We start from the raw sequence: 60,948 nt of genomic DNA, 5'->3' as shown, positions 1-60,948 counted from the left end.
GTTTCGGGGGGAAAAAACCAAGATTTTACTTTTGGTCGCTTGATAAATATGTTTTATTAGGTTCGTACTTATTTTAGTTTATATATTTTTAAATAAATAAATAGAAACGCGATAAAGGCAGCCTGTATTCCGCCCCAAACAGAAAACGTCACTGTGTATGTGCAGCGTGTGTTCTCACCCGATGGGCGGGGTTTACAGCGAACAAGGGGCGGGGCTCACGCGGCAGCGAAATTATATAAAACCCATCCCGCAGGTCTTTGTATCTTCCACTCAGTAGAACACCATCCGGTCCACGGCCACACCAACAACAGAGGGGTCGCACAACGGCAATCATACTGGAGCTATAAATTCAATTCAACGGGGTAAGCACGTTTTTTTCTGATTGTTATTATTATTTTTTATATATAAATGTCTATGTTCCGAGTGTTTTGATTATTTAGCATTGTAGCGCTTTGCCTGTGTAAACAATAGCGATAGCGAGTCGCGGTAGCGCACAAAGCAAAGTTAGTCATTTGTGTTGTCTCTAAAAGTTTGTTTTTAAAAGGGTTTATTATGTGTATTTTGCGTTTCTGAAATCTATAGTCCAAGGACAAGTTTTTAATTCTTTTATTTCTAGTTATTTCTCTTTCAACGGCAGCTAACGGACGTTTAGAAATGGGTGAATCCCAATCCGATATTGACTCACTACACAAGTGCACTACATCGAGCGTAACATAATAGCTGTATGTCACCTATGTAGTGCACTTAGCGTACGATTTGGGATTCGGATCCAGCACTAGACGACAGCTTAATGTATTTCTATTATGTATTAACTCTAAGTGTTGGTTTTTTTTTTTTTTTTTTTTTTTTTTTTACAAAATAAGTGTTAGTCAACGTAACGAGATCTATTAATAAATCAAGCATTGTATTTCTGCAAATGTTGTGTTTTTTATTACGTGCCTTTGCTAGCTCGGTCTTGTAATGCTAAGTGTTATTGCATCTGGGCTAATTTTCCAGAATTTTCCTTTTCGACGCTGATTAGGTTTAGCTAATCAAATAATATTGATAAATCATAGAGGAACTTATCGTTCATAAGGTATTCTTTGATTATTCAGCCAATACACGCATCTCAGTCCAGATTTGAGCAGGTATGGAAAAAAGTCCGAGGTTTTGATGGAATTCATTTTTTCCAGACTTGTAATTGGGAATTGTATTGGACATGTGGAATGGAATGTCTCCCGAAGATTGAAAGCATGCAGCGGTTGAATGGGTCGAAGGCATTTCTTTCTATTCTCTGATTGATTTTGTAATGGACATCACCAGCAGTTAATGATCTTTAAAATAATGTCGGCGAGTTTCCTGGAAGAATTGAACTTGGATTTGAAATCTAATGTATTAATCCTGGAGATTAATACACCATCATTCATCACAGCAGGGAGTACTTTTTTTGGCTAGATAGGATAGAGATCTTGCTAATTAAGTGTTGATTGACTGATTATTATTCATGAGTTCAAAGTTTAAACAATGTGAAGACGAGACACGGGAGAGAGAGCGAGACAGAGAAGATTGATTTATGGATGTTTTTGCACGGTACTGTATAATCATGAACTCATCATTTATTCCAGATAGTCTGGATGTTATTCTTGGCACCCGTATCACTTTGCTGCCATGTTGGCACGCAGCCAGAAACTTATTTCTGCTCCTCCGGCTTTGAGATCCCAGCGGTCACATCGGAGCCATGATTGATGTCCTGTACTGTACATTCAACAGCATATGTCTCTTTCAGGTTTCCCGTTTAAAGCACCGCAGTCACCAGACATCGGATTAGCGAAGTGAGGCTATTCACTCCAGCTAAACGAACCGTTGTTGCCGGAAGCCACTGATCCAATCGGGGGAAAAAAAAGTCACCGAATCAGGAAGCAAAATGGTGCAGAACAAGAACGCAGCCGTTACCGGATTCCATCGCTCTTTCAAGGTGTGTTTGACGCCCACACTTGCTTCTCAGTCCTAAGTGTGAGGATGTTTGCAGAGAAACATGTAATGGAAATTGTGGATAATTACGCACAGATTAAACATTAATAACCGTTTTCATATCAATTACACATTAATTACTGTTTAGAGTACAAAAACATAGTTTGTCTAAAATGTAGCGTTTTACACATCCCAGGGCCAAAATCCTTTCGAAACGGACGAATTCTCCAAAACCGGATCCCACATTCACGATTCCGCCTTTAATTATGATTGCTCCACTCGCCCTGGTGAGTATGAGACCCCCTTCCTGATGTCCTTGATTTTGTCTCGAACATGCTTTGGCTCTGTGGGTTTACATTCACAACGTTAAACCAGCATTTACACAAACCTCTGGCAGTGCTTAAGGTCTCTTTTTGGCTTGCCGATGGTTATCTGCGTCCAAAAGCACACCACACACGCGTACAGCAATTTTGTAGAGGTATTCCTGTGATGTGGGACACCCTCCACACTCGGGTTGTTTACTGTAAAGAGTCCAAGCTCAGGCACTTTATAGTTAAGCCTCTGTCTCCCATCTGCCTGTGTTTTAAGCCCGCTTCAAAGTGAGTTTCTTCACTCATGACAGTTTTCTCTTTCTTCCCGTCCGATATGAAGACATGCCATCCAGCCAGCCCATTGACATTCCCGACGCCAAGAAGCGAAACAAGAAGAAAAAGAGGTGCAGGGCGACGGACAGCTTCTCTGGACGGTTCGAGGGTGAGTGTGGTGGTTTATATTTTGATGTTTGGTCATGTTATCATGGTTTACCTAATCTTGGTATTTAACTGCATCACACTCATCTTGTATTTGTAATTGCGGTGATTCAGACTCTCTTGATTTTGCTGATACGGTGTGTAGAGTTTATAGTTTAGACACCATACCATTTGTACCATGTTTGCTTCTTTGTACAGAGCTGTATACTGTGTGTTGCACGTGAAACTGAATAAGTATTTTTTTGTAATGGAGGAAGGAATTTAATAAACATTCATTCCCATTAATAGAAATTCCTTTACCTTTCTCCATTCAGATGTCTATAAGCTACAGGACGAATTGTTGGGAGAGGGAGCTTATGCAAAAGTGCAAACATGCATCAGCCAAATTACGCAGAAGGAATACGCTGTGAAGGTAAGAGACACGCTTCCTGTCTCTTTACGTTTCAGAATGAAATTCTCGGAGATTAAAAGAACGGATGCTCGTAAGCGAAATCGTGTGCGTGTGTGTTGTGTGTCATGTCAACAACGTCAGTTAAAATCTGGTGCTCCTGTGTTGTTTTGAACGGGATTACCCTTTTGCACTTGTGCCAGTTCTGGGAAAACAGGTTATTGGAAACCGAGCTGCCGTCTGCACACGACTGCAGTTTATCGTGAGCGCGTTACATTTCTGAACACCTGCAGGGCACGAGCTGTTCGTCGCCGCCGCCTCTGGCTTGTTAATTAGGTATATAACATCCGCATTTCTGTGAAGCTGCTTGACGTTTAACGAGAGCTCTGTGTACGAGTCACAGGAACATAAAGGTATTTACTGGTTCTGTATGTTCTTCCTAGATTGTGGCTGTGTGTTATCTAACCCTTAAAGTTAAATATTAAGTCGAGATTAAAAGGACTTGATAGGCAGCCCTTTGATTGTCGTACTCTCAGTGGGTTGTGTTTAGTAAAAAGGGGATGTGCATGCTGAACTGTTGCACTGTTGCTGCATGCTCAGTGCTGGCTCAGCAAAGTAGCTCCCCCATCCTGTTTTTGTTAGATCATCCGTTAAGGCATCCAATCGGAACACCGGGAGGCCCACATCCTCCTCCGTTCTGTTCTGCCATTGGTCAGCTAGCCAGGCAGTGGCGGGAACATTGTGTTCTCTTCTGGTATGTCTGCCAAAACACACATCAGTGGAGGAAGAGCGGGAGGGGGCGGTCTGAGGTTGCGTCCTGAAATGTTTACTCGCTTTCTCGATCATGAGCTGTAGAACGTAAGGCGTGGCCTCAAAAATAAACGTTATATGCCTGAGGCGTACCTCGTGATATTTTTTTCTTTTTTTCCCGTGGTCAAACACATTGTGCGGAAGTGGGGTGTTGAGCAACGCTGTGGTTGTTTTGATTTTCGGAGCACGTGCTTGTGGGGTGTGCTCAAAGGTTTTGTTTGCATTTGTTACATTTTGTTTAATGATGAAATGATTTTATCCATGAAAAGGTTAATGTAGATACTACCAGCAGTGGGTATTTTTATCCGATGGGGGTGTTTCTGGAAGACAAGGCTGCATTCTTACTTCTGCAACGCTGTCTGCCTGCAGGGCTTTGTTGTCCCGCGGGGGAGTCGTGGCTCGTTATCTCCATCAGGGCCGTTTTTTGGGTGGGAAGGGGCTTTGTAAATTGAGACCAGATGTCATGGTCACCCCACCCCCTCCCTAAGGTCTGGGCTTCGAGGGGGGTTGGTGTCGATATCCGAGCGTGAACAAAAGAGCTGAGCGAAAGCAGCCCACTAGCCAGCCTTCCTGAGTTGCACCCCCTCCTTCCTCTCAGTTGTGCACGCCTTCAGTGATTGCACTTCTTCTGGCCTTCATGTTTACAGGCCTGGCTTATTTTACACACTTAGTCTGGCTCCATTAGTGCAATCATTCTAGGCTAGGGTGAGGATTTATGGTGCGGTCCATCCACTAATTAAGGAAGGAAACACTTGGGGCGTGTGATGTTGTAGGAAACTAATCAACAGCATGGTGGTGTGATGAACAAAACAAAGTTCCTGTGATCTGATTCTTTTACAATAACAGCACCTTTGGAAGTGTTGTTGTTTTTATACGACATCACTTTGTCAAGGATTACAATTTGAAATAAAAAAAGATGTATGATCATTTTTTGAACGTTTAGTTAACGTTATGGAGAATACTAAAAACATATGTCATCCTTTATATTGTGTAAATATATAAACTGCATTATTTGTTTTGAACCTAATGACAAAATCTGTTACAAAGCACTGAGACTGGAGACTCCTTCCATAAATGTTTAATAAAAAAAACTTCTCTATTACTGATCCTGGTCTCCGGCACTTCCGTTGTAGACGTTCCGATGAATAAGTTAGATTCTGGGCGATCAGTTTCTGGAATTCAGCAGCGCTGTGGTATAAACTTCTCTTTTGTGACCTTTTTATAACTCTGAACAATGGAAAACCAAAAAGTCTGATGGATTTCACTCCCCACATCTGAAGTCTTCAGATCTGTAGTCACTTTGGTGAGCACGGGTTTGTGTGGCTTCTGTTCGGAGGTTGCTGACTCAGGCGCACAGTGGTTCATAGGGGAATGCAGAGCTGGCCTTAACACCAGGCTCTAATCCAGGACTGACATTGTGTGCTGCTTCTCTCTCACTAGCACCGCTAATCCAGTCACGTCCAGCCTGCACCACATGACAGAGGGGTCAATGAGGGGCCTGGGAGAGGGAGCGCAATTTACTGTCAACAGCCAATTTGAGCTCTCCATAAACTCCAGGCTGAATTTAGCTCATTCTGATTCTGATGTGCTTTCATTGTCGATGGAATTTGACTCGTGAACATTGCGAGGGCTTTGTGTTTGCAATGTCATGGGCATCCTGGGGCTGGAATATGGGTTAGGATATATTTAGGTGTGCGGGGCAACATTCACAGCTGTTGCAGAGACTTTCGAGTGATGATCGTGTGGACAAGAGCTACGTTAAATTGTTGATCTTTTTTTTTTTTCTGTTTTGTAGATCATAGAGAAGAGACCAGGACATAGTCGGAGCCGTGTATTCAGGGAGGTGGAAATGCTGTATCAGTGCCAGGGCCACAGGTAATGAAACCTTCAATCATTGCCAATGCAAACTGAGGCTTGGCTTTAATTTGCCAGACTTTGTGCTTTGTATAAAATATTGTAATGATTAAGATATTATGCATGAGAGTCACAATTTCTACAGTGTAAACTGACCCTGTGAGAAAAGCATCAGGTATCTGCTTGCGCTTGCCCCTTGGATAGACCCTGTAGTAAAGGCTCTGCATGTATACCTTTACAAACCACCTTTTTGTGTTCATGGATGAGTTTGAGCTCCTTTATCCTGTCTCCCTGTAGAAACATCCTGGAGCTTGTGGAGTTTTTTGAGGAAGAGGATAAGTTTTATCTGGTGTTTGAGAAGTTGAGGGGAGGTATGTACAAGTGTTAGCTTTTACAGAAAAGCAAATATGCTGTTCCTGTTTGTAATAAAATGAAGTGAGCTGTGGAGTTAATGGTGTGCATGCTTCCCTCCTCCACCTCCAGGCTCCGTCTTGAATCACATTCACAGAAGGAGACACTTCAGTGAACAGGAAGCGAGCATTGTGGTGCAGGACATCGCAAGCGCTCTGGACTTTCTGCACAACAAAGGTCAGTGGGTTCGTGTGTTTAAATCGCAGAATGACATCATGGACTATACTTGCACTGTGTAATTATAGTGCAAGTTCCTTAGCGGGAATAGTTCCTTTAGGAAGGTGGCAAAGGTGGTGGTGGTGGGGAGGGGGGGAGGTAGCTAGGGTGTGGGAGGATGGGATTTCAACTCGTAGCCTGATCGCATTTCGGTGTTTCATATCGCTTCCTTGAAAGATGTTCTGAGAAGCCTTTTGAGAAGGCAAAGGGTCTCATGTTTTGTCTTCGCCCGGAGGACATTTGTATGATTGTCTATTTATAGCAGCTCTTGGCAACACTGTGTATTGGAAACATACTTTTACTCTGTTGCTCCTTTGTCATCCTCGAAAACCCCGGGGAACTGATCTCTAATATCTATACGCATGACCCGTGTGTGTGTGTGTTCTCTAGGAATGGCCCACAGAGACCTCAAGCCTGAAAACATCTTGTGTGAACATCAAGACAGGGTGAGTTTTTGACTTTTTGTTTGTTTTTGTGCTCACATTCTCAACAAATCTTGAATTAGACCAGAAATACAGACTTTCTATAAGAAACAGCATCAATAATTGCAAGCTTGACAGACAGCTTGTGCGGTCAGGATGACAAAATGACAAGTTTCTATCTGCATTTCAGATTTCACCCGTGAAAATTTGTGATTTCGACCTGGGCAGTGGAATCAAACTGAACAGTGACAGCTCTCCCATCTCGACCCCAGAGCTTCTCACACCGGTATGTAAGTGTGTGTGTCACAATAAACAAATAACTCAAGAAGACCCTATCCAAGCCATGCTTACACTGGTGAAGCGTGCATTATTAGGAAGGTTATGAGCAGATAAGGACTGTTTTGACGTTCTTGCATAGATAAGCCAGATGTTTTTACAGTGGCGCTCTTATCATCCAGTCCCCTCCCGCCACGCTATTGGATAAGCACGGGTGGTGTCAGCTGAACGGCTTGTTCCCATTGGTGAGAAAGAAGCTTGTCTGTGAGGTCAAGGCCTGGATTTATAGCTGACGGGAATGTTTTTGAATTCAGGCGTGCCTCTGAGTGAGACAAACATTCAGGGCTGGGGTTTGATAAAGAAGTTATCTGCTCCAGGATATATCCAGTGATCAGAATTTGGTTTAGAATTCATCTCCGTTTATGGATTGTGTTTAGTATTGACCCTGCAAACCTTTCAGTCGTGCCTTATTACACATGTGAGAATAAGTGAAATGGGACGGATGACAACAGGTGAAGGAGAAACAGTAGGTGGTGTGTAGTGAAATGTTTCCCCTGGGGGCGTTTGGTGTAACCCGAGTTGAACTAGGCTCCTGCGTGTCTCTTTGAAAGTGTCCAGACTGTTTGTGGGGTAGAGTGGGAAACGGGCAGAGAGAGCTTTTCACGTGTTTAACGTGTGCATCACTGAAGCGTGGCCCATTTCACAAAAGTTGTATATCCAGTTAGAGCTAGCTGCAGCTCTCATGCCAGAGATGTCTCTTTAATCAAACGCTGCACACCAGGTTTCACAAAGTTTTTTGTTTCAGGTCCTTTGAAGATTTGTTTCCAGTTTGGATTTTTATCATTCCAGGGAACAGATCCTTCGTTAGTCCTTGATTGTAAGAACACTGTGTAATACAAGTCTTAAACAGGAAATAAAAATAATTCCAGTAAAGTTTAAGGAAGTGGGTTCCTTGGAAGACTGTTTACTTTTCCCCCTCATGCCTCGGCCTGTCCCTTCGTGCTTTAGCATTTTCATTTCTCTTTTTTGTTGTGTTTTGCTTTTGTGGTAAAGACCGGCAGTGAGGTCAGACATTACAGGAGGTTCTTTGAGTCTCTCCACTTCTCAAGCATAGCAACTGGGTTGCGATTGGCTGGTGGAATGTGAGGGCGAGCTGGATAGGAGGAGCCAAGTGCTGAAGTGTTGAACATGCAGTCTGCTTGTTTTGTTTAGGCTTTATCATGAGGTTCATCTTCGTTGATTTTTCATTCCTGCATGTAAACGTGTCAAGGTTTAGCATCTGCAGTATTTTTTAAGGAAATTGTTGGTTTAACCAATGCAGTCTATGTATACTTCCTGTTAAGTATGTGGGCTTGTTTTCTGAGAAGTGCCTGGGCTTTGCATAGCTTACTGCTGAGCATGTATACCACCACACCGCTGTAAACTCTCACACTCACTCACACACACACACACACACACACTCACACACACACACACTCACACACACACACACACACACACACACACTCTCACACACACACACACACACACACAGGGGAATTTTAAAACCTGGCTTACATGTGACCTGCTTGGGCATGAGCGGCTGATGCAAAACCGAGCCACAGACCGAAACACCCTGCCAGCTGAGAAGCCACTTCCTTGTCACATGGCCAGGAAAACCCCACGTTTAGTTTGCAAACAAGTCTGCATCTGTCAGCTATCAGTCTCCCATGTGGCGTAATTCCCCCCCACCCCCCACCCAAGGAAGTGCCTGATGCAAGGCTTTGCTAATTTCGCATCAAGCTCCTACAGTAAGAGAAAATCTGCAGTGCAGGTTTTCATCTTATCTCCCTCCTCCTCTCCTCTCATCTCCTGCTATTAGAGAGAGCACCCATATCTCCGCTCTGTAGACACCGCCAACAAAGAGAAACAAAAAATGCCTGCTAATTGAGGAATTTTCCATTTGTGCCGGCTAGCGAGCAGCATTATTTACACAGTCATCTGGAGCAGCTCAGGGCGTGTCTTTTGTCTGACCCCTGATAAAGAGGCTGTTAAGAGGCGACCTGAATGTGGGGGTGTTCAGCAATGGCGAGCAGGCAGGCGGAGGAGGAGGGGGAGGAGGAGGGGAGCGATTCAGAACAGCCAAGCTTTTGTCTGCAGCTCCTGAATTCCTGCACTGCGAAAGTGCATTGCGTGAAGGCTCAGTGGGGCGGAGCGGTACGACAGCTGCGTTCAAGGAGGACAAAAGGAGCCTGCTGCCTGCGCAAACACGCCAGGAGAAGAACGTCAGCCCTCAAAAACCAAAACAAAGCAAACATATGCCACAGCGAGCTGAAAAGTATCAGACTTGTTTTCAGCATTGTTTGCTGCAGTGTACGATCTCCTAAAGCACCTTAGTAACCTTGTTAAGCTGAAGAACTTCTGAAGCTGATCAGACTTTAACCTAGAAATTCCCTTGGATTACTAGTCTTTAAGAAAAACGAATTTTGCAACCATAACCCCAGCCCGGATTTCATAATTACGGAAGCTTAATGCGGTCTTAAAAAAAAAATGCTGGTAGAGGAAAAATCTAACCGGACTGACACAGAAAAGCCTTGCAGCTTGTGAAGGATTATCTTTTGTTCTTCTGGTCCACTGAACCCGATGACTGCATGGCTTTCTGTTGGGGTATTTGTATGTATTTATATATAAAGCGTGTCTGTGTGGTTGTGCTTTTTGTTTATGCGGTGTGGGTGTGTGGTGTTGTGTAAGAGGTGTTGAGCGATGGTTTTCTGGGACACTCAATCCTCTTTTCCCTTCCTGGGCATTTGGCCTAGTTTCAGAACGGAGGCGTTTTGCAGAGACTTACAGAGCGAACACTGCGCTGAGTTTTCAAAAAATTTCCATGACTCAACCAACCTCAGCCATGAGTGTAACTCTTTCTGCATCTGTATCATTCTATCGTTTTCGGTCTGTGTGCACAGGGGTTACTGTTGCCATAGTAACATCTTGGTCAACACCGCAGCCTGTCGTGGATTATTTTCCTCCGACTGCACTCCCCTGAAGCATTTTATTCTTTTCATACAAAGTCCATACCAATCCCTGAGCCTGTGTGATTTAATCATTCATGTTTTTCTGTTTGCTGTGATCTCATACCTGTGGCTTATCTCTAATCTCGTTCATTATCTGCCATGTGACAGTCACACGGTCTCTCCCACAAGCACATGACCTCCGTCTTCATACAAACACACTTGTAAAGCAGCTGGTGTTTAACTCCCTCTTTACTTACTTGATCTTTTCTCCTGTGCCACTCCGCACCTACACATAACCGACTTTTCCTTATGACGCCGGGTGAGGACCGTTTACTTTAATCCCATACAGTGACCAATGGCCAACGTGTTTTTCTTTTTGTCTTTCGCAGTGCGGTTCTGCCGAATACATGGCGCCCGAGGTGGTGGAGGCATTTAACGAGGAAGCTACCATCTACGATAAACGCTGCGATCTGTGGAGCCTGGGAGTCATCCTGTACATCATGCTGAGTGGCTATCCTCCCTTCGTGGGCCGCTGTGGAAGCGACTGTGGCTGGGAGAATGGGGAGCCTTGCCATGCCTGCCAAGTACGTCCACCTTAGTGCAAGCGTTTAATGTTTTAAATTGTTAAAGCTGCTGTTTGTAGCTATTAAAAGTGTATCTAGACATACAGCAAACATAGTTTCAGTGATGCCTTTGAAAAAATGCTCAGTCTGTTTGTTTTAAGTTTCAGTTTGCATATTAATGATCAGTTATCAGAAATAATAATCAGTTTCTTGTTCTCTCAGAACACACTGTTTGAGAGTATCCAGGAGGGCAAATACGAGTTTCCTGAGAAAGAGTGGGCTCATATCTCCTGGGGTGCCAAAGACCTCATCTCCAGACTGTTGGTCCGGGACGCAAAGAACCGTCTCAGTGCCGCTCAGGTTCTTCAGCACCCGTGGGTACAAGGGGTAAGGGTCCAGACTTCTTTGTCTCTGTCTCTCTCTGTAAGGACTGGCTTAACCAGTCCAGTTTAGGTGTAATTATAAGAATTAGTCAATACAAGAAGACTCTTATTGGGGAAAATGTCCAGCCAATAGAAGCATTTCATTTGGATTTGGTAACGTAATGGATTAAATGTTTTCTTTCTTCCGTCTCAGGGTGCTCCTGATTCTTTCCCAGCCTCCATCTTGCCTCAGAGGTAAGTTTTTGTTTCTAATCCTACATGAATGGTTTATAGCGTTAACGATAATTGTAATACTTTACTGTATGTGTTTGTGGTGACCTCGCACATCTGTGCCCACAGAAACAGCAGCGCCAAGGACCTGACGTTCTTCGCCGGACAGGCGATGGCTGTGAACCGGCAGCTAGCCGAGCAGGACGACCTCGACGCTCAGCGGCAGGAAGAGGCGTCTCCTCAGGTGGTGACGGCAGGCGCGTGCTCCATGCGTCTCTCGCCACCATCCAACTCCAAACTGGCCAAACGGAGGCAGAGGAGCAGCGCCATAAAGGGGGCGCCGGTGTCCGCTGCCGAGCTCAGCCAGCTCCTCGCACCTCTGGTCCTTATCGGGGACTGCGCCTGAGAGACATTTCAGTTCCGCTCAACCTGCTGGACAGTTGTGGAGGGGAAAAAAGTGTTTATTTTTTCGAAGTCTCTGCCGCCCCCTGGTTTACATATCCCTCTGTCTATCCGTATCTCTCCCTCATTAGAGGAAAACATCGTCTAAAAAAAAAAAAATTTTTGGGTGAAGCATTTCCTGTATGCAAAATGAGGCCCGAACCCGGGCGCAGCGTCGCTCCCTCCTTTGTTCATCCTCAGGCTTCTCCAGCACTTGTGTCAGTGCCCTGCGTCAGGGTTCGGGGCAGATACGATAAGCAGAGTGATACGCAAACTTTTTTTTTTCTTTTTTTTCTTTTTAATAATTTAAAAAGGCAGAACATTTTGAAGCCAGCCGCTTAAGACACCAAAGGACTACAACACCTACAGAAACCCCTCCCCCTTTTCCTCAGCTGCTTCCACTTTTACAAATGGATCCACTGTGAATTTAATTTTTTTTTTCTCTCAACGAGAAGACTTCATTCTGGAACGTTCCGCCTCCTGTACGTGTGTACGAGTCCGGACAATCCCCATCATCAGTACTAAGATTCGCACGCTTTATGCAATTCCTAATGACTTGGTCACTCATGCTGTCAGAGTTTTTGGGAGATCTTTCAGTGCTGCCAGTGCCTCACCTCACCTTGCCTCGCCTCGCCTCCATTAGTGTTCCCAAGCCAATGAATTCCTGTCATCAGCAGACAAAACCCCAGACGTGTATCGTATACAGCATTAACCTCAGCGTCTGTTATTCGGGATTGGCCTCTTCTACCAAATTAATGAAAAGCACTTAATGTTTTTGGGGTGGTTTAAAAAAATATGTTCAAATCTGTGCCAGAGTTCTTGCAAAATATATCTGATCGCATTTTCTCCAAAAGTGCACTTTGAGAACTCTGATCGTCCTCGTGAACTTGGGAGCCTACTTAAGTTTCTTTCCTTTCTCCCTTAAACATTTTAAAGCCGCCTCAGACTTGTCTTCCGTTGAAGATGTGAAGGTTTAATCGGCACACAGGAAACTTCCACAACCCAAACCCGAGTGAACTCGCCACTCCGGGAGAGACGTGTAGCCGTAAGGAGGAGATCCAAGATACAGCACAACACAAATGGGGGGTTTAGTCTTTAAGCGCACACGGGGCGGGACGATCACAGGGGGGTGGGCGCGGGGGGGGTTATTCAAGCACAGGTTTGTTTACGTGACTAAATGATCTGCAGCTGGTCATGGAATAAGGCTTTCTCTTCAGTTCGGTACCAACGCCACAGTCTGATGGTACGGCGATGCATAACAAAAAAAAACGCTGCCAAATTAGTTCAAGACCCGTTAAGAGGGCGGGGGGGGGAGGTTTTTCTTGTCATTAAGTTAAGGAAGAAAAAAAAAATGGAAATGCATTCCAGGAAAAAAAAACAAGTCTGAAAATCTTCTTTAAACATAAAGAAGAAAGTCTTCCAAGGCAAAGTAGCTGTATGAATATGTGTGAAGTTTTTTTTTGTTTTTGTGCATAACTCCATTTGAATATTGAAACTGTGCCACACTGATGTTTTAAGCTTTTTATTATTATTATTATTGTTATTATTACTGTTATTGTATCTTCATCTTCAAAGCAGGTGCTGTTCAAAATGTTCAGGTGAAACACCAGATCTTTTTATTTTTTTTCTTTAGTTACCCCCCCACACCCACCCCAACACACACACACACCCCACTATTTTGTATTTTACTTTTTTTTTTAATAACTCTCTTAAGTATTCATGTGATGTGTTGCTGGAGCAGAAGTCTCGAGGAGATGCGTGACGTGTGAAAGCAATTTTTATTTTGTATTTTGTAAACAAAATTGAAGTGAGAAAGAAAAAAGGCAATATTTTACTACTTTCAGTGTTGAGGTGGACTAATCCTAAATTCACAAACAACCCCAAGAGACCAGGCTTTAAAGTGTGATCCAGGTCGATCGATAAGTGCATTAATTACAAGAACAAGTCATTTCTTGCAGAAGAAACGCAGCGTCCTCACGTCACGTCACATATTGGCTTGTCTACGGAGCTTTCTATCCAGTCACTATGACTCAAAAAACCCCTAGTTAGCGATTTGTCCACCTCGTTTCTTATTGGTAACTTTGTGTACTTCAGGTTAGTTTGCTTCATGTGTATTTTTGTTTGTTTAATCCCACATAACGTTGTGACACGGAGCGCAGGATCGTGCCGGAGGGAAATCCGGCAAAAGGAAGTGCATCATACGAGTCTTAGACGTGTCCACATCTGGTAGATTAATGGAACTTGTCTGATGGGTTGTACCTGTTGTCAGGCATTAAGACGTCATCGACGTTTATATATATATATATATATATATATATATATATATATATATATATATATATATATATATATATATATATATATATATATATATATATATATATATATATATATATATATATATATATATATATATATATATATAAAAAAAAAATGATGATCCTGTTGAATGTTAAGCGAGCGCCGCTCCTCTCTCTCGCTCTCTCTCTCGCCGGTGTGTCGCGTTTCCTTTCGTAGGTCACCAAAAACAAACAAAAATAAAAAAAAAACGGCACTCGAGCCTATTAGTTGAGAATAGGACACTGATTGTAATTTTTTTTATATATATATTTCTACATTTGCATCTTTTGTGGAGGTTTTATGTCTTATAGTAAGACTTACTTGAATTGTATATGCAGCGGTTTTCTCACATTTTGCTCGGGAAACTACCTTTATACACAGACACAAAGCTGTTGGTGAGATAAAGGCAATCGCTTCAGTTCGGAGAATCGGTTCGACCTCGCGTCGATTCAGTATTTATCTCGACTTAACCGCGTAATTCTCCTGGTCCTGTTTTTATTTACTGCGGAGACTTTGGTTTCGTTCTCAAAGATTTAAGGAAAAAAAAAATAATAATATACGGCTCATATCCGGGCACCCGCAAGCGTCCGTGACGAGATCCGCCTCTCTTTCTTTAAACCTTTTTTACTATTTTTTCCCCCGTTCAGAAGTTCGACTGCCTCATATCAAAGAGTCGGGGATGAGTTTTTAAATCCTGACGTTTCTTTATTTCCGTTGGTTTGGTTGTGAGAAAAGGTTGGAGGATCAGCCCGGTTTCTGACAGCTGGACTTGTAGCAGTGGGATGTTGGAGTTCAACCTTATTTCCCAAGTGAATTATTAATTACTTTTCGTTTTTTATTATTAGTACAATAAGGGTTGAGATGCTTTTATCCCCCCCTGTACAATTGTTTTTCATGCTAATGTGACCTGAAGGTTGAAAAACTCTTGTGTATTCAGCACTGTCTGATTTTTCTGATGTTTTTTGTTTTATCCCCCCACCCACAACCCAAATGACTCATGGGAGGAAAAAAATCCAAACTGCAGGGTTATTTCCACCAAGCGGGATTTCTCGGATGTCCGAGCGAGCGTCCTTCTTTGGGACTGTCCCTGACCTCTCCTTTCCTTTCCTCTTCTCTCGTATAACCGAGAAAGCCCACTTCCTGAAATGACCCGCCCGCCCCGGGGTTTCCTCACTCGGGGGGGCGACGACGATGGCAAACCGTAGAAGCACTTTACTGTACCACGTGGCTGATTTCAGTTCACTCGAAGCCAGACATGACATGTTGTTGCAGGATTTTGTATTGTTTTCTAATGAAAAGAAACAATAAAACGCTTTGAACCACAAACCCGCTCGCCTCACTGGTCTTCGTGTTCAAGTTTTTGTGTCCCCTAGGATAGACAATCTGTTCAGAAGAGGTACAAAAAGATTGAGACGAGGGTTTGTGCTTTTGTGTTGCGATTACACGGACACATTCAGGATTCAAAGAACTTCATTAATCCCACGGGGAAATTCCTTTGCCATGTTACAAGTTGCTCTAAAGAAAGAAATATATACGCCGTTATATAAACCGTAAAATAGAGGTAATAAATACAAATAATAGTGTTGAACTGTGATATTGCACACATGTTGTAATATGTTGTATTGTACATGATGGCCCTCCTGACCAGTTTGTCCAGTTTATTTGCACAGAAGAACAGTTTGTCCAGACCACTGCATAGAAAATGACGCTAGCCACCACAGACTCAGTAGAACATCCGCAGTACGGTGCTGCAGACGTTGAAGGACCCGAGCCTCCTCGGAAAGTACAACCTGCTCTGACCTTTCTGGTAGAGCGCTGTTGAGTTTAGTGTCCAGTCCAGTTTGTTGTCCATATGGACTCCCAGGTATTTGTAATCCTCAACAATCTCTAACTTTCTCACCATGGACAGACAAAGGAGAAACTGGGGTTCTGGATATTCTAAAGTCCACTATCAGTTTCCTTGTTTTCCCAACATTGAGCTGTAGGGTTGCAGAGCTCCCTCCAATAATTGTCCAGTATCAAACCGGTCCATGGTACCAAAAAGGTTGTGTCCCCTGGTGTAGAGGACACGTGTCATTTAGAAGCGGGGTTATGGAGCAGGGTTTTTGCGGTGTCGTGGTGTTAACCGTCTGAGCCGATGTGGTGGTAGAACATTATGGCTAGACCCAACAAGGCTTCATCTTTATATCAGGTGCTTATTACAGTCACAGAAAACCTGCATCATGTATGAACAGTAGTTTAAAATAGTTTTCTTACTTTTTGTTCTTTTGTCTTTGTTTTCTTGCCCTTGTGCGATACGGGAGGCTTAAAAACAGGATTTACACAGCGACATTTTTCCTCACTGATGTGAAAGCGTGAGACGAGCTGCTGTTTAGAGCGGTCTGGTGCTGTATTAGATAGATAGACAGACAGATAGATAGATAGATAGATAGATAGATAGATAGACTGACAGACTAAAAAGATAGATAGACAGACAGGCAGGCAGACAGACAGATATTTTTCCTCTGATGTGAAAGCCGTTATTTAAAGCAGTCTGGTGCTCTGTGTATTCAGTCACGCTTGGTGATGTTTAGGAATGTAGAGGTGTGAAACATCAGGTCATGGAGATCCAGGGTTCAGTGTTTAACCCGGGTGTAAAGTAGGAGAAGTGTGAAAGCTCTAACTACACCACCCAGGATTCTGTTCCCCGGGGGTTACTGGGACCCAGGGGACTATTTATAAACTTGAGAAGAGAATGGTGAGGGAGAGAGTGTTTATAGCTGCTATAAGGAAAGAGAGAAGGAGAACTGACGTGTTTTTACAGACGTCTATAAGCTATAAAGGGGTTTTAAAAGGATCCTGTGTTACTGAGTGCTCTCGTGTAAGAGGAATAAAACACCTTCATCACACAACCACAAGCTTTATTACTGCTTTCTGCTAAATCCTGCAGTAGTTTTCAGCTTTTCAGGACACATCTGTCGGTAAACTTTTTATTCTCTCTCAAGGCCACGAGCCTGTTTCCCATCCCAGCGTCTCGAGCCCGTGCCAGTTACCTGAGCCGAAATCACGTGACGTCTCTTAACCTTGAACAAACAGCAGTTTCTGTTTTAAACAATACGAGGTGGAGCTGTGTGTGTGTGTGTGTGTGTGTGTGTGTGTGTGTTTTCACTCGAGCTGGAAAGATCACACACTCTGTCCCAGGTAAAAAAAACACGATTGAGGAAATGACTCACGAACACAAAAGCATGGCAGCTGCGTCCGGTCCAAGAAATCACGTGATCCACGCGGTTTACACCGTAAATTAGATTAAAGATCAGATTTCATCCTGACCGAAGACCGTATTTACTTTCATTTGTTCCAAAAAAAATTTGGTTTGAAATGAGAATTTTAGTCACATTTTAGAATTTTAGTCAACTTCATCGTGTTTCAAATTTCACATACGATATTGGTGCACGCGCGTTCACGTGTCTCTGGCTCCCTCTAGTGGTCATTTGTTTTTATTTATTTTTATTTAATTTTAGTTAATTTTAATTTTATTTAATATATTTTTTATGTATTTTATTTATTTATGTATTGCAAGATAAGAAAACAAACAAAAAACCTTAGATTAAAAGGCAAAACTCTAGTGGTCATTTATTTTTATTTTATTTATTTATTTATTGCAAAATAACAAAAAACAAACAAACAAAAAACCTAGATTAAAAGGCAAAACTGTACTGGCCATTTGATTTGATTTGATTTGATTTGATTTGATTTGATTTGATTTGATTTTCTTTCTTTCTTTCTTTCTTTCTTTCTTTCTTTCTTTCTTTCTTTCTTGCAGAATAACATAAAAACAAATAAAAAAAACCCTAGATTAAAAGGCAAAACTCTATTGGTCATTTATTTTAATTAATTAATAAATTAATCAATCAATTAATTATTAAATTAAATTAATTAATTTATTGCAAAATAACATAAAAAAAACAAACAAAACCTCCCCCTGGATTAAAAGGCAAAACACTTTACTTTGTTTACATTTGTATGTCAAGTCAAAATATTTCAAGTCAAAATAAATAAATGAATAATTTTTTAATTTGTTTCTTTATTTATAATCATATAAATTAATAAATAAATAAGTGTTAATTAATTGATTATTATAATAATAAACAAAAAAGCAAATAAATAAAATAATAAATTCCACGTAACAATTAAGCAATAAAACACATGGAGGGGGGCTGAGTTACTATTACTACACTGATGTGGATTATTTTTTTAAATTTATTTTAACAAAACATTCTCAAGGCTTTAATTCCTCACATGTTGTGACTAAATCCACATTTAGTCACATTTAATGTTCAGTTATTTCCTGTAAATAACAGCTATAAAGTCATTCCATCAGCAGCCTTTCATTTCTCTCTTAAGTTAATAAGACACCCCAAAAGCGCAAACTCGTCTGTCCTGAAGTCAGAAAACTGACACTGGAGACTCCTTCCATGACCGTCAAATGAGTTAAATACTTTATTTACATAAAACTGCATCATATTAACAAGGACAGGTGATGATTTGTTTCATACAAACACATTCAGGTGCAATAAAAAATGATTTATTATATGCTAGAGTTTATGGAGCACATCTTCATGCAAATCTCTATAAATGAGCGGTTGCTATAGAAACGATTACAGACAGATCTACAGCCAGAGCTGCACTGATACGAAACAAATCAACATCCTCACAGATAGATAGATAGATAGATAGATAGACAGACAGACAGACAGACAGACAGACAGACAGACAGACAGACAGATAGATAGATAGATAGATAGATAGATAGATAGATAAACAGACAGATGACAGACAGACAGACAGACAGACAGATAGATAGATAGATAGATAGATAGACAGACAGACAGACAGACAGACAGACAGACAGATAGATAGATAGATAGACAGACAGACAGATAGATAAACAGACAGATGATAGACAGATAGATAGATAGATAGATAGATAGATAGATAGATAGATAGATAGATGGACGGACGGACGGACGGACGGACGGACGGACGGACGGACGGACGGACGGACAGACAGACAGGTAGATAGATAAACAGACAGATGACAGACAGACAGACAGACAGATAGATAGATAGATAGACAGATAGACAGACAGACAGACAGACAGACAGATAGATAGATAGATAGACAGACAGACAGATAGATAAACAGACAGATGATAGACAGATAGATAGATAGATAGATAGATAGATAGATAGATAGATAGATAGATAGATAGATAGATAGATAGACGGACGGACGGACAGACAGACAGACAGACAGACAGACAGACAGACAGACAGACAGAAATCAACATCCTCAGACTGGAGAATACAGCAGCTGAGAGTTCATCAGATTCTGTATCATGCAACATTTTTGTGTTGAGTTGAATAGAAATGGAGATGTTTAAGGACGACACAGAACAGGAAATGGACCAAATAAACCGCTAAAAGAATTTTAAAAGAGTTCTGAAAGTTTGAGTCAGCTTTCTGTCAGTCATTTCACCTGTTCTCTGAAAGGGTGCCAATATTTTTGCACTTCATGTTAAAGAACATTTAATATAACATAAGCAGCTTCCACTTCCTCTCTGATTTTTTTTTATTTTTTAATGCAGTTGTTCTGCCAGTTTTTTGTCTTCTCTGGGCTGAGCATCACATGTTCTGGACTGGTGCATTGTGGGAATTATTGGTCACTGTGGCCTGAGAGAGTAAAAATATATCTGTCTGAACAGATGGTGTCTCTGAGGCTTCATGCTGGGTGTGTGTGTGTGTGTGTGTGTGTGTGTGTAGAGCTTTGCCATTTGTGACTCGCACTGGAAGAGACAGCCTTCTCTTCCCAGAATAAACCTCCTGAATGTGTCTGAACTCTTCCTCTACCTCAGACTCGGGGATGTGTTTCCCTCTAACATGATGTCGGATTACGTTTTTTTCCTGCTTGCTGATCGGATCAGAAATTTCTGACTTTTAGAATTCTGACATTTCTTATGAAAGAAAAAAACCCTGCAGAGTCACTGCTATAAACACACCTGTAATAATATCATCAAATATTCATTATGTAATGATTATAATACTTCAGGTTGTGCAGCTGTAGGAAAATAATCAGTGATGAAGTTACTGTAACCAGAAATAGATGATTTTCTTACACCAGTGCGTCCAGGATCGGATGGACAGACAGACAGACAGACAGATAGATAGATAGATAGATAGATAGATAGATAGATAGATAGATAGATAGATAGATAGAGACAGACAGACAGACAGACAAATAGGCACTGACACTGAAGACTCCTCATATAAACGTGAAATAAACTTCTCCTTTATTAAATAAATCATTTAATTGCCTGATCTGTTTATTCTTGGCTTTAGAATGAGCTGTTGCTATAGAAACGCTATTATATTAGAGTCTGTGATTTATATTCCACAGAGCTGCTGTTGTAGATAAATAATCAATGCCTTCTGACTGAAAAAACGACCGAGAATCCAGCAGCTCTGTGGAATAAAAGTGTTTTAACATGATAATGATGATGCTGTAATCCTGTTTATTCCGGATCTAGAAAGTTCCTGGGGAAAACCTCATGCATTTAAAATTTTTTAGGAAGTTGTCTGGTGATTTGCGGCCATGTTTGAGCTCGTGGGCTCGTGTTTAGCTGCAATGCAGCCAGCAGAGGGCAGCACACTGTAATTAATAACACCACTGTGATTCTCACCTGAACAGACTGACAGGATGCTGACAGGCTCACAGACAAATAATCAATTTAATTATTATTATTTAATCATTGTTTTCAGATCAACTCAGAGAGAGAGAGAGAGAGAGAGAGAGAGAGAGAGAGAGAGAGAGGGAGAGAGCGATAGACAGAGAGAAAGACTGAGGGAGGGAGAGAGAGACAGAGACAAAGAAAGAGAGAGGAGTGACAGAGACAGAGACAAAGATAGAGAGAGACAGAAACACAGAGAAACTGAGGGAGGGAGACAGAGAGAAAGAGACAAAGAAAGAGAGAGGAGTGACAGAGACAGAGACAAAGATAGAGAGAGACAGAAACACAGAGAAACTGAGGGAGGGAGACAGAGAGAAAGAGACAAAGAAAGAGAGAGGAGCGACAGAGAGAGAGAGAGAGAGAGAGAAACAGAGAAACTGAGGGAGGGAGACAGAGAGAAAGAGACAAAGAAAGAGAGAGGAGCGACAGAGAGAGCGAGAGAGAGAGAGAGAGAGAGAGAGAGAGAGAGAATGAGGCCTACTGTGTGCACCTGTACTGTGTTTGTATAATTGAGTGAAGTTGATTATTGGTCAGCTTTGAATTACACTGTGACATCATCCTCCTCCTCATCCTCCTCCTCCTCCCCCTCCTCATCCTCCCCCTCATCCTCCCCCTCATCATCATCATCCTCCTCAACAAATTAAACATTGGGCTGTGAAGAAAAATCTCAATATCTAAAATATAAATAAAAAAATAAACAAAAAAAATAAATAAAATAAAATAAAATAAAAAATTGTAACCAACAAAAAAAAAGAAAAGAATAATAACAATAATAATAATAATAATAATAATAATGATGATGATGATGATGATGCCCGAAAACAGACTTCTTGGCTCTTCTTATATTGCAACCTTTTGTATAAATGCAGCGCAAACAAAGGATGAAAAAAAAGATGACGGCAGCAATAACACAGCACAAACACTGTCGTTACTAGATATCGAATTAAACATCATAACTGAATAAAGGCAGGACTAATTAGAGAAGAAAAAGAGAAGTGAAAAAGAAAGGGAAAGCAGAAAGAGAAATTCATTCATCAGCTGGACATTGATCCAAAGCACAGGGCCAGAACCACCCTTGGAGCGGCTTCCGGGAAAAAAATACCCGACGTTACTCAGGCGTGCCAAAGTCCTGACGTGAACTCGGACAACATCGATCGCAAGTGTAAGAAAAAAACCCTGCTGTCTTAAAACATCTTAGCATTTAAACACACACACACACACACACACACACCCCAGATTTATTCAGAAACATCTTGGGGTTGTGTTTTTAAAGGAAAATAAATCAACAACACTGTGGGGTGAAGTGTGTTATTCCTCTTACACAGCAATTTATTATAGATAGATAGATAGATAGATAGATAGATAGATAGATAGATAGATAGATAGATAGATAGATAGATAGATAGATAGATACTCATTCAGTAGACTCATATTTTTATCCATTTGTAGTTACATTTATTCAGTCACTCTATGGTTTTGTGATCACAAAAAAAACTGTGTTAATTACCGATTCAAGCAGTTTTACTGAGAGAAAGCTCTGTGTAAAAAAGAGCCGCTGACGCCCGTGTTACTTTTAAGACGTTTATGTTTATAGAAAATGAACAGATGTTGTTATTCACAGCTGTAACGTAAAGCTCCATGATCTGGGAAATTAAGACATCAGCGGAGTAGTTTACACATCAACACACAATGGAAGACATCAGTAATGCTCTTTCATACGTTCTCTCTCTCTCACACACACACACATACACACACACACACACACACACACACACACACAGAGTCGTGTCTCTCACAGATGAGCCGGATGATTCTGTAACAAACTGATGAACTCTGAAACAGGACGACCCTCATAGCAGATCTCATACACCGCTCTAAACAACGGGAATCTGCGAGAGGGAGAGAGAGGGGGAGAGAGAGAGAGAGAGAGAGAGAGAGAGAGAAAGAAACACAGAGCAAGACACACAGACAGAGAGAGAGAGAGAGAGAGAGAGAGAGAGAGAGAGAGAAAGAAACAGAGCAAGACACACAGACAGAGTGAGAGAGAGAGAGAGAGAGAAAGAAACAGAGCAAGACACACAGACAGAGAGAGAGAGAGAGAGAGAGAGAGAGAGAAAGAAACAGAGCAAGACACACAGACAGAGTGAGAGAGAGAGAGAGAGAGAGAGAGAGAGAGAGAGAAAGAAACAGAGCAAGACACACAGACAGAGAGAGAGAGAGAGAGAGAGAGAGAGAGAGAGAAAGAAACAGAGCAAGACACACAGACAGAGAGAGAGAGAGAAAGAAACACAGAGCAAGACACACAGACAGAGTGAGAGAGAGAGAGAGAGAGAGAGAGAGAGAGAGAGAGAGAGAGAGAGAAAGAAACAGAGCAAGACACACAGACAGAGTGAGAGAGAGAGAGAGAGAAAGAAACAGAGCAAGACACACAGACAGAGAGAGAGAGAGAGAGAGAGAGAAAGAAACAGAGCAAGACACACAGACAGAGTGAGAGAGAGAGAGAGAGAAAGAAACAGAGCAAGACACACAGACAGAGAGAGAGAGAGAGAGAGAGAGAGAGAAAGAAACACAGAGCAAGACACACAGACAGAGAGAGAGAGAGAGAGAGAGAGAGAGAGAGAGAGAGAGAGAGAGAGAAAGAAACACAGAGCAAGACACACAGACAGAGAGAAAGAAACACAGAGCAAGACACACAGACAGAGAGAGAGAGAGAGAGAATTTGTTATTTGTTATAGAACAAAGCTGGCAAACAGGAAGTAAGAGCTCAACATGAATTAGATAAAAAAAAAATTGTGACTTTAAAGTGAAATCCAGTGTGTATAGATGTGTGTGTGTGTGTGTGTGTGTGTGTGTATATGTGTGTGTTTGGTGCCTCACTTTTCCTGAAGGTTTTTGTTTTTGAGGATAACATGGACCTCAGCAGCTGTAGCTGGACCCTGCAGCTTCTGACCATTCAACATCTCCTTCTCCAGCTCCTCCAGGGACTAACACACACACACACACACACACACACACACACACACACACAAACAAAACAGTATTAATTCCATTAATGAACTCTTAGCTTGAAGTTCACAGTGTGACCTTGTTGGTTTCTCTACAGTATCAGCTACTGTTTAAGAAAAAATTTAATAAATCACACTTGACCTCCGTGTACAAACCAGTGGACCTGAAGTTCCTGGTTCCTGATGTACCCCACACCCTGGTCTCTTACCCTTCCGGTCTTGGCGAAGGCCTCAGCCACGCGCCGGTTGCGTCCTCCATAGCAGGTGGTGATGAGATCGGCGACACCGCAGCTCTCCAGGAAGGTTTCAGAGGAAACGGGACCGGCGGAGCAGAAGAGCTTCGCGAAGGCGATCATCTCCATCAGACCGAGTCTGATCACAGCCGCCTTGGTGTTGTCACCGAAACCCAAACCGTCACAGAACCCTGCGCCCACCGCCACGATGTTCTACACCAACAGACACGGGGGGGAAAATGATCCAAATTAATCAAAAGCTGCGTTCACACATACAGCGATTTCATCAGTCTCTGTACCATAAAAATTGACCAGTAGGTGTTCTTATCCTGCTACCGGGTGCCATGGTAACAATGTTTATCAGTGGGTGGTGCTATGAGTGTTCAGTTTTCTTGTCGCTTAATTTAAACACTCCGTTTCGTTTGTGCACGCTACCACAGGTCACATGACCTCAAAAGCCGGTGCACCGAATTTGCATAAAGTTAAACTTTTCTCAACTTTGTTACATCAACGATTTGGACACGCCCATATTTAACCACAGACGCTGCACAGACGTTAAACACAGACGCTCACTGTCGCTCGTGTCAGGATGTACATTTTGTTGCTGCGACTCGCCGTATGTCTGAACACAGCATTAGCTTAGTGATTTGTATTTTTGAAGGTTGAGAGTTCACATCTCAGGAACCATCAGAAAGGCTGTTGCTGCTGCCGGGCCATTTAGAAAGGCACTTTAAACCATCATCGGCTCATCAGTATGCGTGGATTGTTCTCTCTCCGGGTTTAAATGCGTTCTGGAAAAAGCGTGGTGTTCAGTCGGCTGGCAGACGCCGTGGTTCAAAGCGAGCGACAAAATGAAGGAACGTGAATGTAAATTATCGAGTGTTTCAGTGATGTGCTGAGAAACGACGTCAGAAGGCCAGAGCAAATAACGGATAAATGGTCAGAGGATTCTCAAACAAATACAAATGCATTTTACAAGAACGCTCTCTCCGTTTGATCAAGTTGCTCGAATTTTATCTCGATAAATAAAGAACAAAATGGAAATTCTATTCAATTCAATTTAATTTGTATAGCGCTTTTAACTATGGACAGAGTCTCAAAGCAGCTTCACAGAAGTATAGAAACAGACTAAAATTATTAAGTTATGTTACTATTCGTCTCTAACATTTATCCCTAATGAGCAAGCCTGGTGAGGAAAAACTCCCTGAGATGATATGAGGAAGAAACCTTGAGAGGAACCAGGCTCAGAAGGGAACCTCATCCTCATTTGGGTGACACTGGAAGTGATGTAAATGTAAATAATGGCCTTTCTTCAAAAGTTTAGTCACGTGGAACTGTGCAACCAAGAGCTCCTGAGGAACTAGTAGGTCAGTGTAGTTTCTGAGTTCATTATAGACTCAGCAGTAATTCCTCCCTGCTGAAAGCTGACTGATGTTTAAAGCAGTTTAAAGACGGCGCAATAAGAAAAGGTTCTACAGTGGAACCTCTGCATGAGAATTTAATTGGTTCTGGAGGCGAGTTCTTAAGGTGAAAATGTGTATTGCGAAACAAATTTTCCCATTAGAAATAATGTAAATGCAGATAATCCGTTCCAAAAAATATGAGCAATATTCCCGATATGAAGCGTATGGAAACTGTACGGCTGCTTACAAAGAACTGACCCAAGCCAAGCATTCCATGTCAAGGCTCCTCACAGGAAGTCGTGCCACCAAGTTTGGGCTAAAAATAGAACAGAGCACCCACACCATCAATCTGTCAACAAAAAAACACTCAAAAAACCACCTAGCTTTTGAACACATGATGAAGGTAACGTTGGTGTCGTGGGTTAACTCTTTCCTAACAGCTTTCACTGACTGAAAAAAAATTCGTAAGCTTGCGTCAGTTGTCTTCACTTGGCTTTTCACTGACGCTAACAAGTTTCCAACGGCTCTCATTCGTATGCTCGAAATGCTTCATGTTGATGCAAATATCTTGCAAAATTTCAATTCTGAAGGCAAAAATTCGTAAGGGAGAACATGTTCCACTGTATGTTGTTTTATGTAGCATCAGGGTTCTGGAGAAACTCATTTCACTGTGTACTGCGTCAGCTAAATATGGTTGAAATGACAATAAAAGCTTCTTGACTTGAGAAGAAGCGTTGCTGTGGGTCTAATTGCTTAACCGAGGAACTGTCCACAATGTCATGACTCCATTTAACGGCACTAGTTTGGTTCCTTCTGCCTTCTGGAAACATACAGCAACATAAATCTCCTTTTTCTGTGCTACAGTCTGGTGTTTTTCTCTTAATTCAAATGATTCTCGATTCTCTTCACACTGCCAAGTAGATGATCAAACGCCGTCTGGGCGATCATGTGCATTATATGCGACGCGACAGCATACTGCTGATTGATCTGATTATATCATTTGATCGATCCGATTGCTTTTATTTCGTTGTTGTGGTGGAAGTTAACAGTACAGTGGAGTCCAGCCTGCTGAGGAAACGTATTGGGAAGCCTTTTTGATTAGAGAGATAAGAGAGAGAGAGAGAGAGAGAAAGTTCTGGGCAACACAAATGTCTCATTATTAGACATCTGCCACTTCTAGTACCTCAAACCAGAACCCAATAAACAATCAGAACCTTTATGAAACACTAAGGTTTGGAATTTGGTATGTATCTAATAATTAATTAGCCTCCAGATGCGATTATACAAAATATTCCTCAGCCTTGTTGTACTGTATTTTAAGGTCTGTATATAAAATTGCCTTTCTTATATTATGTAGTACTGTCAGTTCCTCAAGGATTTTATGGAGTGTTTTTGCGATTGTTGCATTTTTTTAAGGTTGAAATCTACCTGAATCGGTGAAATCAATGTCCTGCCCCTGGACATGGCTGGCTGGGGGAAGTGGAAGCTTAGTTATGCTTGGTTAAGGGACATGGCTGGCTGGGGGAAGTGGAAGCTTAGTTATGCTTGATTAAGGGACATGGCTGGTTGGGGGAACTGGAAGCTTAGTTAAGCTTGGTTAAGGGACATGGCTGGCTGGGGGAAGTGGTAGCTTAGTTAAGCTTGGTTAAGGGACATGGCTAGGTGGAGAAAGTGGTAGCTTAGTTATGCTTGATTAAGGGACATGGCTGGTTGGGGGAAGTGGTAGCTTAGTTAAGCTTGGTTAAGGGACATGGCTAGGTGGAGAAAGTGGTAGCTTAGTTATGCTTGATTAAGGGACATGGCTGGTTGGGGGAACTGGAAGCTTAGTTAAGCTTGGTTAAGGGACATGGCTGGCTGGGGGAAGTGGTAGCTTAGTTAAGCTTGGTTAAGGGACATGGCTAGGTGGAGAAAGTGGTAGCTTAGTTATGCTTGATTAAGGGACATGGCTGGTTGGGGGAAGTGGTAGCTTAGTTAAGCTTGGTTAAGGTATTACACTATTGATCAGAAGGTTGGCCACTTAAGTTAAGTAGCCTCAACAGTGAAATTCTTTCCCTACATATACCATCCTTGAAGGGTTAGAGTAGCCACGTTGAAGCACCACTGGAGCAGGGGGAGTTCAGGGCCTTTCTCAGGGGACTAACAGTGGCAACTTTGGCGTTAACTTGGAGCCTTAACCACTTGAGCTACCACTGCGGGGCCCCTAAGCGTGGTCCTTAACTGCTCAGTTGTATAAATGACAAATGTAAGTTGCTCTGGATAAGGATGTCTTTTTTTTCCACAGAGATGTGTCAGGACGAGAGCGAAAGTTTTTTCCATTACACCAGTCTGAGTCTGGACTGTAATATTATTGTGTTTACAAGACAGCTAAATAAACTGACGGTAAGCTCACAGTGCTTCATGGTAATTAATAATGAATTTTATTTGTCACTAATATTAAATCCCCTATATCGCATGTTATTGATCCTGTTTAGAGAATGATTTGCAAACATTTTGGTACCCTGTGATCCTGTCATTTGTTTGCTTTAAAGTAGCCCATACATCTTAAAGATTCTCTGTTAAAGTGCTCTGTTAAAGACAGAGAGAGAGAAAACACAGGCTGGTGAGGGACTGACCGTTTATAGCTGCTGTAATGTAACAGAGAACTAGTTTGGCAGACATTCCACAACATTAACCCTAATGATCTGTCAGGAATCGGCGTGGGTTCGTTTTAAGTCGTGATTTCCACCCCCTCCTGTCATCTGTGTGTTTCCTGATCATTTCCACTTCTAAGCACTTGATTAGCTTTGTCATAATTCACTCTGTTTTGCTGGAGTTTCACTGCAGAGTCTTACTCTGACTTCGTGAAATCCAAGCCGTGTTTCTGAGTTTTGCAGATTTTTGTCTTTTTTTGTTTGTTTTTTCCGTCCATGGCTATGGATTATCCTGCCTGTGCTCTCGATTCCTGACACTGCTCGTAACAAACACACTTTCCTTACTGAGTTCTCTACTAATCTGCAGGAAAGATAATGCAGTGGCTGCAAAGGAACAAACTTGTGTGCTTGTGTGTGTGTGTGTGTGTGTGTGTGAAAGACTTGTCTCTTAGCAGCCATGCTTATTTTCCACTTTGCTATGACCGTGTTGGATATTAAGCAGATATACACAGCCGTAACAGCTTTAGCAGGTTACTGACTGTGTATAAAATATTGAGGGTGAGGGAATACGTGCATACAAATACTTTATTTGGAAAGGCAGTGTGACTCTGGTGGATCCATGATAGTTTGTCGTGCTTACTGCTGTATCTCAGAGAGGGGGGAAAAAACCAAGGGAAATGATCGGCTAACCTTAAGAGCACCGCAGATCTCCACCACGTCCGCTTCCTCCACTACAGTGACCCGGAAGTGGTCCGTCTGCATCAGGTCCTTCAGTAACGCTCCGTGGGCCTTGTCTTTAGAGCCTAACACACACATACACGTTCTGTTGTTACAGTATAATATGCAGTTACTGACCAGCAGACTGCTTAATGAATTACAGGTATTTGGTTAATGATTTGCAAATGTTTTGGAACCCTGTGATCTGGTGTTTGTTTGCTTGCTTGCTTTATATATATATGTATGAACACTGATGATCTCCTCATCATGGCACCTGTTAGTGGGTGGGATATATTAGGCAGCAAGTGAACATTTAGAAGCAGGAAAAATGGACAAGTGTAAGGATTTGAGCGAGTCTGACGAAGGGCCAAATTGTGATGGCTATACCACTGGATCAGAGCATCTCCAAAACTGCAGCTGTTGTGGGGTGTTCCCGGTCTGCAGTGGTCAGTATCTATCAAAAGTATCCTCTAAGTCCTGTAAGTATCCTTTAAGTTGTGAAGTGGGCCCTCCACTTTCAGGACTTAAAGGATCTGCTGCTAACATCTTGGTGGCAGATACCACAGCACACCTTCAGGGATCTAGTGGAGTCCATGCCTCAACCAACACAAAATCAGACAGGTGGTCATAATTTTATGCCTGATGGGTGTACGTGTGTGAGCGTGTCTTAAAGATGAAAAAATATATATATTTTATGGATACAGATTCTTCATAGAGTACAGTTTGTTCTTTCCCTTAAGTTAGTAAAAAAAAAATAAAAAGTATTGAATTACTAGTGACTTGGGGTTGTGTACCAAATGTTCTCTCTCAGAGGAAAAAAAACCCCAGGCTGTTGAGGGAACGTTCGTTTATAGTTGCTATAACGTAAGTGAGAACAGGAGCTACCTAGTTTTACAGACGTTCCACAATATTAACTGTCACTATAAATGGATAAAAAGTCTGATATGGAGCTCTTCAAAGAATAAAACTGATTAATAAACACCTGCTGTAATACCCGTGCTGTTACAGGAATATACTCAGCTTCAGAATGGTAGCAGTGACTCTGCTTCATCGCTGATTGTTTTCCTTTAACAGCATGCCGCTAAATATTTTGTTCATATGAGTGTGAGGGAAACGGGGTTCGTCTTACCGATGGTGGTCTCGCAGAATTTCTCATCTGCCACTTCGTTAGCGATGTTGGCTCCCATTAGCACACTCATGCTAATGCCTAGCTTCTCCCGAATTACCTCAGAGATCAGCTTCAGGCCATTAGGACCCTCATCCACCCCCTACACACACACACACACACACACACACATATATATATATGCTGTGTCATATGTTTTAAACACAGAAATCTTGTGATCTTAGAATTTAGTGTTCCCCATTTCTGTGTACACACTGCTGAGTGTGAGAAAAACACACACACACACACACACACACACACACGTGACAAAAGTCTTCAAATCCATGAGTCATGAGAAATGTGTGCAAGTCTGAAAGTTTCATAACCTATACAAGTTAATGAGTACAAATGTGTGTGTTGGTGTGCACTCGTGTCAGTGTGTGTGATAAGAGCGTGTGTGTGTGGGACCTTGATAAGTGACAGTCCCAGAGCGTCTTGTTTAATCTTTCCTCGGATTGTGTCACACACTCGGCTGATAAACTGATGAGGGATCACAAAGAGCAGGATATCTGCACCGCCGACAGCCTCGACAAGATCCGCCACCGCTACCTGACAGAGAGAGAGAGAGAGAGAGAGAGAGAGGGAAAGAGAGAGGGAGAGAGAAACACAGAGGACAGAGATGATGATGATGATGATGATGATGATTACTATTTTATTTTATTGCACAAACAGAGGACACATTTCTATCATATCCATCAGAGCAGTATGTGTTCCTACTTTCCTGGCAACAAAAGGACATTAAAGGAGGCAGAAAGAGAGAGAGAGAGAGAGAGAGAGAGAGAGAGAGAGAGAGAATGGAAAGTCTGAGAGATGAAATAAGAAAAGATGAATTTATTGAAGAGATCCTGAGAAGGTAGATAATAAATTCTTCTGATCAGTGGAGTGTGTGTGTGGTTGTGGAGTGTGTGTGTGATTGTGGAGTGTGTGTGTGTGTGCGGTAGTAAAATAAAACTAGACAAGCGTCTATGCCAGAAACGGTTACAAACTACCAGAACAGAACAGGCCATCACACACATGCCACTGGTCAACAGGTTAAAATATCTCAATGACCAAGCTGTACTGCAATAAATTCTTCTGGTCAGTGGAGTGTGTGTAAGGTTGTGAAGTGTGTGTGTGGTTGTGGAGTGTGTGTGTGGTTGTGTGAGTTTGCAGAACCTCGTCACTCACCACGTTCTCCGGGAGTCTGTGTCCTGGCAGGTATTTAACGTTCTCGTGCTCTGTGTTAATGATCTCTGTGAGTTTCCGGCCATCCACCAGCTCCTCAAACACCCACATCTTCACTGTAGAGTCGAACTTCGAGCTCCGCCCTGCGTTCCGCCCGACGATCTTAGCAATGGCAGAACCCCTAAAAAAAGAGAGAGAGAAATTCCTTTATTTGAATATGTGTGTATTGTGTCTCACTGTCTGAAGTACGTGTGGCCTTGGTTTCTGTCAGTTCCAGTGAAGTGGGCGTGAGCATGGTATGTGTCTGTCTCAGTGAAATATGTGTGGTTTGGGTATCTGTCATACTCAGTGAAGTAGGCGTGGCCTCAGGGTCAGTTAGTCAAAGAGAAGTAGGTGTGGTCTCAGTATGTGTTAATCCCAGTGATGTAGGTGTGGTCTCCATATCCATCAGTCTCAGTGAATTGGGCATAGCTTCGTTGTCTCTCAGTCTTAGTTAAGTAGGTGTCACCTCTGTAGATGCCAGTCTCAGTGAAGTGGGTGTGGTCTCTGTGTCTGTCAGTCTCAGTGAAGTGGGTGTGGTCTCTGTGTCTGTCAGTCTCAGTGAAGTGGGTGTGGTCTCTGTGAAGTGGGCGTGACCTCTGTAAATGCCAGTCTGAGTGAAATAGGCGAGGCCTCTGTGTCTGTCACTCTCCGGGATGTAGGTGTGTCCTCTGTAAATGCCAGTCTAATAGTGAAGTAGGCGTAGTCTCTGTGTCTGTCAGTCTATGTGAAGCAGGTGTGGTATCTGTGTCTGTCAGTCTCAGTGAAAGAGACGTGGTCTCTGTGTCTGTCAATCTCAGTAAAATGGATGTGGCCTCCATATATGCCAGTCTCAGTGAAGTAGGCATGGTATCTGTGTCTCTCAGTCTCAGTGAAGTGGGTGTGGCCTCTGTAGATGACAGATGTCAATCTCAATGTCTGTCATTCTCAGTGAAGTACGTGTGACATCCGTATATGCCAATCTCAGTGAAGTAGGCTTGGTCGCTGTGTCTCAATAAAGTGGGTGTTGTCTCTGTGTCTGTCAGTCTCAGCAAAGTGGGCATGGCCTTCATGTATCTGCCAGTCCCAGTGAAAGAGGTGTGTCTCCAGTGTCAGTCAGTTCCAGTTAAAAAGCTGAGGATCAGTCTCACTAAAGGAGGTGTAGCTTTTCTGTACCTGTCAGATCCGGTCAAGGAGGCTTGACTTTTTTTTTTTGTCAGTGTGAGTGAAGGACACTAGTCCTGTCATTCCCAGTGAAAGAGGCGTGGCCATATGCTTTTTATATCTTTTTTTTTTTTTTTTTAAATTTGGCACTGTCGAGACAACTGTCCCTGTCAATGCTAAAAAAAGATAAATCAGTCTTAACAGTTAAAAAGTTCCCTTATTAAGTCCTTGTGTCTTGGGCAGTGACCTGGGTTTGTTCTTTTTAAAGATGACCTTCTTAGGTGTTGCTCCATCTGGACCTCATTGAGTAAAATAAAACTGGACGAGTGTCTGTGCCAGAAACCACCAGAACAGAACACGCCATCACACACATGCCATTGTTCAGCAGGTTGAAACATCTCAATGAGCGAGCTGTACTGCATAAACAAATCAATTCATCTAATTGTTGCTACTTTCTATTTCTTTCTGTACAACTTCTTCTTAAGTTACACCACTCATGCTTCAGCTCCTATAGTCCCGTGACATGTGGCTGGCTGTGAACGCAGGGCCGTGTTAGACCATGCTGATGGACTTGACCATGTGTTTGACATGTTTTTCCTTGTGCACTGATTGGAGGCGGTGAGCCAGCCGGGGCCAAACAATTCAACACCATACCCGTGCTCCAGAGTCATAAAACATCTCAGCATTGACCACCGTGTACTAAGTATACCATTCCTTTATTTCATTTACTCTGTCTTTCATTATTATACCATTATCATACTGGAACAATAATAACTAGAAAATTACATTTCCGTTCCAATCATATTCGCTTCCTATTGTTAGATTTTAATTATTTTTTCCTCTGTCGCTTTTTGGCTGTGTCTTTGTTCCAGTAATAGATATCCGTAATATCTTTCTATATATTTAATATCCTTCTCTGGTTCTGTGCAAGGTCAGGATGTTTTATTATTCAGACTGTTTTTATTATTATTATATTTTTTATTTCCACTGCACATGTTACATGGCTTGAGGGCTTGAGCTTGTCATGTCTTTAATAAAACTTAATAAAATAAACACGTTGAGAGTTTTAAGTCATTAAGCACCTGAACACACACACACACACACTCACTCTCTCTCTCTCTCTATTAGAGTTCAGCCTTTAAGCTTTAAAGTTTTGAGTACAAAAATCACCCTTTTTGACCATAATAGCATTAACATAATCTGAAATAAATATGAACTGCTGTTTTAGATTTAATTGCTGTTTTTTTTGCCATTTAAACCATCGCTTTATGCTGCTTTTTAATAAGTAAACACTGGGTTTTATAGGGATTTTCATTCAGAAAGCTGCTCGTATTCAACAGGAACAACATTCAGATGTGAAAAAAGGAGTTTTTTAAAGTGCTTACCAGTTTCCTGAGCCGACGATACACACTTTCTTTGGAGCCGCCATGTTCGGACCGGAGCAGCTCAGCTGACTGACTGACTGACTGACTGACACACACACACACACACACACACACACACACACACACACACACACACACACACACACACACACACACACACACACACACACACACACACACACACACACACCGGTTGTCAAACAAAACAACTTCGCGTGCTACTTATACAAGCCACGCCCCTGTTATTCTGTTGGCTACTCCAACCACGCCCACATTCGGTATTTGCGTATATATACAGCCAGCGAGCCTGTTTACATCTGAATACTTCAGTCATAGCTCCTGCTCGGGTCAGGTCACGTTGTTCTGGTTTTTTCTGACCTTCAAGCTTGATTATTCAATACGTGCATTCAAGTCAGAAATTGAGGGGGGATAAAAATCCTTTACAAATCCTCGACACAGTGAGAGCTTTGTGGGTAAAAGTTTGAAGCACTTTAAGCCGGCAGTGTGAGAATCAGAGACATGAACAATGCAAAGGAGCTTGTCAGTTTCCAGCCAAGATTTGACCTCAATATCCAGCTCAAACTCTTAAAAAATAAGGATATCGATCTGTACGATTCCATATTTCGGAGCCTGGTACTGTTAAATTCGCATCTTTGGTACATTTAGTTCCTCTAGAAGCGCATTTGTGAGGTCAGGCACTGATGTTGGACGAGAAGGTCTGGCTCACAGTCTCCGCTCTAATTCATCCCAGAGGTGTTCTATGGGGTTGAGGTCAGGACTCACTTTTCGTTCGAGGTCAGTTCGACTTTTACGTTTACATCTACACACAAACCACAACTTTGAAGTAAGAAGTGCTGATTTGTTTACTGTTGATGCTGTAAGCAGCCATGTTGTTTTGGCATCACTCGGGGGTTCCGGAAACCGGCACAAATTCCCAGAAGTCTGGAATTTGATGTGACGTTTTGTTTTTGTTCCCTGCTTCAGAAATGACGACTTTTGTTCTGTAGTCAAATGCAGCATTTGTGTAAGCCGAATACATTCCAGGGTAATATATTATTTAACAAATAAAACATCTCTAATCCATAAGGAGTGAGTGGGAAGAGCAGGAATGCTTGCTAATAAAGTTACAAAGGCAATAAAGCCAGAACAGTGGGTTGGAGTTGCTTCTTTGGAGGGAAGAATGCCAGACAGTGTGAGTAGGATTGCATATCATGTGGTTGAGAATATTTCAGCCTGCTAGTTATAGAGTTGTGGGTTTGATATTGGGCTTGTGCCCAAATCCTTCGAGTCTTATGATTCATTGAGTGACGATCAAGTCGGTGCAGCGATGTCATTACGTTTTCATTATGTTTTCATATCTCCAGTTTATATTTCCATCTCCTGTTTAATAGTTTGGACATGCCACTGAGCAAAGAATATTAAAATTGCATTTAGAAATTGATAAAGTGTGGAAAACCTTTTCCAAAAAAAAAACCAAGCGGTTAACGCTTTCACATGCTTTTTGTCTTCAACTGACTCTCATTCGCTCAGGAGAGCTCCGCTGATGTGTAAAACAGCTGGAGTCTAAACCAAACATCGCCACAAAAGTGTCCTGAAACCTGCTGAATAAGGATGTTGTAAAACCTGAATTTTACCATGTTATGTAAACAAATGGAGATAAGCTCCGAAACAGACAAAAGAAAAACCCTCCTATTCACGTCTGGTTAACATTTACCTAGGGTAATCCAATCACAGGAGGAACAGAGAAGCAATCCATCAGCGCTTTATTTTTGCATCTCAATAGACGAGAGTAGCTTTGCATATTCAGCCTGTGGTTATTCATTTACACAAAAACCTTAATTGGTTTAAATACCTTTTTGCATCCATTTGAGTCGTTTACTGTAGGACAAGATTCAACATTTTTCACTTTATTTTTATGTTAATACAATTATGTTAATCCATCCATTTTCTATACCCGCTTTATTCATAATTAGGGTCACAGGGATCTGCTGGAGCCTTTCCCAGCACACACTGGGAGAAAGGCAGGGGTACACCCTGGACAGGTCACCAGTCCATCACAGCACCAGAATGTTGATTACTTCACTATAACCACATGTCCTGAAGTGTTTTATTCCTCTTATATCACAGCAATTTAAAAATGGCTAACAATTTATGAATGACACGTTATACAAAGCGAAGAAACTGTTACCTCAAAAAACCTCTGACACTGGAGACTCCTTCCATAAATTCTTGCATAATCATGTCCTCACCATTTTAATGAATATTACCTATTACATGTATGTATATTCAATTCAATTCGGTTAATTTGTATAGCGCTTTTAGCAATGGACATTGTCTCAAAGCAGCTTTATAGACGTATAGAAACAGAATATCTCTAACATTTATCCATAATGAGAAGTCTGAGGTGACGTTGGAAAGGAAAAACTCCCTGAGATGATATGAGGAAGAAACCTTGAGAGGAACCAGGCTCAGAAGGGAACCTCATCCTCATTAGGGTGACACCGGACTGGAAATGATGTAAATGTAAATAATCATTTCTTCAACAGTTTATAGTCATGGAATTGTGCAACCAAGCCAAGAGCTCCTGAGGAACTAATAGGTCTGAGTTCATTATAGACTAGTTAAATAAGTAAATGCATTTAATCCATGAATTATTCAGGCTAGTTTTTGTGAAGTCCCTGTAAATGAGGTGTTACTATATACATGCTATAAAAGCATATAAGTATGAGCGAATTAACATAAACCGGTCATTTGTTTGTCCAAGCCTCTGTTCTATAAAATTCTGACCAACAATTCAACAGTGTCTCCAAACCATGTTTCATTGGAATGACTGACATTTCATTAGCTCATACCGCAGAATGTTCACTCATGCTAACGCCAGTTCTCTCCGTTCTAGACAACAAGCAGTTCTACGATCCAATCCGATGACAGAGAGCCCAGGAACGCTTTTAACATTTACGACAAAGGAGACTTTGTGTGAAGAAGCGTGACAGACAGAAACCCTGTGTGAAACAGGGCTCCTCAGTGTGAGAGGGTATTAGTGTGCAGTAAAGCTCAGGGAGGAGGAGCAGGCTAATCTCACAGCGTGAGGAAACAAAAGCTGACTGGAAAAAAAATGCACAATTCTCTTCACATCGCTTCTCTGTAGCCTCCGGCACAACCACACATGATTAAGTGTATCCCCAGGCAGGATCGTCATTCAGTTAGACCATTCAGACGGCTGGAAAGAGCTCTGGTGTGGTGAAGGAGCCCCCATGTGGTCCTCTTTTTAGATTGATTAGTCTAAGTGTAAACCTCTACGATTTTTTAGAATTTTGGTTTTGTATTCATAAGGCAACAAATCTTCTGATCGATATGTAACAAAACCAGAAGAAAGCCTAAAGTATCCTATTGATCCACTTTAAAAAATCATCTGCACTTGAACCACGACTTTACATCGCCTTCTTGCAAATCAAAAAGCATTACAAAATCCCTCTGTAGCTAGCTAGCAAGCTAAATAGCTAGGTACAGCTAGCTGGATATGAAGTTTTCTGACTGTGTGAACAAAGCCAAACTGAGCTGTGGAGCTTCCTAGCTGGCTAGGCATCTTATCACAGAGCTTGCTAGCTTGTTATCATCTGTAAGCTGTGAGAATTTATTCACTATGAGAAATGTATTTATTTCATATCTTATTACTTGGTGATGAAAAGTGATCTTTGCTAGCTAGTAATCTGTGGTTTTCACAGCCACTAGCACAATATTTAGCTGACTTGCATTGTAGAAATGCTTAAGAGATTGCTAGAGATTAGCTTGTGAAGCCTGGATGTTAGGACAGAATTTAGCTGACATCCAATGCAATAATACTCAGAAAAAGTTATAGAACCTGTCATATATGTGCCGTTTTAGTGTTAAAGTTATGGATTTAGCTGTGAAATAATGTTTTGATGATCTGTTTCTCTCCCACATCTTATAGAATAAGTAAACGAAAACACCACAAGGCAATACACTGACTTATTTATTTATTTTTTTCTTAAAAATCACACATAGTTTATGAGTGTTTCTCAATCCTGGTCATGGAGTGATACACACACACATTTCTCCCCAGCTCTTTTTAATTAGCTGGTGAGTTAAACGAGCAGGAAAAACAGTAAAACATGCAAAGAACGGATTGAGAAACACTTCATGACATAATAAGCATAAAATCAAGAGTTAGCGATCAGAATAATAATAATGAGACACATTCTGCCTACTGAAGCTGCTGTACAGTTCGCTACTTCTCTTGTGCTTCAAGCGTTCAAGGATTTTAAAACCAATATAACAGAAATGTTTTTATTTATATATCAGAATTCCTCTGTCTTGAGGTTATGAGATTGTACACACAGTAGGGCTGGGCGATATGACCATATATATATATATATATATATATATATATATATATATATATATATATATATATGCTATAAATAGCATGCTATATATATATATATATATATGAAATAGCATCTCGTGATTCATTATTCCACAATATACCTTTTAGACATCAATGGGATTGTATTATTTAAAGATATTTTAATTCAGATACAAAGTCTAGCTGTGGCAGATTTGGTGATTTGCTTTATACTGAATTTTTATAATACTGTGTTGTACTTAAAACCCTGTTTATATATTTAATTAGGTCAAATTTGGTCAATTACAGTTTTGTACTTAATCTTTAAAATGTAAAAAAATGTTGTATAATTATATATATTTTATTTTCCTTCCTTTTCAGTGTTTATTTATTTCAGTTTGTCATATTAAAAAAAAAATCTCAGTGCTGCTATTTTTTTGCAGTTTGCTTGTTTAAGGATCGTTTCTGATCATTTCTATAATTCCGTTAAAATTTGCGAATTGTACAGATTTAAAAAATTGTCTTTTATTTTGAAGATTTGGTAAGATTTTTCTTAAATCAACACTTGTTATCAGAGTTTGTTAGTAATCCTATATATTTTTTAAAAAATTGTAAACATATTTTATTGTAATATTTAGATTTAGACAATTTTTTACTTAAAGAGTGAACCTTTAAAATTATAAATTGTTAACATTTTGCTCAGAAAGCCTGTGAAAAACTGCAAAAAATATAAAATAAAATAAATTATTCAACAGTGAAAAAAAAGAAAAGAAATGAGGACACATTTTTAAAAATTCTGAGCAGAATGTTTTGTATGTGCTGGCTGGTTAGCTCAGTTGGTTAGAGTGTGGTGCTAATAATGCCAAGGTTGTGGGTTCGATCCCTTTTCATCCACATGTTTGTGAATTTCTCTTTGGGATGAATAAAGTATCTATCTATCTATCTATCTGAACCTTAAAAATTGTAAAATGTTAAACTTCAGAATTTTCAATATCTGTTCACGTATTTCTTTTTTAACCCCATGTTAAGTTTTTCACAAGCTGTTAAAAGGAATGCTGTTTAGCCAGCAGTTTGTAAGTTATTAGTAATCCTTTACAATCCTATCAATCATGGTACATACATTGTATGATTAATATTATTATTACTTATAGAAGTACCATGGTATGATATATACACTAGACTGCCAAAAGTTTTGGGACACCCCTCCAAATCATTGAATTCAGGGGTTGGACTCGGCCCCTTAGTTCCAGTGAAAGGAACTCTTGATGCTTCAGTTTGGAGTGGAGGAACTTGTGAGTTTGGAGTGGAGGAACTTGACTGACCTGCACAGAGTCCTGACCTCAACCCGATAAAACACCTTTGGGATGAATTAGAGTGGAGACTGTGAGCCAGGCCAAAACTGGGACGTCTGCCTTTACATGCACGTGAATGTAATATGGAGTCGTCCCGCCCTTTACAGCTATAACAGCTTCAACTCTTCTGGGAAGGCTTTCCACAAGGTTTAGGAGTGTGTTTATGGGAATTTTTGACCATTCCTCTAGAAGCGCATTTGTGAGGTCAGGCACTGAGGTGAGCGAGCACTGGCTCACAGTCTCCACTCTAATTCATCACAAAGGTGTTCTATGGGGTTGAAGTCAGGACTCTGTGCAGGTCAGTCAAGTTCCTCCACACCAAACTCACTCATCCATGTCTTTATGGACCTTGCTTTGTGCACTGGTGTGCAGTCATGTTGGAACAGGAAGGGGTCATCCTCAAACTGTTCCCACAAAGTTGGGAGCATGAAATTGTCCAAAATGTCTTGGTATGAAGGTGAAGCATTAAGAGTTCCTTTCACTGGAACTAAGGGGTTGAGCCCAACCCCCGAAAAACAACACCTGAACTCAATTATTTGGAGGGGTGTCCCAAAACTTTTGGCAATATAGTCTATATATTGTCATATCGCTCATCCCTAACACACACTGCACTTAAATCATCACAAGCACCACAGAGCTAGCAGGATGCAACTCCAACACCACACGGTATCAAACAAAGCGCAGAGCCTGGATACGGAAATTTGTCGGATTTTCAGTTGGCTTGACATCAAGGTCTAAAAACTCATCTCATGTTTTGTCTTTACTCATCCGCCCTGCAGGACACAGAACATAACAGACACACACACACACACACACAGATACACACATGCATGGATATACCCGCATTCTCAGACATGCACATAAACACATACACACGCACGATCACGCGCACACACACACACGTGCGCTCCTACTTGCATTACAATTCTTACGGTGAACATGCCGAAAGACGAACCACACACACACACACACACACACACACACACACACACGTCAAGAACTGTCATGCAAAGCTGCTGTCCGAGTCTCCGGTTCAGAGTCCCACTGTGAACAGGTGCAGACTGATGACATAATCAAGGAGGGCACGTTGGAATGTGTGTGTTGTTTTAATCATAAACGATAATAATAATAATACAGAAAATGTTACATCATTAGTTATGCAAAATATTTGCTTCTGATTGGCTGGTAGGTGTCGGATCTATTCTTATATCACTACACACTCTGATGTCAGTCAAAAACGAAATCTGCAATATTTGAAACTATTCTATGTAACCATGACAACGAGCATAAATAACGACCCAGTCTGCGTCACGGAAGGTTCATAATCACGTTCGATATGCAAATTAACCCGAGCTAGCTAGCTAACTTACCTTAATGTCAGTGACGGTGGTTGTTATGGTTACAGGACGTTTTATTCTGACAGGATTGGCTGACTAAAACCTATGAGTTATCAATTGGTTGACAGAAAATATGATATAAATAAATAAATGTGTAATATAATTACAAATAAATGACTTGTTTATGCTGAATAAACAAAGGAATTAGCACTTAGCAGTAGTTGTGTGATAGCAGAGCTAGCTAGGAGGGAATTGAGAGAAAGTAGCTTTAAAATATAAAACATTTGTTTTACAGTCGAACAAATTAGCAACACCTCAGTGCTATATTGCAGAAATCAAGCCCGGTGTATGTTATTTTCTGAAACCTCTGTGTTATCTCTTACATGAGGTAAACGTTAGTGTTAATGTTGGTGTAGATTTCATTTATAAACCCCGGCTCTATGTCAAATGTGTACCCTTTATCGTGTTCCTGACATCGCGGTTTATACTGTATAAATTGCAACCAGTCGAAAATCTTCTAGCAGTAACGTTTGACACGATAAATCTCAAAAATCTAAAACACGTCAAACACTTTGAAGCCTTGAAGGTCAGAAAACACACGAGAAAAGGCCCCTCAGGCTCTGGAGAGTCTGTTTCTTAAACCGATCGACAGCAAAGACAATCACGACACAGAAACTGAGTAAAATGAGAGGGAAAAAAAACTTTTCGAGCATTTCTCAAAACGTCTCGTTTCTTCAGGAAAGCCTGCGAGAAATTCATGAAATTGCCATCAAAATGCCATCATCCTCACAGATTGCCTGGTCTTTTTTTTTTTAACTGTATATATTTATATTTATATGCACTGTATATCTATGAATCTGCATAATGACAGTGATGTAAATCTAATCTGCATTATGCGTCAGGAGAAGGCGGATGTACAGGACTGTTCATCGGGCAGCTCTGCACTCGGTTTAGCCGGAACGCTGCTTGCGCCGGTTTCTCGCGATTAATGGAACTGGCTGACGTGACACTTGACGTCGTTGAGCCCCATCACCGTGTCGTGATCGCTGCTGCTGTTCTCGTGCTTCTTGTCCGAACAGCGACACAACTTGTATTTTGCTACCTGAAAAAAAATAAGAAGAAACAGGAGAGAGATAGATGGAACGAATTACAAAGCAAGGTTGAGTGGAACAGTTTATTCCTCAGAAATGCTTCATTTTAGGCTTCCATGAGCTTTAGGGTCAGCCGAGCTGAACGTTTTCCGCCGTATCACCGAGACTGTTTGGGTGTCTTCGCTTTTTCCAATCACAGGTTTCCATGGAACGCTGGTTTACTTGATTGAAGCGCCTTAACTCTGCTTTCACTGTTGGATTTCTCAAAGAGAGCTATTTGTGCTATGATGCTGCAGTGCGACAACATGACAACGCTCTTGCTCCAGTTATAGCTAGTTTCAGCTAACAGGCTGGCTGGATTTGTTCAGTCTATTAATACGGATAAAATAAAGATCTCTCGCTTGTACCGAGAACTCACTGTGGCCTACAAACATGGCAGACCCAATGTTCTACACTTCCCAAAGCACATGGACTTCTTTATACATGTCCCAATACGTCACTATGTAGTATAAATAGCGTCATGTAATGCTTAAATAGCGTCATGATGTGCTTATTCAAGTGGTAATGTTGGACAGTTCATTCACTCAACGAGTGCAACTTTGCATACATGGCAGAAGAGGAGCGGGGCTACCAGACGCTGATGCATGGCCGACGACACTCCGGTGGATGAGACGTCTTACAAAAGTCTTTTAAAGTAACCCATGTGCATTGTGTGATTTAGTTCTCTCTTACCATTTTTACAAATTCAGCGAATTCTGGAGCTAATTTGGCTAATTTTGTCATTTGGGGGTTTTATTTTTTAAACTTGGGAATTCCTGCCTCGGATGCACTTTTTTAGCCACTTTTAAGCCACTTCCTGCAATATCTGGCTGCTAGAGTTAGTTATACATGGTTTGTTTACTTGGTTCTCTGCAAATTGGGGTACTAGCTATCTTTTAGTAAGAAATCTTTGCACTCCATAATGGATTTATAGTCATTTTGTCAATCATTGTCATGGTTATACCAAACTTGACCTCACTGGCCATGCAGATCAAATGACCCTTCAAGTTCTTGCCTTCTAGTCCCTTTTTGTCATGCTTTTGTTGATGTCATGTCCGGTCGGTTTGCCTTCCATTTGCCTTGCTCACAGTCTGCATGGTTTGCTCTTTTGGTTTGTATTCACGCTATCGCACAGGATTACTTTATTAATGAATTAAAAATAAACCAAAGAGTCTCTCAAAACCAAGTCGTTTAGGAGCCAAAAGAATCGATTTGTAAGCTGAGTCAAATGACCTGATTCAGTGAAAAGACCTGAAATTCCCATGACTAATCAGCAGTTGCATGAGTAGGAGGAATTGGCAGAAGATCACTGAAAAGAAACTTTAGCCACAGATTATGAAGTTTTGTCTTTAAGGAATGTGTGTAGGATTTATTTTGCAGCAGCGGTGAAAAATCTTCTTGCCATAAGCCTATTAAAACAGTGGGCCTTATGAAAAAATGAAGAAATCTCAGAAATGTACACAAGTCACGTAAAAAACAGGGAGAAGCGATGAAATTTTTGACATTTTTTTTCAGTGAATCAAATGCATTTGGCTTAGTGAATCAGAATCAGATTCAGTGAATCGATTCATTTGATTCATTGCTTTTTGTTCTGTTTTGTTTTGTAAACCAGTCAAAGTCTGTACTATTTTGGTTGCAGTTATGGCTGAAATGATTCCAGGAAATTCTTCTACCGTTTTAACAAACAAAACAACATTCATTGCTGTGGCATTTTATAAAACATGCAGGCGGATCTGATCGGTCATTCTTTATGCTGCCTCATACACACATCTGTCTCATACACACACACACACACACCTCACCCTTCGCTCTATCACCAGCTCAGATGTTAAAACGTTTACCGTGGAAGCATTTAGATTAAAATAAAAACAGCAGCTCGTATATGCGAGTCCAATGTCTATGTTCAGCTAAAAGAGTCGAATCAAAGAGACTCTTTGCCGAGTGACACATCACTCGATCCTCACAAACACAAAAAAACACAAGCAAGTCGGTTTGAGTGCAAGCGACTGAGTTAACCTGTGGTTTCTTAACGTTAAATAATAAATCAGAGTTCTTCCACTCAGGTTACCCAAGATGCCCACTCGTATCGATGAGCCACAAGCTTCTCCTTTCCTTCAGCAGGATATTTGCAAACTTATGAATATTAATGAAAACTGTGGGTGTCAGGGACAAATGTTGGACAAGAAGACGGAGAGAAGAAGAAGAAGATAGATAGATGTGCTTCAAAATCTAATATATATGTTAATAAATGCTGTTGCTTTAATTCCAATTTTATTTTACTTTCACTTTGAACAATGTCTACTAAGCACCACTCATTTGTACAGGGGGAGGGTTGCCAGGTCAGTCAGAATTAAGTTAAGGTTCATTCTGACAGGTTGGCTATTATGAACGCACCTCATACAGATAATCAAAGAGCTCCAGAATGGTGAGAATGCTCGCTCCGATGAAGAGTCCCATCTGTCCTCCGATATCACCTGGAAACACACACACACACTCAACATTTTGCACATCTTAACATCTTAACACCATTTCATCCTGACTCCATCCCACATCGCACAGAAAACCAGTTTTACTGCTCATATATTTGTTCTGGACATATTCACATTAAATAAAGAAATGAAAGGAAAAAGTATGCATTTTTTAGTAGAACTGAACCATCTGGAGTTAATCCACTAAATCCACAGCAATCTGACAACACACATCATTTTTACGTCAGTAATGAGCAACACATCATACACTTTACTGCTTTACACTTACATTTATGAGAGGAGTTCATACCGGATATCACTAACATCAGTCATTCTCTCTTTCTCTCTCTCTCTCTCTCTGTTCCCTCTGTCTCTCTCTCTCTCTGTCTCTCGCTCCACCCATGTTCTTTATCTCTTTCTTTCTGTCTGTTTCTCTTTCAGTTTTTGTCTGTCTGTCTGTCCCCTCTCTCTCTGTCTCTCTCTCTCTCTCTCTGTTCATTTTCTGTCTGTCTGTCTGACTCTCCCTGTTCTCTTTCTTTCTCTCCATCTTTCTCTCTTTTCTTTCTCTGTCTCTCTCTCTCTCTGTCTCTCAATCATACTCTCTCTCCCCGTCTGTCTCTCTCTCTCTCAGTCTCCTTCTCTCTCTCTATCTGTCTCTCTCTGTCTCTTTCTCTTAGTCTCTTTCATTGTGTCTCGCTCTCTGTCAGTCTGTTTCTCTCTCTCTCTCTCTCACACACACACACAAACACACACACACACTAAATAATGTCTCCTAACAAATCTCTTAACCCGAAATGGTTATTAGAAGAACTTGTATTAAACACCACCATGTTGTTACAGACAGAACAAACTGTACTGATGGATAACAGTTCACACCTTCCAACCAATCAGACTCGAGCATTCAATCCCCCTGTGATAGAAGAGGAAATCACGCGGTTCCGCATCCATGTCTCCTGTATTTTATTCCTCAACGAGGCCAAAAAACATCAATCAAAATCCAATCATTTCAGCAGGTCTGATATTCAATATGCCTGCCACAGGAACTCTAACGTACTCCGTCTACAGCTTCAGCCAGAGAGACGGATGAGAGATCCTCCCTGAAAATATGTCTGCATGCAGAAAACCTCCTCCTGCTTTCATGTTCTCATCACTTCCTCAGAGAGAAACACCAGAGCTCCTCACTGGGGTTATTACTCCCTGAATGATTAAACGGAGCAAATCTAAGGTTAAAGAGATTTACTCGCGTGTAATGAACTCACCCAGCAATCCTGCTACTTCATAGGCTTTCCTCTGCTCGATGGTCTCGTAGTTCAAAGCTTCGAAAAACACATCTAGGACGAGAATGTTGTCTCTGTGAAATGAACAAAGCAAGACGTACAGCCATGACCTGGGCCAATCATTTAAACGTGAACAGACGATAGAATAAAAGCTACTGTATTTATATTACGGAATAAAATCAGTAATGTTAGCTAGCATGCTGGCGATTGCTAATTTGCTGCATCCAAATCGACTGACATAACGAAATTGTTTAAAAGAGATTAATCAGAGTGCGTTCCTCTCTATAAAATTCACTATTTTCTTTTTCGTGAACACTTCAACAGGTGACCTCCTTCAAAGGCTGGACGATGTGTGCTCAGACATTTTTGCGTGCCCTAAAAATAAAATAGAGTGGAACCTCAGCACAGGAATTTAATCGGTTCTGGAGGCGAGTTCTTAAGGTGAAAATTTGTATAAATTTGTTATTTTCCCATAAGAAATAATGTAAATGCAGATAATCCGTTCCAGCCACCCAAGAATATGACCAATAATCCCAAAACAAAGTCTGCTTACGAAGAACTGACCCAAGCCCAGCATTCCATGTCAAGGCTCCTCACAGGAAGTCGTGCCCCCAAGCTTGGGCTAAAAATAGAACAGACCACCCACACCACCAATCTGTCAACAAAAAAACACCCGAAAAATCACCTAGCTTTTGAGGCATGCTGAAGACGACGTTGGTATCGTGGGGTGACTCTTTCCAGCTTTCACTGACTGAAAACAATTTCATAAACTTGCTTCAGTTGGCTTCGCTAACAAGGTTTGAACGGCTCCCGAACGTACACACACAACTTAGCAGGCGCTCGGTTCGGTTCATTCGTATGCCGAAAATGCCGAGGTTCCACTGTATTTTTAAAGATAAAACAATGATATGGACCATCATTTTTCTATCTCTTCACTGGAGACTCCTTCCAACGATGTTAAATAAACAAGCGCTTACAGAAAACCAACCATTCTAAACATTCACTATTACTATTAATATTATTTTAAAACTGTTTATGCTAAACATAACCTATTACACTGAATGTATTAATATCAACCGGTGATTTGTCTTGAAGGCTTCCTGTCAGATCTGCTCTTATAATGTTAAAATGAACCTGGCCAATCAGAATCCAGAATTCAGCAGCGATGTGGTAGAATTTCAATAATCACACTGAAAATAATTGCTTTTAATTAAATACGATAAATTAAAACCACGACATGAGAATGAATTCAACCTTAAAGGCACAGTTTGTATTTTTATTTTTTTTTACAGCCCTTGTGAGCTCAGTTAAAACATTGACAAGCCATGCCTTTCCCTTACCACATACTGTCTCATAAGTAGCCTTGATAAATGAGCACAGCTGAGCAGCTGATTTCTGGGCCAGAAAAAAAATTGTCAAAAAAAGCCTATAAATAAATAAATAAGCCGAATCCGTTGCATGTTGCTGTTGTGAATAAGTTAGTTCTAAGGTATCTAATCATTTATAAAATGAAAACAGGTCTAGATGCACGTGTAAACATTACAAACCGCCGCTTTAAACTTCAAACTGCACCCTTAAACCGCCATGGGCCGGAGCACTCACGTGATGTACTTCTCGGACTTGCTGAATTTCTTGGCGAGGTATTTTGCCGAGGCTTTGCTGGGGATCTTGACGAAAGAGAGCTCCTTGCTGTAGCGTGTGGTGTTGCACGGAGTCTCACACATGCAGTACTCGTTATCTTTCTCCACCAGGTACGCTGAGGAAATGCAGCAAGGAAGAAAGAAATACACACAATGACTGAATTGATTATTTGTTAAAAATGATTATAGGATTGTAAAACCCTGAGAACCGCACTGGTATGGATATGGATGTAAGCAGACTTGCGTGTTGATCTATAATTAGTCAAAAAAATAGAACAAAAGGCGAAAAATACTTCAATAAACCAATTCAGCATGAATCCAATCCATAGATCATGAACAGCTTACACACGAGTCATGGAGGATAAATACGTACACTTTTTAATAATGTTTTCATTGTTATCTCACAAGCTACAGACACTATTGTGTTGGGTTGTCTTATGTTGTGTTGTGTTGTGTTGTATTGTGTTGTATTGTGTTGTGTTGTATTGTGTTATGTTGTACTGTGTTGTGTTGTATTGTATTGTGTTGTGTTGTACTGTGTTGTGTTGTATTGTGTTGTGTTGTGTTGTGTTGTATTGTGTTGTGTTGTACTGTGTTGTGTTGTATTGTGTTGTATTGTGTTGTGTTGTACTGTGTTGTGTTGTATTGTGTTGTGTTGTATTGTGTTGTGTTGTGTTATGTTGTGTTGTATTGTGTTATGTTGTACTGTGTTGTGTTGTATTGTGTTGTGTTATGTTGTGTTGTATTGTGTTGTGTTGTACTGTGTTGTGTTGTATTGTGTTGTATTGTGTTGTGTTGTACTGTGTTGTGTTGTATTGTGTTGTGTTGTATTGTGTTGTGTTGTGTTATGTTGTGTTGTATTGTGTTGTGTTGTATTGTGTTATGTTGTACTGTGTTGTGTTGTATTGTGTTATGTTGTACTGTGTTGTGTTGTATTGTGTTGTGTTGTGTTATGTTGTGTTGTATTGTGTTATGTTGTACTGTGTTGTGTTGTACTGTGTTGTGTTGTATTGTGTTGTGTTATGTTGTGTTGTATTGTGTTATGTTGTACTGTGTTGTGTTGTACTGTGTTGTGTTGTATTGTGTTGTGTTGTATTGTGTTGTGTTGTGTTATGTTGTATTGTATTGTGTTATGTTGTACTGTGTTGTGTTGTATTGTGTTGTGTTATGTTGTGTTGTATTGTGTTGTGTTGTACTGTGTTGTACTGTGTTGTGTTGTATTGTGTTGTATTGTGTTGTGTTGTACTGTGTTGTGTTGTATTGTGTTGTGTTGTATTGTGTTGTGTTGTGTTATGTTGTGTTGTATTGTGTTATGTTGTACTGTGTTGTGTTGTACTGTGTTGTGTTGTATTGTGTTGTGTTGTATTGTGTTGTGTTGTGTTATGTTGTATTGTATTGTGTTATGTTGTACTGTGTTGTGTTGTATTGTGTTGTGTTATGTTGTGTTGTATTGTGTTGTGTTGTACTGTGTTGTGTTGTACTGTGTTGTGTTGTATTGTGTTGTGTTGTGTTATGTTGTGTTGTATTGTGTTATGTTGTACTGTGTTGTGTTGTACTGTGTTGTGTTGTATTGTGTTGTGTTGTATTGTGTTGTGTTGTGTTATGTTGTATTGTATTGTGTTATGTTGTACTGTGTTGTGTTGTATTGTGTTGTGTTATGTTGTGTTGTATTGTGTTGTGTTGTGTTATGTTGTGTTGTATTGTGTTATGTTGTACTGTGTTGTGTTGTACTGTGTTGTGTTGTATTGTGTTGTGTTGTGTTATGTTGTGTTGTATTGTGTTGTGTTGTATTGTGTTGTGTTGTGTTATGTTGTATTGTATTGTGTTATGTTGTACTGTGTTGTGTTGTATTGTGTTGTGTTATGTTGTGTTGTATTGTGTTGTGTTGTACTGTGTTGTACTGTGTTGTGTTGTATTGTGTTGTATTGTGTTGTGTTGTACTGTGTTGTGTTGTATTGTGTTGTGTTGTATTGTGTTGTGTTGTGTTATGTTGTGTTGTATTGTGTTATGTTGTACTGTGTTGTGTTGTACTGTGTTGTGTTGTATTGTGTTGTGTTGTATTGTGTTGTGTTGTGTTATGTTGTATTGTATTGTGTTATGTTGTACTGTGTTGTGTTGTATTGTGTTGTGTTATGTTGTGTTGTATTGTGTTGTGTTGTACTGTGTTGTGTTGTATTGTGTTGTATTGTGTTGTGTTGTACTGTGTTGTGTTGTATTGTGTTGTGTTGTATTGTGTTGTGTTGTGTTATGTTGTGTTGTATTGTGTTGTGTTGTATTGTGTTATGTTGTACTGTGTTGTGTTGTATTGTGTTATGTTGTACTGTGTTGTGTTGTATTGTGTTGTGTTGTGTTATGTTGTGTTGTATTGTGTTATGTTGTACTGTGTTGTGTTGTACTGTGTTGTGTTGTATTGTGTTGTGTTGTATTGTGTTGTGTTGTGTTATGTTGTATTGTATTGTGTTATGTTGTACTGTGTTGTGTTGTATTGTGTTGTGTTATGTTGTATTGTATTGTGTTATGTTGTACTGTGTTGTGTTGTATTGTGTTGTGTTGTATTGTGTTGTGTTGTGTTATGTTGTACTGTGTTGTGTTGTACTGTGTTGTGTTGTATTGTGTTGTATTGTGTTGTGTTGTATTGTGTTGTGTTGTATTGTGTTGTGTTATGTTGTATTGTGTTATGTTGTATTGTGTTATGTTGTATTGTGTTGTGTTGTGTTATGTTGGGTTGTATTGTGTTATGTTGTACTGTGTTGTGTTGTATTGTGTTGTGTTGTATTGTGTTGTGTTATGTTGTATTGTGTTATGTTGTACTGTGTTGTGTTGTATTGTGTTGTGTTGTGCTATGTTGTATTGTGTTATGTTGTACTGTGTTGTGTTGTATTGTGTTGTATTGTGTTGTGTTGTATTGTGTTGTGTTGTATTGTGTTGTGTTATGTTGTATTGTGTTGTGTTGTATTGTGTTATGTTGTATTGTGTTGTGTTGTGTTGTATTGTGTTATGTCGTATTGTGTTGTGTTGTATTGTGTTGTATTGTATTGTGTTGTGTTGTGTTGTATTGTGTTGTGTTGTATTGTGTTGTGTTGTATTGTATTGTGTTGTGTATTGTGTTGTGTTGTATTGTGTTGTATTGTATTGTATTGTGTTGTGTTGTGTTGTGTTGTGTTGTGTTGTATTGTGTTGTGTTGTGTTGTGTTGTATTGTGTTGTGTTGTATTGTATTGTGTTGTGTATTGTGTTGTGTTATGTTGTACTGTGTTGTGTTGTATTGTGTTGTGTTATGTTGTATTGTGTTATGTTGTACTGTGTTGTGTTGTATTGTGTTGTGTTGTGTTGTATTGTGTTATGTTGTACTGTGTTGTGTTGTATTGTGTTATGTTGTACTGTGTTGTGTTGTATTGTGTTGTGTTGTGTTATGTTGTGTTGTATTGTGTTGTGTTGTATTGTATTATGTTGTATTGTGTTGTGTTGTGTTATGTTGTGTTGTATTGTGTTATGTTGTATTGTGTTGTGTTGTATTGTGCTATGTTGTATTGTGTTATGTTGTACTGTGTTGTGTTGTATTGTGTTGTGTTGTATTGTGTTATGTTGTACTGTGTTGTGTTATGTTGTGTTGTATTGTGTTATGTTGTACTGTGTTGTGTTGTATTGTGTTGTGTTGTGCTATGTTGTATTGTGTTATGTTGTACTGTGTTGTGTTGTATTGTGTTGTTTTGTGTTATGTTGTGTTGTATTGTGTTATGTTGTATTGTGTTGTGTTGTATTGTGTTGTGTTGTATTGTGTTATGTTGTATTGTGTTGTATTGTGTTGTGTTATGTTGTATTGTGTTGTGTTGTATTGTGTTATGTTGTACTGTGTTGTGTTGTATTGTGTTATGTTGTATTGTGTTATGTTGTACTGTGTTGTGTTGTGTTGTGTTATGTTGTATTGTGTTGTATTGTGTTATGTTGTACTGTGTTGTGTTGTATTGTGTTATGTTGTACTGTGTTATGTTGTACTGTGTTGTGTTGTATTGTGTTGTGTTGTATTGTGTTGTGTTGTGTTATGTTGTACTGTGTTGTGTTGTATTGTGTTGTGTTGTATTGTGTTGTGTTGTATTGTGTTGTGTTATGTTGTATTGTGTTATGTTGTACTGTGTTGTGTTGTATTGTGTTGTGTTGTATTCTGTTGTGTTGTATTGTGTTGTGTTGTGTTATGTTGTACTGTGTTGTGTTGTATTGTGTTATGTTGTATTCTGTTGTGTTGTATTGTGTTGTGTTGTGTTATGTTGTACTGTGTTGTGTTGTACTGTGTTGTGTTGTCTTATGTTGTGTTGTGTTGTGTTGTGTTGTCTTATGTTGTGTTGTGTTGTGTTATGTTGTACTGTGTTGTGTTGTGTTATGTTGTGTTGTGTTATGTTGTGTTGTGTTGTATTGTGTTATGTTGTACTGTGTTATGTTGTATTGTGTTATGTTGTACTGTGTTGTGTTGTATTGTGTTGTGTTGTATTGTGTTGTGTTGTACTGTGTTGTGTTGTATTGTGTTGTATTGTGTTGTGTTATGTTGTGTTGTGTTGTGTTGTATTGTGTTGTGTTGTATTGTGTTATGTTGTATTGTGTTATGTTGTACTGTGTTGTGTTGTATTGTGTTGTATTGTGTTATGTTGTATTGTGTTATGTTGTACTGTGTTGTGTTGTATTGTGTTGTATTGTGTTATGTTGTATTGTGTTGTGTTGTATTGTGTTATGTTGTATTGTGTTATGTTGTACTGTGTTGTGTTGTATTGTGTTGTGTTGTATTGTGTTGTGTTGTGTTATGTTGTATTGTGTTATGTTGTACTGTGTTGTGTTGTATTGTGTTGTATTGTGTTGTGTTGTATTGTGTTGTGTTGTGTTATGTTGTACTGTGTTGTGTTGTATTGTGTTGTGTTGTGTTATGTTGTACTGTGTTGTGTTGTATTGTGTTGTGTTGTGTTGTGTTGTGTTGTGTTGTGTTGTGTTGTCTTATGTTGTGTTGTGTTGTGTTGTATTGTGTTATGTTGTACTGTGTTGTGTTGTATTGTGTTATGTTGTATTGTGTTATGTTGTACTGTGTTGTGTTGTGTTGTGTTATGTTGTATTGTGTTGTATTGTGTTATGTTGTATTGTGTTGTGTTGTATTGTGTTATGTTGTATTGTGTTATGTTGTACTGTGTTGTGTTGTATTGTGTTATGTTGTATTGTGTTGTGTTATGTTGTGTTGTATTGTATTGTGTTGTATTGTGTTATGTTGTGTTGTCTTGTGTTGTGTTATGTTGTACTGTGTTGTGTTGTGTTATGCTGTACTGTGTTGTGTTGTACTGTGTTGTGTTGTGTTATGCTGTACTGTGTTGTGTTGTACTGTGTTGTGTTGTCTTATGCTGTACTGTGTTGTGTTGTGTCATGTTATGTTGTGTTGTGCTGTGTTGTATTGTATTGTGTTGTATTGTGTTGTCTTATGTTGTGTTGTGTTATGTTGTGTTATGTTGTACTGTGTTGTGTTGTACTGTGTTGTGTTGTATTGTGTTGTGTTGTGTTATGTTGTACTGTGTTGTGTTGTGTTGTGTTGTGTTATGTTGTACTGTGTTGTGTTGTACTGTGTTGTGTTGTGTTGTGTTGTGTTATGTTGTACTGTGTTGTGTTGTATTGTGTTGTGTTGTATTGTGTTGTGTTGTGTTGTGTTGTGTTATGTTGTACTGTGTTGTGTTGTATTGTGTTGTGTTGTGTTATGTTGTACTGTGTTGTGTTGTACTGTGTTGTGTTGTACTGTGTTGTGTTGTATTGTGTTGTGTTGTGTTGTGTTATGTTGTACTGTGTTGTGTTGTATTGTGTTGTGTTGTGTTATGTTGTACTGTGTTGTGTTGTATTGTGTTGTGTTGTATTGTGTTGTGTTATGTTGTATTGTGTTATGTTGTACTGTGCTGTGTTGTACTGTGTTGTGTTGTACTGTGTTGTGTTGTATTGTGTTGTGTTGTGTTGTGTTATGTTGTACTGTGTTGTGTTGTGTTGTGTTATGTTGTACTGTGTTGTGTTGTGTTGTATTGTGTTGTGTTGTGTTGTGTTATGTTGTGTTGTGTTATGTTGTATGATACACACTAATAACATCGCTGGGTTCTTACCGAGTGCCGAGTCTGCGCACACTTTATAGAGCTCAGGGCTGCAGTACGGGGCATCACCTGAAGGGGGCAGTACAGAGAACAGCTAATAATCTTATCATCTCCATTCAAATTTCTGGCTTTTTTGCCAGAGCGACTTACAATTTATCGCATTTTAGTGCTTTACAGTTACTTACGTTATTTATGAGACGAGTTTGTACCAGATATCACTTATTCTCATTCTCTCTCTCTCTCTCTCCCTCTCTCTCTCCCTCTCTCTCTGTTCTTTCTCTGCTCTCTCTCTCTCTCTCTCTCTCTCTTTCTCTGTCTGTCTGACTCTGCCTGCTCTATTTCTTTCTTTCTTTCTTTCTTTCTTTCTTTCTTTCTGTCCATTTTTTACACAACTGAGCAAAAGAGGGTCCAGCAGTGGCAGCTTAGTGGATATGACTCACTATTCATATCACTATCAAATCACTATTTATTTATTTATTTATTTATTTATTTATTTATTTCTCAAGCATAGGATTCTTCTTTTAAACTCCTCTCAGTGAAGACACATATGGACGGACACGTATGAACGGACGAAGGCTTCGGCTGAATGCATGACGTGAATTATACAGAAAAGTTCAACCATCCAAGGAGACTTTTCTGTAATACAGTCCTGTAGAAAAGTTCTTGCAAAGAAATGCCTAAAAGCACAGACGCCTTTAGACGTAATGAACTTTAACGGGTTTATTTTAAATATTAAACGCCGCCAATAAAGAGCAGCAAACAGCGCTCAATGTTACAACAAATGGTTAGCTTCCCATTAACGCCGCATCCTGAAGTGATTTATTCCTTTTTCTCTCACAGCAAAATGCCAGTGCTGACATTTCCATTTGGAAGCGTGACACATCATCATTTTTTTATAGGGTCATTTATTAGTCTGGAACATCTGCGAAACACTTAGAAGCTGCGAAGAGCTCGCTTCATCATGAAAATAGAATAAGAAAAATTGGCAGAAAAACCAGAAAGCATGAATCCCAAAGCGCTGACACTGGAGACTCCTTCCATAAAACATAAAATAACCGCTAAATAAATGCCTCCTTACATAAAAGCTCAAGTGGTTAAGCTGCCACTGCTGGGCCCTTGAGCTCTAGGTGCACTGCATCATGATTGACCCTGCGCTCTGACCCCAACCTCCAAGGATGGGATATGCGAAGAAAGAATTTCACTGTGCAGTAATGTATATATGACAAATAAAGACAACCTAACGTATATCAGATATGTTACGCTCAATGGTCTTCTACAGGCTTCTATGGCAGATTGAACTGTTTTAATGGGAGCAAAGATTTATGCTCATTGGACAACAGAACCTTTTTATGCAAATCTTTTGGTTAATGTTAATGTTAAGGAGACTTCTTGGATTTTTGATAGTTAATAAGAGTGACTTTATGTGAAGGCTCTGGTTTTAGGGCAGTGTGACACCCATAAGTAATCCATCCTCGACTGTATGTGTGGAAAATAATGGAAAATAAAAAACATAACCCCTGACACTGTGTGTGTGTGTGTGTGTGGTTTTGTGTGTGGATTACCGGGCATGTGCACCATGCGACAGTTGCAGTTTTCCACCAGGTAGCGTGTCTCACAGTCGATGCGACAGGCGCTGAGGCTGTAAGTGCTGAAGAAGTCAGAGTCCAGCGAATTCATCTTGCAGGTTCCCCACGGAGGTGGCAGGAACACCAGCTGAGAAACACGCAGAGACACAGATTAGATTCACAAACGTGTACACAGACACATGGCAGGGAAGGGATTAAAATAAGCTTCAGGCGTGATTACACTGAGGCGTGTTGGACAAACTGCGGGACATAACGCTTACGTATCAGAAGCCAGAAATCCACATTTGAATGTTTAAAGATTCGTGGAATATGTAGACTTTAAATGTGGACTATATTTTTCAAATACAGTGGAACCTCGTACGAATTCAAATCCTTCTGGAGACGACTTCTTAAGGTGAAAGTTTGTATTGCGAAACTAATTTTCCCATCAGAAATAATGTAAATGCAGATAATCCGTTCCCAAAAATTTGACCAATATTCCCAATACGAAGCGTATGGAAACTGTATGGCTGCTTACAAAGAACTGACCCAAACCAAGCATTCCTTGTCAAGGCTCCTCACAGGAAGTCGTGCCACCAACCTTGGGCTAAAAATAGAACAGAGCACCAATCTGTCAACAAAAAAACACCCAAAAAATCACCTAACTTTTGAAGGCATGCTGAAGACTCCCAGATGTACGCCCAACTTAGCCGGCATTCTGTTCAGTTCATTTGTATGCCGATGGAAATTTCTTGCCGAATTTTAATACTCAAGGCGAAAATTCGTAAGGGAGGACATTCGTATGTCGAGGTTCCGCTGTAATATAATACTCAAAAATGAAATGAAAAATTAAAAGCATTTGGGATGTTGAACTGTGTCTATTTTCAGCAACAATTATCCATTACAACCATTACCATGAACAAATAAAATGTACATATCGATGGATACTTTTTTCCTTGGTTCTCAGGAGGATATATATATATATATATATATATATATATATATATATATATATATATATATATATATATATATATATATATATATGTACTGATACAGGTTTAGTATAGTTCTATACGTTATGCATCGGAATACTGAACCTTTTTTTTAATGTTGTTAAAATTCAAATGGCGGATTTAACAGAATGTGACATTTCCAGTACACGCATGACCTACCCGCTGCTCTTGGCAGGAAACGAAGGTCTGGAATCCCGGAGCGACGCCGAAACCCAGCTGATCGATGAACGGTGGCTCAGACTGACTGTGAATCTGAACTTTGATCCCTGCTTCAAATGACGTTTCGTCTGATTGAGATGGAGACCAGAGAGAGAGAGCAAGAGAGAGAGAGAGAGAGAGAGAGAGAGGTATAAGTGAGAGTATTATTATTATGTAGTATTATTATAGCGAAACTAGTATTATTAGTAGAAGTGGTGTATTAGTACTATTAGTATTAGTATTATTAGTAGAGTGTGTGTGTGTGTATGTGTGTATGGTCTCACACCTGTTTCTCCCCACACAGGTAAATATTCATCCTGCTGGATGTCCAGCATGAGCTCCAGGCCGTTCCCCATCCCGCCCTTCACACTGAGCAGTGGTGGACCGCTCTCACCCGAGTTAAATGTGTAACACTTCCCATAGCGTGTGAACACCTGACAACAACACACACACACCAGAGCCTTTAAGACTACACATGAAGCCTGGCCATCACTGAAACATCATTAAAATACTCCAGTGAAATGTTTACTTTAGGGTCCTTTTCTTTTCCATTAACCTTCAAGATGAAATTCAATATTTTAGTGAATCAAATGATTAAATATCTCACTGCGATATCATGCTGTTCATTTGGTTAAAGCAAACTGTTTTCTGGGTGCAGTGCAGCCTGTATGAAAATGTCTTTTAAGCTTGTGGACACAGAACTGATGCGATGCTAAATGAAGTTGGGCTTCTATAGGCATCTATGAGCTTCTATAGGCATCTATGAGCTTCTATAGGCATCTGTGGGCTTCTATAGGCTTCTATGGACTTATATGTGCTTCCATGGTCTTCTATAGCCTTCTATGGGCTACTATAGAGTATTGTAGGCTACTATAGGCTTCTATGGACAACTACAGAGTTCTACTGGCTTCTATAGACTTCTATAGGGTACTATATACTTGTATGGGCTTCTATAGGCATCTATGGGCTTCTATAGGCATCTATGGGCTTCTAAAGGCATCTATGGGCTTCTTTAGGCATCTGTGGGCTTCTATAGGCATATATGAGCTTCTATAGGCATCTATGGGCTTCTATAGGCATCTGTGGGCTTCTATAGGCTTCTATGGACTTATATGTGCTTCCATGGTCTTCTATAGCCTTCTATGGGCTACTATAGAGTATTGTAGACTAATATAGGCTTCTATGGACAACTACAGAGTTCTACTGGCTTCTATAGACTTCTATAGGGTACTATATACTTGTATGGGCGTCTATAGGCTTCTATGTGGTTCTGTAGGCTTCTTTAGGCTTGTACAGACTTATGTGGGCTTCAATAGGCTTATATGGGCTTCTATAGGCTTCTGTGGGCTTCTGTTGGCTATTGGATTCTGTAGGCTTCTTTGGGCTTCTATGGGCTTCTGTTGGCTTCTATAATCTTCTATGTGTGTTTAAGCTTCTATAGTCTTATATGCCATTCTGTAGACGTCTATGGACTTCTGTAGACTTCTATGTGCTTCTGTAGGCTTCTGTGGGCTTCTACAGAGGTCTACTATATGTGCCTGTGAGTGTTTTAATGCAAGCAAACATCCATTGCAAACACTCATTGGACAACTGAATTTTAGCACAACATTTTGATGAATCGATACCTTTATACTATGGGCTTTTATAGGCTTCTATAGGCTTGATTGGGCTTCTATAGGCTTCTATGGGTCTCTATAGGCTTCTATAGGCTTGATTGGGCTTCTATAGGCTTCTATGGGTCTCTAGAGGCTTCTATGGGCTTCTATAGAGTTCTATGGGCTTCTATAAGCTTCTATGGCCTTCTAGAGGCTTCTATGGGCTTCTATAGAGTTCTATGGGCTTCTATAGGCTTCCATACGTACCAATAGGTTTCTGTGGACTACTATACATATCTAGGGGCTTTTATTAGCTTGTATAGACTTCTGTGGGTTTCTATAGACCTCTTTGGGCTTCTGTAAACTTGTATGAGTTTATATAGGCTTCTCTAAGTGTCTGTAGGTGTCTATGGTCTTTTATGGCAGATTCAAGTGTTTTAATGAAAGCAAACAATTTTTACACAACACTAAGCTGAATCCTTACCTTTATTTAACATAACTCTTTGTTTTACACAATTAGTACCACTTGTTATTTTATCCCGGTAATCTGTGAATACTGGAAAAAGTTATGTTTGATTATTCGTGTTTGTCTTTTGCTTATATTTCCGTCTAGATATCTAGCTCTCACTATTTTTCTTCAGTCAAGCTGAGTCAGCTATTTTTCAGTTTAGTGAGCAGACACTGCTATTGTCAAGATTAAGAATGAAACAGATGAAAACATTAGCTGCTGATCTGAGATACACACACACACACACACACACACACACTCCTTTTTAAGCACACAAAGAGTTCTCGACATGCCTGCAGATAGTAGTGGATTGTTATCCAGCTCAGTTATTTTGTCACACTGATGACTGCAAATAAAATAGAATTACAGTACATGAGAAAGCTGATAAAAAAAAACAGAAACAGAGAGAGAGAAAGAGAGAGAGAGAGAGAGAGAGAGAGAGAGAGAGAGAGCAACAGAGACAGACACAGGGAGAGAAAAGGTACCATTTAGATCTGCTGAATTATTAGGGCTTCAGTTACTATGGTAACAGCATCCATAAAGAGAAACAAAGAAACATACACACACCATGGGCTTGTTGTCCATTTATTTCTTTGGTATGTTAATCAATTATTAAAGCTCCTTTAAGTAACATCGCTTTGGGCATTAGTTGCTTTCTGCAGTGTGTGTGTGTGTGTGTGTGTGTGTGTTGGGGCATAAAAACAGGTCATGAAACAGACCTTATATCTGCTACTTTATCATAACTTATCGAGCCCTTGAGTATAGGCGTGTGAGTGTGTGGGCCCCTGTGTAGTTGTGACCGTATGCAACAGCAGCGGTGACCTGTGTGTGTGTGTGTGTGTGTGTGAGTGTGTGTATGTGTCACAATGTGGGTGTGACAGCATTGGTGGTCTGCATAACGGCTTTCGTGTTTGTATGTATGTGTGTGTGTGTGTGTGTGTGTGGTGGGATAGTTGAAGGAAGGGGGAAGGGAGGGTCATGTTTTTATATCCGGCTGAAGGTCAAATGTCACCACAAGGACAAGAACACCTGACAGTTGTGACCTTGTGGGGACTTTATAGGAAAAAGAAACCTGTAGGTTTGAATTATATATGTGAACAATTATATCCTGAAAAGGATAATGAGCCAAATTTGTGTGTGTGTGTGTGTGTGTCTGTGTCACCAGCCAGAAAACACAATAAATACCAAAACGCTCGGCCCACGGGATGTATAAACAGCGCGGCCTGCTGGGAAAATCACCGAGCTTCCTGATGTCCAGTCCGCCGCCTGCTCATAATTAACATTCAGTCAAGCCTCCTTGGAGAGAATAACAGCACCGAGGCTCTTCCTTTAGTGTCTAATAAGGTTGGAGACATTTGTTCAGGATCTTGTTGCGACATTTCGAGCACCTTTATATTCTGAGCCGGTTCACGCACACACACACACACACACGGTGAATGTAGCAGGCTGATAACTATAATCTTCACTAGCTGATAGAAATAGACGTTTTTCATTTTACCGGATCCCCAACATTCAGCATCACTTTTCTACCGCTGCATCACTATCGGGGTGTTAACGAGCCGGTGAGTTATTCAGTCTGGATGAGCAGATGTGTCTACAGATGTTTGACTTTTCTACCCCAGGCACGTTACAGGCAGGATGTTGAGTCGCATGCTGAATTTCGCTGCTGTGCTGCTGTACTGAATATCAGCTACTGAATTCTCAAATCTGATTGGTCAGAAAGTGTTGATTGATTTCTGTAGTATCACATTAGGCAGGGACAGGATCATGGAAGGAGTCTCCAGTGTCAGTCAAACGTTCTTCAGGACAGAAAACTGAGTGTATTTTGTTATTGCTGTCTCGTTAACTGTAACAGAGGAACAAGGAGAGATGAGAAGTAAACTGTTATAATAGCTGATAGAACGTAATGGATCACGGACGTTACACAACATCACTACATGTAACGATAAATGGATAAAAAGTGCATGTTGTTCTGTAACTAATTGCTGTAGTGTAAGATGATTAAAACACTTGATGTTTTTTATATTCATTAAATATTAATTGAAATATTCTCTCAAAAGTGTCACAGAAATTATTATTATTATTATGTATTTATTTATTTATTTTATTATTAGCAGCAGCAGCAGTAGTAAGAGTCTTGTACAGCATTTAAAATGACACACTGCCACTTTAATCACATGTACTCACACCATTATTATTATTATTATTATTATCATCATCATCAATAGTAGAGTCTAGTAAAACACTTAAAAATATAAATATTAAAGAATAAATGTAGAATATATTCATTAAATATGAAATAAAATATTCTTTCTTAAGTGTCACAGAAATTATGATGATTATTATTATTTTATTCATTTATTTATTATTATTATTAGTAGTAGTAGTATTTTATTTATTTATTCATTTATTTTTATTTTTATTTTTATTTTTATTTTTATTATTATTATTATTATTATTATTAGCAGCAGCAGCAGCAGTAGTAAGAGTCTTGTAAGGCTGTTAGAATGACACACCGCCGCTTTAATCACATTTACTTACACCATTGGTATTATTATTATTATTATTATTATTATTATTATTATTATTATTATTATCAGTAGTAGAGTCTAGTAAAACGCTTTAAAATGACACACTACACCTTTAATCACATTTACTCACACAGTTGGTGCATTTTTATATATTCTTTAAATATGAAATAAAATATTCTTTCTTAAGTGTCACAGAAAAAAAACAACAAAA

General features: G+C 40.2%; 3 protein-coding genes across 4 annotated transcripts in view; 1 reads left to right on the top strand and 2 right to left on the bottom strand.

Moving 5' to 3' along the window:
- Window positions 1–204: 204 nt before the first annotated feature.
- mknk2b (MAPK interacting serine/threonine kinase 2b) lies at window positions 205–14,000 on the top strand. 2 transcript variants are annotated; one of them, XM_058390603.1, is made up of 14 exons: window positions 205–362; window positions 1,766–1,954; window positions 2,147–2,237; window positions 2,602–2,703; window positions 3,014–3,111; window positions 5,693–5,772; window positions 6,049–6,122; window positions 6,235–6,339; window positions 6,769–6,824; window positions 6,991–7,086; window positions 10,456–10,650; window positions 10,852–11,016; window positions 11,206–11,246; window positions 11,352–14,000. In XM_058390603.1, the coding sequence occupies exons 2-14, from the start codon at window positions 1,904–1,906 to the stop codon at window positions 11,626–11,628; spliced, it is 1,431 nt and encodes a 476-aa protein (XP_058246586.1). In that variant the 5' UTR covers window positions 205–362; window positions 1,766–1,903; the 3' UTR covers window positions 11,629–14,000. The 2 variants fall into 2 exon arrangements, with proteins under 2 accessions (XP_058246586.1, XP_058246587.1); XM_058390604.1 differs by lacking the exon at window positions 2,147–2,237.
- An 8,241-nt stretch (window positions 14,001–22,241) lies between these two features.
- gpd1a (glycerol-3-phosphate dehydrogenase 1a) lies at window positions 22,242–33,813 on the bottom strand. Its single transcript, XM_058388689.1, has 8 exons — window positions 33,655–33,813; window positions 31,091–31,268; window positions 30,332–30,472; window positions 29,888–30,026; window positions 28,732–28,844; window positions 23,985–24,221; window positions 23,648–23,754; window positions 22,242–22,659 (listed from the first exon to the last, which is right to left on the bottom strand). The coding sequence occupies exons 1-8, from the start codon at window positions 33,696–33,698 to the stop codon at window positions 22,563–22,565; spliced, it is 1,056 nt and encodes a 351-aa protein (XP_058244672.1). The 5' UTR covers window positions 33,699–33,813; the 3' UTR covers window positions 22,242–22,562.
- Window positions 33,814–38,102: 4,289 nt separating this feature from the next.
- The window catches only part of asic1a (acid-sensing (proton-gated) ion channel 1a), a 42,274-nt gene continuing 19,428 nt past the window's right edge, over window positions 38,103–60,948 (bottom strand). The window contains exons 4-11 of the mRNA XM_058388691.1: window positions 56,390–56,537; window positions 56,065–56,192; window positions 54,887–55,037; window positions 53,337–53,393; window positions 47,187–47,340; window positions 45,567–45,658; window positions 44,234–44,313; window positions 38,103–41,811 (exon numbers count right to left, since the gene is read on the bottom strand). Of these exons, the coding sequence (XP_058244674.1) occupies window positions 41,695–41,811; window positions 44,234–44,313; window positions 45,567–45,658; window positions 47,187–47,340; window positions 53,337–53,393; window positions 54,887–55,037; window positions 56,065–56,192; window positions 56,390–56,537 (927 nt within the window). The 3' untranslated portion in view covers window positions 38,103–41,694. The remainder of the gene's footprint in view (window positions 41,812–44,233; window positions 44,314–45,566; window positions 45,659–47,186; window positions 47,341–53,336; window positions 53,394–54,886; window positions 55,038–56,064; window positions 56,193–56,389; window positions 56,538–60,948) is intronic.

Source organism: Hemibagrus wyckioides, linkage group LG05 (assembly GCF_019097595.1).
Source record: "Hemibagrus wyckioides isolate EC202008001 linkage group LG05, SWU_Hwy_1.0, whole genome shotgun sequence".
NCBI lineage: Eukaryota > Metazoa > Chordata > Actinopteri > Siluriformes > Bagridae > Hemibagrus > Hemibagrus wyckioides.
This window is presented reverse-complemented; position numbering and strand designations above follow the sequence as displayed.

Excerpts from the sequence above, each read along its gene's own strand:
- gpd1a (XM_058388689.1), bottom strand. The coding sequence starts at position 33,698 with ATGGCGGCTCCAAAGAAAGTGTGTATCGTCGGCTCAGGAAACTG. Across the intron at positions 28,845-29,887 it reads ATTCTGCGAGACCACCATCG|GCTCTAAAGACAAGGCCCAC; the intron begins GTAAGACGAACC and ends TGTGTGTGTTAG. Across the intron at positions 22,660-23,647 it reads AACAAAAACCTTCAGGAAAA|ATTCCCGTTGTTTAGAGCGG; the intron begins GTGAGGCACCAA and ends TCCCTCTCGCAG.
- mknk2b (XM_058390603.1), top strand. The coding sequence starts at position 1,904 with ATGGTGCAGAACAAGAACGCAGCCGTTACCGGATTCCATCGCTCTTTC. Across the intron at positions 2,704-3,013 it reads CTTCTCTGGACGGTTCGAGG|ATGTCTATAAGCTACAGGAC; the intron begins GTGAGTGTGGTG and ends TTCTCCATTCAG. Across the intron at positions 11,017-11,205 it reads AGCACCCGTGGGTACAAGGG|GGTGCTCCTGATTCTTTCCC; the intron begins GTAAGGGTCCAG and ends CTTCCGTCTCAG.